Raw genomic sequence first — 62,752 nt, forward strand, 5'->3', positions numbered from 1 at the left:
TCCAGACAGTCGTTTTATGTTCCGAGTTGTCACAATCTCGACAGATGCCGGATTTTACCTAATACTAGCACTAAATGCCAAGCATTTAGGCTCGGACGATCCTGTCTTCTTAAAAATAAAGGGGCGCTGGTGTTGGTGGCCGATGGTAGGTCAGTGGGAGAATTCGCCGAGAACTCCCCGCAACATCGAGCACGTATTCAGAATGGTGTACTTCTGCATGGTTTGAACCAGAGTGTTTGAGAGTCCCAGGACATCAAGGGATGCTGACAGCAGACATTATGAGAACCACAACCGGCAGCTCCAAGACGCCAAATTTCTTTGGTTTCACGAGCCAGTGGGTCGTAGTTCACTTTCTTCTCCACATATCTCCGTTCATTGTTACTATTATGGGGGAAACAACATCAATAATATACGCAGAGCGACCAGTCTTGTCAATCAGCAGTACGTCAGGTTTGTTATGTGATATGCGGCGATTAGTTAGAACAACATCAATAATATATGCGGAGCGACCAGTCTTGTCAATCAGCAGTACGTCAGGTTTGTTATGCGATATGTGGCGTCCATGCCGGTCCCAATACATGCTGTAAGCAGAACTATCAAGTACTGCTTGCTGCTTGGAACTATCACCTTATGCACAGCATTATGCCATAACAGTGCAGCCAGAAATGAGACAGTCCAACGTTTCTAACGCAGAACCACACATTCTGCACTGGTCGTTCTCCACTCGTTCTTTCAAGATGAACTTTTTAGAAGCTTGGATGGCGACCATGCCGTCCTGAATGGCACACATGAATCCCTCCGTCTCAGCAAGAGCCCCTTCAACAAACGCAAATCGACAAATGGCTGCCAAAGATAATTCACGTGTTTACCGTGTATTGTCTTAGACTTTCATTCATCGATCCGCGCTGGGTCCGAGTTCACCCCACTCAGAGGACTGAAAGGTCGATCCTTCAAGTTAAATGGAGTCAGCCCCAGTCTAAATTACAGAGAGCCGCATGCAAGGGACTCGCCTGGTCTTTGCTGTAAAAATAATTGTGCAGTGAGTCGATTTGGCAATGCCACGAGGCAAGTTCCTTCGCTACACAGAGTTTGGATGATGCATTCGGAATTTGGACATAGTTGTCCGTATCCGCCGCTGGACGTTTTCCAGATCAGCCTTCGTCTACGGCAATATTTCGAATGCAAAAACCAGTGCAGGGATAGCGTATACATTCAATGCGCTTATGTTGTCCATTCCTGAGAGATGCGATTTCAGCACCAGTTTTACACATCGCAGGAATTCGGATAGCAGAGCATCCTTCAGATCACCAACTCGAGTATGAGTTCCTTGCAGAATTCCTAGGTACTTATAGAAGTCTGTCTCGATCATAGCTTCGATGTGAAGGTCACCAATGGCTCGTGATGACCATTACGAATGGCTTGGATTCGACACTTGTCTAATCCAAACCCCATCGGAATATCACGGGTGAACATTTCTACTTTTCCCTTCATCCAATTCGGCAGCCCTTCTGCTCCTCGGAGAGAATGATGTTGGTCGGAGGTATGAAGTTGTAGAGGATTGGTAAGTAAGTAATCGGTCTTGTCTCTGCGGGGTCCTGCACCTTGTCCTTCTTAGGGGTAAGGTAGGTAATCCCCGCAGTGAGAAAGGGTGAAAATTCCTCCGGCCGACTCATGACCTGATTTATGCTGGGTGCCAACCGTCTGTGTACGCTGGTAAATTTCTTATATCAGAAATTCTGCGTCCGATCCTAACTAGGCCCCTTCAGTTCTTCGAGCTGTTTATGGCTCGTCGAACTTCCTCTTCCCCCCAAAATCCACTCCAGTATTCTTTCGCTTCTGTTACCGAAAACTGTACCATCTGGACGCTCTGTTTGGATTCATTGAGAGATCTAAAAAGCTCCGCTGGTTCCTCGCGTATGTTGCATTCTGGACACGTCTTTCGCCATACCGTCGTAACCCACTGTATATGACAGAAAGTTTCAGCTTTAGTGTGTTCAGAATTTCAACAACGGGTGTCTCACTGGGATGGTATAGTTTCTGTAAACGCTCTGCACTTTGTTTCTTACCCGTCTGCTGGCATTGCCAGTGCTGATCCAAATCAGCTTAGTAATATCATGCCTTATTGAATCCCGCCGACTTTCCAGACGAATTTTCCATAGTGGATCTCTTTGGTCACTCAAACCAATAATGCGAAAGCGAATCTTCTGACCGTGCAATCGGACAGCCCCAACTGCACCACAATACACAAGTGATTGTAGCTGCAGAGGCGACATATCAGCGCTCAGTAGAGATGCGGTCTCATCATTGATTTGAGATAGAGTTATCGGAGTTGCTGGAGATGCTTCGGCGAGTGCTGAAACTGTTGTTTGCAGTGTGATGTGGTGTTGTTGATGCCGCCGCCTCTGCTCCCATTGACTCTTGGTCACTAGTTTCCGCGGTGACTTCAAGTCGAACACGTTCCCTGATGATGGCTTGGATTGTTTCACTGCGAGTAATAAAGCGGTACAGGTCTGCGACTCGCTGCACAGTAATGTGCACGAATTGCGGAAACGCTCGACGAATCTCTGGTGCAACAAGGGGTGGTAAGATGTTGTATCCGCCCCCGCCGTTATTTCGTAGTAGGAGGGGATGATGAGGAGGTTCATTTACTCAGTCCACTCCATCTACTGCCTACGCGAACCTGTTGAAGTGGTCGCCACAGATTGTGGCGAAACAACTGCAGCAGGCGGAGCAATGGTCCTGGTCATCGTGGCGCCTGAACGTCGAACCGCCCCACGGCTAGCTGTTTCGACGCCATGCTGTCCATTACGGAAGCCCGACCCAGACAACAAGTCAGACGACTCCCGCCGGTTATCCGTACCGGACCTTAAATTCCTTCTTCTTCTCAAAGATGGATTTGCATTTTTAGCTAACTGCCAGGTGTGGGGATAACTTCTTCAGTGAGTAATCTGCAAGACTGCAAAGTTCCTGCAATTTCCTTCACTTTCCTCACCTACCTTCTGAGACACTGCGGTGACGTACAGCCATTCAGACTGAAGCTATCCATCCCTCCTCCTTTCACAATCCGGCCTGGGACCGGCTACAACGGAGTTATTTTTATTTTTGGTGTCGTTATTTTTTAATATTTTTTACTGCTTAATCAGTCAAATCATAATGCTTAGTGCTACATAATTGATAAATCTACAGCAGCAGGACTTGTCTTTCTAATTGTCCTGCTGCTGTACGTTGAACCCCGGGCAAAGGTACCCACAAGCTGACCAATTGGATCAATTTATGTATTGTATTATAGTGTCTTAAAATGAAGTAATTTAGGGAGTTAGGAGTCTTGAAATGAAACAGGGCAATGGGGTTGTCTGGAGGATTAATGATGGGGGGTTTACGATGTAAGAGTGCCTAATAACTATTTCAGAGGAAACCTCTGCCAATGGTGTCTAATCAATACCACTCGCGTTCTAAATCCATTGTAAGATACTTTCAGCAGTAAATTACTATTCCCAACATAATTGCTTGCATTTGATAGGTAGATAGATCTGATTGTAAATTCTGTCGACTCGGTATATCTAATCTTATTTTTAAATTACTGACCTAGATTATGTATGATATATAGCGAATTAAGATGATTAAATTTTTGTGAATTTGTACGATTTTCCATATATTGTATACAATCAATTCGTGTCTTCATCTTTTATATTAGTGAATCTTTTAAACTTAAAGTTAAAATTTTCTATCAGCAATTTTTGCAATAGCCCGCGTACCACCAGTTCGAGCCCAATCCCGTCCCTATATGGCTGCTATCACTATATGGTATTCACCCGGGCTGTACACATTGTCCGGCCTCTTGACCGTTTCGTAATTGTTCAGCGGACCAAATCGTCTCGATTTCGGATGAAAGAAATTCTTGAGGTATAATGACTGAATCTGGGAGCGTACAGGTATGCTCAGATGAAGAGTGATCGTCTCAGAAGGTAATGAATAGCTTGCCGTAAAACCTTTCCTGATATGACGTCAGATCTAAGTATAAAGTTTCACAAAAAGGCTGACTGGAAACTCAATATGAAAATTGCTAGATATCAGAGGGTAAGCGCAGTGTACAAAGAATGGGTTAACGACCAACCATATCTCATTTCAGCCAGGTAAAAGGTGCTGTGGATCTGTAGACGACACTAGTTGCAAGAGGCGACGAAATGTCTTTCGCATCTGACTGAATCAATCAAGCAGAAACGATCATTACCAGTGATTTGTTGTTTTAACAGCTGGTCCTCCAACGCTCACAATCAATCTCGTTGAAAGACAATATTAGATAATAAATGATGTTGTTATTTTAACTCTAAGGTACTAGATTAGACGGCAAGGTGGGCCTAGGTATTGATGCTTGATATTAAAATTTGATTGAGCAGTAAAAGCAGTTTTTCATAGAACATTGATAAAGCTAAAACTATTCTAGCTGATCAAAACCCCTCACTCTAAAGCAATATCTGATTCGAAGGGCAAATATAACCTGAAGAGAAGTTCAATTACAAATTTGATCCGAAGGTTTGTGTATCTAAAAGTCCATTTAGATGGTCTTTAAAGACAGCATTTTGAAAACTATGATGGATCTATTTCTCAAATAAGCAGCAATTTCGTGCGTTATAAGCTGAGACTTCAAAAAGCTTAGTCATCAGTTACCTGAAATTGATCTGTTGAAAAATCTAATAAAATTCCACCCTAAGGGAACCTCCCGGAACATGCATATTCCTTAGTTTCCCTGGATAATTTAAAAGCTCTTCGATTTTCCTGACCATCTAAAGTACCCCAGTACAATTATAGTATTATAAAATTGTCAACGGCAAAAAATATTTCAGCACAATATGCATTATCTTTTTGCAACAGAATTCGGTAAGATTGAGATGGTTTAGATACGAAATAAAACAAGTCGGGAAACCGGAAGCTGGACGCTTCAGGTACGAAAGGTTTTGTGTATTTCTTAGTACGTAGCACGTCATATATCCTTATATTATGTGAGAGTATCCACTTTCGGGTGATATTGACTATGAAGTCTTCAATTTTCAAAGAAGCAACAAATTTGAGGTATTATAACTTTGTTAGAAATAGTGCGATTTCCACCAAACTTGGTAAGATCATGCTCTATATTATAGCCTATATCACTACAAAATTTCATGGTACTAAGATGGGGGTTCCTAACTAATTACAAAAAAATATAGTAATATACTATTATTAACTTTATTTAAACAGATATCGGCATGGAAGGTATTTCGGAGCCCAGGCACCATATAGTGGCAGCCTCCTGATTTTTTTCAGATTTTTCGGTTTGGTAGTTTCTGAGAATGGCCCCCTTAAAGAAGTGATCACTTTGAACCCCCCGCGCTCCCCACCCTTCCAACGAATGTCAAAACTAAGATCGGCTTTGAAAAGTACTAATCGAGACCTTTAATTTGATACCCCACATGACTATATTTGATGAAAAAAAATTTTACACCCCCCTTTTGCATGCATGGGGACCCTCCCTTAAATTCGACGTAAAAGGATGTAATTCACTGTATGCGTGAGCGTTTACAGTTCCCACCTTTCTACCAAATTTGATGTCAATCGCTATAACCGTCTCCGAGAAAAATGCGTGTGACGGACAGACAGACAGAGAGACAGACGGACAGACAGACAGACAGTAAACCGATTTTAATAAGGTTTTGTGTTTACACAAAACCTTAAAAATGGTGAATTATCTTGTTCTAAACGAATTTAAAATCACCCTCTTCTTCTTTTTCTTCAGCCTTTGTTCCAATTACAAGCGGAGTCGACCCGTCATGATTAGCTTCGCCATTTTCTTTAATCAAAAGTGATCTGGATGCAAGGCTTTCAAATCTCCATCTAGTGAATCGCTTACCACTGACTTTGATGTAGAGACCAATCTAAGCAAGTGAATTCTCGTTAGCGGAAATTATGTGACCATACCATCAAAGACGTCTCTTTCGCAATTTTTCACGATCGGTGCAACCTCATATAGATCGCGGATATCCTCATTTCGGATGTTACATCTCTATGGGTTTAACGTGAGCAACTGTTCAGTGGACTGATTAGATTTTGTAACCACAATCAGAGCCCTGCTGAGATAAGCACAACGGTACAAGTCTGTACTGAATGCGCCGCTCAGTTATTCTTACTGGTGGATACAAGACCTACCTAAACCTCTAACGAACTTTGGAGTACGGCACCCACGTTGAACCCCAACACCGCGTTTGAGGCGCGAAGGTCTCTTCTTCGCTTGAACGTAACCACAATCCCCATGAAGCTCCCACAAGGGGCCAACCGCAAAAACTGAGCTGAATTCACATGCTCCAAGATTTCTCCTGAAACTTGAAGATGAAGGGGCTAGCCCAGTTCCCATGGTACCAGTATACCCTTGGTAAGGTTTCTTGATCGAAGCCACTTCAGATGAGTCCCCTTGAAGACTCGGGTCTGATCGCCCTAATTAGGCTACGAAGCATTCGCCTACTGCAATACGGCCAGCAAACCAAAGCGAATACAGCACTTCCCCTACCATGAGGGGTTTCTCCACATTCACCTGATTTTGGTTTGGCAGCCAGGGTTGCTGTGCTGTCATCCTCGCCGCCAATGATGTCCAAGCAGGACGGAAACCACAAAGGCCGCACTTCTTTCGCGGCATTCAGGCCCGGAGTTTTACGATTCCACACGGGCGGTTGTGTCGTCATTTTCTTTGTTTTACACTCCAGGTTTAACTCGCATGTCGATCTTTCCTTTCCTTAGTTTCGCGCGATGTCTCATGTTTGTTGGTTTCTCTAGTTCCGTGGCGGATTAATGTATCGGTTGAGGACCCGTAAAGTATTGTTTAATGACACGTGACACTGCAGTGGATGGCTAGGAATCGCTTGGACGTCTAGGTGCAGATTTCGATGACCTCGTAAAGTTCCCCTTCGAATAACTCAGGGAACATATCGGGTCTGGATTTCATGGCAAGCTTAAGGGCCCTATTTGCTACGCCATTCAAACCCGAAGCTTTATTGTTTCACATTTAGAGATCGCTGGAAGCTGTAAGTACCCTCTTCTTGCTGGGGGAATAAGCTTTGGATGATTTTAAACAAGAGTGAAGGGCACGCAATCTACGAAGGTGAACAGCCTCTGAATCGCTTCATCACGATTCTATAGGCGCTTCCCCATGGGTTTAGGTCCGCTTCCGAACGGAGCTCCTTAAAGTATTGCTCCGTTGTGTGGCGAGTTTGAGAATTTTGCGGGCATCTTTATAGGCGCGTTCTTTTTGCGCTTGGTCGACTTTGCGTACCCTTCTCTGGCCGATCTTCTGGCTCAATGACAGGCTGATCGAAGATTGGTCAGTTCAGTATTTTTACTGGGGAAAGAAGACCTTCTGGGCATGGACACGTCACATAGTCTGGCGATAAATTGGGCCAGATAGACAGCTCATTCCACAGAGGCTCTTGCTTTATTAGGTTGGTCTCGATGACGAGAATTGTACTGTGCAAAACCGTCTAATAGACGGGGGCCCCTTGCATTTGTCTCTCTGTTAGCCCATTCAAGGGCCCAAGTATTGAAGTCACCGGCAATCCCCCTTGGACTACAAACCCTTGCGTCGACAAGAAGACTGTCAAGCATCTGCAGAGTTTGCAGGTGGAGCGATAAATGACTTTGTGGGGAGAATACCCTACCCAGCGACTTTACCCCGTTTGAATGCATTGATGGACGAGACGATTTCTCTTCCGCTTGGAGAAACAGTCCGTATACGCATGTTATGATGACTAACTATTTCATCCTCAAGAGGCGGGACTTTATTGGATGCGATACGGCTAAGAACCGTGGTGTAGTATTTCTTCCATCTGTTCAGCTGCTGTGGTTAAGGGTCGATCCATAACGTCCCTCGTAGGACCATCAAAAAATTTGCGAGTATATACCAGCTTTTTTTGTGATGCAGTATACGCCTCTGAAATCATTGCCATATGCAGCATCTTGCGTTTCCCTGACCAGTGCAATAACAAATTCGGCTTTGTCACGGCGCATAGTATAATGGTTCTCCTTAAATTTCGTACGCTATAGAAGTTTGAGTAGGTCACGATCGCCATCACTCCTAGCGGTCATAATAACCTTCAATCCCTTCCGTGCATCAATCTGCTACCACGATTCCATAGTCAGCCAGATCTTAGGAGATCGCTGACGACTTGTGAGGCATCCGAGAATAGGGCTTTTTTGATGACAGTTCAACGTTTGCCGATATTCTCCGGCGATTTACTAGGATATATGCCTTCCCATCAGCGAGATAGATTCCCCACTGTTGAGTGACTGCAACATATAAGCGGTCAATGTTGAACCTATACCTCTTCAACCCTGCGACAAATGACGGGCTCAACACGCATTCGAAAGGAAAGCGAGCTTCAAATGCTGATCCTTTTCGAGGCCGATATCAGCGTTCTCTTGTTGCGCACAGAAGATAACTCCTGAATCTACAGCTGATTACAAAGTGGTAAATCTAGTTGCTCGTATGGCGTTGGTCAGTTGAGTTTCAACTGACCTTATGGCAAGCTCTGCATTTGAACAATGTGCCACCAATGACGAGGCGGCGGAAGCTATGGAAATCCATAAATCTCCCACCATTACAGTCACGATCACCCATCGTGTTACCCCTCACATGTACGAGCAATGTGTTGTCAGAGCCAATCTTGGCATTAAAATCACTCATCACCACACGAGTATGTCACCTTTAGGAATTCTTTTCTCAACTGCGTGTAATTGTCCGTAGAAAACATCCTTCTCCACCACATCGGAAGTATCCGTTAGTGGATAGCATTGTGTACAATTGTGATGCTCCTTAACTTGAGCCGGAGTATTGCAGTTGGAAGAGTGTCAGAAACCGGCTCCCATTTAAGAGGACGCGCCTTGCGGTAGCCGTTAGAAGCAACCCGGCATCGGTTCGTGTCTGCTACTAATTGTCTTTTCAGAGTATAAAAGCACATTGCACATCTAGAGTCCCACCATCTTACTTTGCTTAGGCCTAGAATGTCAAGGTTACATCGCTGGAATTCCATCTAATGTTGGAGAAAGCGACAATACTGATGGTCCTCGCTACCATTGTCGAAGAGCGTGCCACATTCCAGAAATCAATCATAGTCCGTTTTCGATAGCCAAAGGTCTTTGCCGTGTGGTCAGTCTCTATCTGAGGCGTTGTTGACTTTCGGTCATAGTAAAATTTTGCAATTTAGATTTGGATAGGTCCGCTTTAGCCGTCTTTTATAACAAGCAGGGAAGACTTTGAACGTATTTTTAAGCCCTAGCTGTTAGGACGTAAGAATGCACTATTCAACTGGATATTTCCAGAAGCTTGTCTCTGGTGACCGTGAAAATGTCTGAAGTATCCAGAGGTATTTAGCAGTGTGCTTCCCTTGTTGGGGGAAGAATGACTGTCCGTTTGTCCGGACGTTCGTCTGTCGGATACTCGCAATTTACCCACTCGTTGGCCACCTTGGGAGAGTGGCCTATGCAATTGTAGTCACTCCTTAATATGTAATCTATTCACTACCGCCTCCGTCTTTCCACTATATCGCCCACGGAGATAGACCTGCGCGTTGACCAAGTTCTTCGTTTATAATAGTATTGGGCGAGCATACTTCGATGACACGACGCAGACAGCTGCAACACAGAAGAAACACTGGTACTGGACAGTTTCAACTTGATTTTGGTGTTGAGATAAATACATTTACGGATTTTAGACAAGGCAATGAAGGCGGTTTTATCCGTTGAGTGTCATCCAGTTTATCAACGCCTTCGATGCTCTTCCTATTAATGCAGGTAGGGAGAGTGCGATGACCCGTCAGACTGAGAACCTTGGTTTTTATGGGTGTTTATCTTCAGTCCAACTTTATTTACCATTTTTTCCAAACCTAGAGCCATTTGGGCAAGGTGAATGACCCGATGGGAGAGCAAACAGATGTCACCAGCGTAGTTCGAGGTGTTTGAACCTGTCCACGTTCTGCGGACAAGGCAGCGTGAAAACCACTGATAGCAAGGAGCTTCAAGTTCCTCTAAGATTTTGCCTCGGCATTACACGTGATATATTGTGCCATCATATGTTGCCCTGACAATAACTATTAGTTTCTCTGTAATGGCTCCGTAGAGTATGCCAGACACACTTTCTATTCACGCCATCGAAAACTTTCACAGAATGAATGAAGAGCCGCTGAAGAGAAGATCTAAATTCCGTGTTGATGTGATTAATGTAGGAGGATGCGGAGCGGAAACCAGCCTGCTCTCAATCAAGCTTATGTACTTAACCTTCCGGTTTCAGAGGAAGCCACACGATGGCCTACGTTGACAATATAGCGTTAATTGTGTTCGTAAAGCATCTCAGAGATGCTGAATTATACTCATATGAAGCAATCGGTGCAGTTAAGGCGAGGCTAGAGAACGCTGACCTGGTACTTGGAAAAAATTGAAGCGGACCTCATTACCAAGTGCTGTAAAAGAAATTATGCCTGTCTTCAGATCGGGAATCGTATCGTCACTTTCAAGTCGATCGTCAAATGCGCGGAAGTCATGATAAATGTGAAGCTCAGTTATAAGCATCACGTGCTGTATGCTTTTGAGAAACTGTCTATGGCGAGTATGTCTCAGGCGGGGATGATTCCTAGATATCTTATAGCTAGCGTGGTGAGCTCGTTCTTGTTCTATGCGGCCCCAGTATGGAAAAAGGCATTACAAGTCACAGTGTAGTTTACGGAAGGACAGTCTTAAGGATATGCTCTGCCTTTAGAATAGTCTCAGATGATACTACGTTTGTCTTCTCGGGAGTAATGCCAATTCACATTTTGGCAGATAAGGTGACGAACATATACAAGGTGAAGTCAATCTCTGCAAACAAAGATAGCCGAAAGGAAGAGAGAGAGAGAAAAATCTCTGTGTAGAAAGCAAGAGCGTTGGGAACGCTTGTGAATGGCTCGGTATTTCTTATGGGGCATGGTGGATATCTTCAGTATTTGTAGCGGTTTAAATTGGACACCTACCCAAACTGCGGTGGAATCGCAGAGCACACAACGTATTCTTTCTCTATTCAAGATTCGTGGAAGAAAGTATCAACCTAGGGGAGTAGTAGGAGAGGGAAAGAACCGAAGAAAGTGCTTTCACGGACACCGTGCATAAAAGAAAGGAGACGAAGTTAGAATCAGCTCCTTGTGGCGGTTCTCTGGGGACGGAGTTAAGGCTGCGGTGGTTTTATTATAGTTGAAAAGGACCCCACACTCTGGTGTGTCTGATAGATTAAAGCAACAATACGAGTCACGTGTTCCCATGGTTATATTGCACAGTAGTTTCGTGGTGAACTAGCCCATGCAATAGAAATCGGTAGTGCCAATTAACGGTTTGCCCGCTATTATCAAAAGCAAAGGTCTTACAAAAACTCTTGAAACTGATAATTTCCATAGATTTTCTATACTTCCTGCAGATTATCCATAGCGATTTACTAAGAACCTTGGATTACTGATATAATACTCAATGGCGCCCAATGTGGGCTTGTTATCGGATGTTCGTATATCTTTCAATTTTATGGGAAAAAATCCATGGTCTGGTAGTCTGTCTATTTGTTATACGCAAAATACTTGAAATTAATTGAATTTACTTGGAATTGGTGAGATATAGTCACTGAATCTCAAGGGTTATAGGCTTGTGCTTTACTCTAAGAAAGCTGCTGATATCTGGGATGTGGAAGGAATGAAACATTTTTGGGGATATTGAGGACCATCCTCGAGAAATGTTAAAAGAAGTAATTAGTTCGTGTATCATTAAAACCGCGCACTTGAAGTTTGTTACATAGGAGAGGGCCAAAACCTTTTGCACCTGTATAGCCCAGCTTTCCATTTCCGAAGTGATCATATAACACGAATAAGGGAGTTTTGAAGTGTTAATTTTGCTATCATATCTCACACTTCACTTACCAAATGGTCAGCAGACTGTAATCTAGCAAAGGTGCATATTAATATGCGTTAACATTAGAGCCAGCGACAGCACTGCACATGCAGATACGTAAGAAGTGCACTTCATTCTGCATGAGGTACTTACAGTTCGCGGAGGGCAATGACTGAGGTGAGCTGAGTAGTTTATTATTATGAATCATATGCATTCAGCACTCAACCAAACAATGACCCGATTGTGCCCACAAACAAATCGTACATGCACACCTTTACGGCGAAAAACAAACAATCGCTGTCGACTGGATGTTTAGACGTTTTCACTTGCAGGTTGCGTCGCAGTGCAATTCGCGGCAATGCACAAATGTAATGCAAGCAGATTCTGCAAGACTTCTTTGAACATGCAAGTCATAGACGTGCATTGCTGCTATCATGTGTGCAAAATGCATGCACGGGTATGACGAAAGGCTTCAGAATAAATGCAACCACTGCGAGCCACGGCAGAAGAAGAAAGGTGCAAAAGGAAGACCGTAAAGTCTCTGACCTTGTGAAGGACACTGCAATTCAAACATGCATCTCACGAACACGCTAGGCACATTACTTATGCTCGTAAACTACGCACCTAACCAACGTTGGTCATAAAACCGCCAAAGGTGAGGAGAGAGCAAAGACTATTCTCAGATAAATAATAATCAGAAGACCGCTCATAAAATAAAGACGGTTTACCGCAAGGTAGTCGTCGGTTCGTTATTTTCATATCGCTCCTATAGATACTTATGCGTCAACCATATCCCGATGAGGTGGCTTGTTCATGTTCATTTTCTTCTTCATGCGCTTTAATTATTTAATTACAATTCGGATCGGACTTTCTAAACGCATTAATTTACACATCTTAAATATGTAACGACTTATAACTGAGCGATGGGCAAAAGACCATTCAAGTTGGTCAACTTCGACGATGACTTCTGACTTATCGAAGACTTTGTTGTCAGGTAGACACGCAAGGAATGGAGTTTGAACCTCGTGCTCACCGGTTTACGCTTTTGACCAGGTTACATACTGGTGGACCGCGCTACGGATGACTCTGCGGAATGGCTTAAGAACACAGTCCCTAAATATCCAGACTGAAAAAGGAGCAGAATTGTCGGCGTGGGTTGGGGATGATATACCAGGGATACATATGGTGGCATGACCTCCATGGGTAGGTAGGTAGGTATCAGTGGCCGTTCCGGCAAGCCCAATTAGCGCTGTGGTGCGCCGTTTGATGCCACGAACTCCTAAGATCGTGACTGCTGTTATGAGAGCAGGGAGGCAGAGTCCAGCTGGAACAGATCTTCAGGGCCAGCCCGTAGCATTCACGAAGGAAAGCAGCTCTTCCACCCTGCAGCTAGAAATCTCTCAGAGGTCCCCAAAGAATGGTTTACCCAGTGTCCATAGCCTGACTCTAACTAAAGCTTGGCAAGCGCAGAGAAAGTGCATGAAGGTTTCCCCTCTTCTCCGCAGCTTGGGCAATGGGAATTGTAGAGCATGCCGAGCTTGTCAACATGGTCCCTTATGACTCAGCGCTCTGTCCAGACCGCCGTAATCTTGAATGCATTTCCACGCGTCTGGCACAAGAGCTATCGTGATGGGGCTATGTTATAGGCGGGTCAAGTCCTCCTTGACTTGGGACAGTTGGTAAGCCTTTGCCATCTGAGGTTCGCGGCTGCAAAGTCGGGCGAGTAGACTCCGCCCTGGACAGCCGGCAGCGAGACACCGACAGCCGAAGGGCTGCCAAGAGCAAAGCCCCGCCAAGCCAATCCATCAGTTCGCTCATTCCCCTCTATGTTCCTATGCCCGGAAACCCAGTGAGGGTGACCTTGAGCGTGCCGCCAAGACTGTTAAGCGCTTCTATGGCCTGCCCCACCAGCCTGGAGGATGTCGTCGCTGAGTGCAAAGCCTTGATAGCCGCTTGGCTGTGGGTCAGAATGGCTATCTTACGGGATCGGATCGGGTGGAGCATCTCCACCCATCGGCAGACTTTCAGTATAGCCAGAACTTCCGCTGGTGACACTTTTTTTTTAAGGAAGTGAAAATCTTCAAAAGACTCTCGCCTGGGCACGCCAGAGTGTGGAATTTTTCCCCACTAAAACCACCCCCGACTCCTTCCCCCCTACCGCGCCTTCCTCACTCCAAACATCATGGAATTGATCGCATCCCAGTCTTCCTGCCAAGCTACCATTCTCCCGACAAAATTTTCCGGTGATAGCACTGCACCTAGAGTTTCCTCTAGGTTCCTCCTTTCTTCCACGAACCTAGGACATTGGAAGAATACGTGCGTTGGGTCTTCTGGGACCCCGTCGCAGTTTGGACAATTAGGTGAGGTGTCCAATTTAAACTTGTACAGGTAATGATGGTATCCTCGATGGCCGGTTAGAAACTGAGTGAGATTATAATTGATTTCCCCATGCTTTCTCTCCAGCCACTCCCTGATGGAAGGGATCAACCTGTAAGTACAATGACCCTTTTCTGACTGGTCCCATCGCTGTTGCCATCTGCTTATGGATCTCTCTCTTTCGGTTTTTTTCACTTGCGATAAGGGAGAGAGGGACCTGGTGTTATAAATGTTGATCATTTCGGTTGCCAAGATGTCAATCGGCGTCATTCCCTAGATGACGAACACTGCATCGTCTGAGACGGTCCTGAAGGCAGAACACACCCTTGAGGCTGTTCTTCTGTAAACCGTACTCAGTTTACATGCATCGCCTAAAACCTGCAGCGCGTTTCTCCAAACTGGGACTGCATACAGCATGACAGAACTCATGGGCCACACCAGGGAGACCATACGGCTCGAAAACACTGTGTGTATTGGAGAAAACCCCCGTGCCGACTTCACAGACTGTCTTTGATCCATCGGAAAAGAACACTGTGTCATAACACACCGCGGGTCTTCCACTCTGCGCTGCTTGTAAAGTCCACAGCAAAGTTTCTCGTGAAGTTCAGTTTGCGTGTGATATAGTCCGTGGGGAATTCCCGAGGTACTTCGTCCAAAATGTTTCTGTACTCGTAGGATTTCGCTACCCAGCGTCCGGACTCACGGAGTCTGACGGCACTGCATGTTACAACGTATTGATTCTGGAGGTCTAGGGAGAGGAAACGCAGATGTATATGCAGAGCATCCGCCGGGCAGGGTTGCAGAGCTCCGGTAGCACCTGCACACGCGGTCCTTTGAATCATATTAAGCTTCGTTCTATTGTAATTTTTGGTCATTTTGGACGCACTGCAGCGGTGGACATTCAGAAAACCATCCTCGGTCGGAGACCCCATCTCTTTGCAAATGCACTCTTGCAGATATAAAATAGGCTACACAGGCCTTCTTAACCCTGAGTTCTATGTTCAATCTCCAATTTAATTTTGGTTCCAGAATCACACCCAGATACTTTACATTGGAAGAAAGAACCAATCTTTGTCCATTCAGCTTTGGTACGTGGAATTCAGTTATCCTTGTCTTGGTCTTGAATAGTATCAGCTTCGTTTTGGTTGGGTTTATACCGAGTCCGCATCTTGCACCCCACTGTCACACCTTTCGCAACGCTCCATCCATGATTTCGCTCATAATGGATGGAAACATCCCTGACACTAATATCACCAAGTCGTCGGTATACGCGACTATTTTCACCCGCTGCTGTCCAATATTGGTAAAATTTCCTCCATCACTATTAACCATATGCCTCTGTTTACCGCTCTGGTCAAGTGGTTGCCTTACAGATCCAACTGGATTATCCCGGTGCTTAGCATAGATATAATCCAATGCATAAGATGCTCCTCCAATCCAATACTGGTCAAGGCTTCCTTGATGACGTTGGTACTAACGTTGTTGAAAGCTCCCTCTATATCTAAGAAAGCAGCTAGGGTATACTGCTTGTACTGCAGCGAGCGTACTAATTACCTCGTGGAGGGCGGTTTATGTGGATTTTCCTTTGAGGTAGGCATTCTGGGACTTGGAGAAAGGCATTCTCTCCATAATCGTCCTTAAGTGAATGTCCAGGACGCGTTCTAGGCTCTTCAGCACAAAAGAGGTGAGGCTGATTGGTCGAAATTCCTTCGCGGACTCATGACTGCGCCTGCCCGCTTTCGGTATGAGAACCACTCGTGGGCGCCTCCAAGACTGTGGTACGTATCCTAAGAAAAGCAGCTCCGGTAAATCTCAACAAGCACAACAAGCACAACCCTTTCCTGCTGCTTCTGTAGCATGACTGGCATTATGCCATCTGGGCTGGAGCTTTATATGCGGAGAAGCTGTTTATAGCCCAATCGATCTTATCCTCGGTAATTACCGATTTGATAGTTTCGCACAGCGGGAGTGACCGCAAACCATCCAAGCAAAGCTGTGACTCACAGTCCTCCTCGCTAGCGGGAAAGTGCGTCTGAACCAGCAGCTCGAAGGTTTCATCGGAAGATTCCGTGCAGGATCCTTCCGAGTTTTTAAGAAAGGATGGACTCTTATGTTCCTTGCACAGAATTTTGCTGAGCTTCGCGGATTCGCTGGTGCTTTCAATGTTCTGACAATAGTCCAACCAAGACAGCTTCTTGGCGGTATTGATGGCCGTCTTGTACTTCTTCAGGCAATCCTTGTATGGCTGCCAATATTGATGCCTGCGGCAGATGTTGAAGATTTCTCTGGTCAGCTTCCCGAGGCTGATGAAATCTTCATTCCACCACGGTGGCATTGTTTTCTTGCTGTACTTAATAGAGCACGACACTTTAAAGCCGGTATCGAATGCTTTTTCCAGAGTCCCGACCTTTGACTCCAGTTCGTCTGTCGTGCCAATCTTGCCTCTGAATGGTTTGGAGACCTCTGCGGCGAGGTCTAGACTGAAAACTATCCAACTGTGATCTGAAAAGGATCTCTGGTCCGACACTCTCCAGTTCTCCAAACTAAGAATTTTATTGCCGGTTATTAGGATGGTATCAAGGATCTCTTTCCAGCCGTCACATTTCTCCGAGCTGGGAAAATGAAAAGTTGGTGTACTGCGCCTTTTGCACACCAATAAGTTTGAAGTAATAATAAAATCAAAAAAGGACTCACCTTTCTCGTTGATTTCCAAGTTGCGCGAAAGCGTATGCCTAGCATTGGCGTCGCAGCCAATCAACAGGTTGCCTCCGACCCAAGGCTTCTGTATTAGTGGGTTGTCGATGTCTTCTTTTAGGAGGATGACAAGCAGATTTGCCAAGGCGCACTTCGAGCGCTGCAGATTTATCTGCGTTACCCTCAGCATAATCTGATTTGTGTCCTCTGCCGAAGCATGAAATGAGGGATCTGGTAGTATATGCAGAATCAAGTGGCCTTGAACTTTTAATAATAATGATTTTATCACTTTAGATGGCCTGATGACCGTGTGGAGCCAAGAAGTAGTGAAGTAATTGACCTAATAATCTTCACTTCAAAGTTGTTAGAGTTGATTGGCGACTCTCAAATCAAAGTTAGTTAGAATAGTCTGACTATTGCAGGCGAACAATCTGTAATAGGAAAACGGAATGAACTTCTTGGCGACAAAGTGGAACTCCCTAGGGAACTAAGGACATCTTTGGTGATAGAAGATCGATTGGAAACTTTTAGAGTGCTTTGAAGACGCTTGTCCTCTTTCCCGAGGGCAACGCGGTAAAACGGTTCCATGAGGGAACCGAGAAGTGCAAGGACTTAGGAAACCAACCAGACGACTTCTAAATTGTGCCTGCAAAAGTAATCAGGAAGAAGATTGGTTAAATTTTCGGAACTGACAGCGTGAATATAAGAGGCTCTCAAAACGTTCGAAACGTGGCTGTTTCAGAGCATACTGTGAAGAACTGAAAGGTGAAATGGGGATTTCCAGACTGGCCAGATTCCTTAGTAAGGATGAGCCAGCCAGGTTGGACTCTCTAAGAAAACCCGATGGTACTTTCACGAACTCCAGAGTTGAGTCTATACAGACTCTCTTAGAAGTACACCACCCGGGAAAAGAGGTCTCAGAAGTGGGAGGAAGAGGATTCGCGGTTTCTACAAACGTTTCAACACGAAAGTGTTGTCAGGGGAATTGGGATACTGCGAGAACGGTTGTTACTAATGAAAAGGCGAGAGCTGCTATACTATCCTTTGAACACTTCAAAGCACCTGGCATGGATGGCATCTACCCAGCGATTTTGAAAGGGGGAATAGAGCACGTGGATGCTTTGCCTTTAGTTTGGCAGGTTAAAATGCTCTTCATATTTAAGCCTGGGAAAGATGACTATTCAAATCCAAAGAACTTCAGGCAAATCATCTTAACATCATTTTCGCTGAAATGTCTGGAGAGACTGGGTAAGCGGCACATTCGGGAGAAGGCGCTAAGATCGCACCCATTAAATGATAACCAACATGCTTACCAACGTGGCAAGTCTTGTGAATATGCTCTTCACTCTTTGGTTTGAAAGATAGAGGACACAACACTGAACGGGGGGTGATGGGGGTGTTCGTGACTATTGAAGGGACGTCTGACTGTGCGCCATTCCAAGAGCTCTGTGATGCTGCCAGAGAGCTTGGTGTTAATGAAACTCTAGTTAAGTGGATCTATGCTATGCTGACGCAGAGATTGCTTTGTGCTGAAGTGGGTGTTTACACTACCTAACAACGTAAGCGACGAAAGGCTTAAGGAGGTGCGATATCGCCGCTCCTGTGGAGTATGTTGATCGACTTACTACTGTACGAACTGCAAAAGCTGCCTATACACTTCAAGCTTATGCGAATTACATGGCTATGCTGATGTTGGTCGAGACCTCGGAACGGTGTGTAGAAATACATAATGGATCGTGGACGTTGACGTACACGCTTCAACTGTCCGAAGAAGTGAAATATCTGGGATTTATTCTGGACAAGAAGTTCTTTGGAACAAAGATATAAAGCTGAAAAGAACTCTCGCAGCTTATTGGCTGTTATCGATATGGGGACTTAGGCCTCAGGTAGTGATGTGGATATATGTTGCTATAATTAGGCCGATGATCGCTTATGCATCCGTAGTGTGGTGGGTTAAGGTGAAACAAACGAGTTTCCGCTGTAAACCAGCTACACTGCAAAGAACTATGTGTCTGGTTATCACCGGTTCACGAGCGCAACATCCGGGGCAGCTGTCAATGCATTACTCACTTTGCAGGCCGTGGATTTATTTATTCAAATCCAAGATTAATTCGATTAATTCGATTAAATCTATGAGGAAACAATGGACAAGGAGGCACAGAGCGTTGGAAGATTTATTGGGAGAATTGATTCTAGTTTTCGCAATGGCTTTTGATTCTCGGATACATCTGTCTGGTAGACGATATGAAGTTGTCTTCAAAACAAAAGGAAACTGGGACGAACTAGAAGAATGCGCATCAGGATATATTGACGTGTTCTACACCGATGGCAGGGTTTTGGAGCAGGAGTCTACCTCTTGAATAAAAACGGGAAGTGGGATTTTCCCTTGGGACAATATACAACGGTCTTTCCGGCTGATGTGTATGCGATATTAAGGGCGGCAATCTGGATGATTGAAAAGTGGTTGAAGGGCAGGCGCATCACAGTCTGTAGCCATAGTCAAGCTGCATTGAGGGCGTTGAGCTGTCTTTTGACCACTTCCAAAATCGTTCAGGAATGTAGAAATCGGTTGAACTTACTCTGTTCTGGATTCACTGCGGTGGATTTACTCTGGGTACCCAGTCATTGAGAGAGGGTTTAAGAGGGTTTAATTTCCCCCATGTCCGGACCGGAACCAGCAATTGGGGCGTCAGTAGCATTGGATAATGCTGATATCAAAAGTTGGGAACAAACTTCGCATAATGACAGGTTCCTTAATGCTGGAAAGCAGTAACCGTTTGAACTCTATCTCTAGATTCAATACGGTGGAACTACTCTGAGTATCTGTTCACCGTAGCGTAGAGAGAAATGAAATCTCGGATGCTTTAACAATTGGAGTATCACCAGCATTGGCTAAGGCTGTCTTCAAAAATTGGGAACAAGCTTTCAACAATGACAGGTGGCAGAGCCTAAATGCTGCTAGACATACTAAACTTTTCCTGTCAGAACCAAACATACGGAGCGCAAAGTATATTCTGTCGAAAAGCAGGAAGACTTACATAAGTATTGTGGGTATTTTGACTGGCCATAATTCACTAGCTGAGCATATGTTTAGTAAAGAACTCTCCAAGATGATACGTGTCTCTGTGTGGGTGTCCCGGCTTAAACTGATGACTAGTCCTCGAAATATCGGTATATGGAAAATAAAGTAATATTTCTCGTTATTTTAGGAAAGTACATCTTTTATTTTTTGTTAACTCCAATAGATAAAAAATTTTATTTCAATCTAGATGAATTATTCTATATAATCTTAACAGTTAATATCCCTGAGTTTAAAAAAATAGTTAAAATAGCTAAAATGAGATTTTTACTATTCAATAATCATGTTGCATTCGGTCAATGTATCTTACTAAAAATTAGATCAAAAGCAAAAGGCTTTCGAGAGTTTTGACAGTTTTCAATTTGATACCTGAAGCGTATGATTCGAGTAGTATCTATAGCAGAAAATAACATTTTAGCCGAAGGTTTGGAAGAGATTTTATAGTTTAGACTCAGATAAATGTATGTAGTTGAAAAGCTATTCATATGTCTCCAATTCACTGGACAATCAGGCAGTCTTTTTTTCTTATTACTATCTTTTCTTTGATTTAGCACCAACTTTATTATCACCAAATTTGAAGCCATGGACATGATAGGCCTGCAGCAGCAGGACAACCACAAAGAAGATTCTAATTCATGCCTTAAGCAAGAAAAGTTGGAAAAAATTTATCTGGTTAGAGTATATATAAAATTAAATATAAAAACATATAAATAAATTTTGAAGCTAAATTAGTTTCAACTTATGGGTAACTAGGTTGCAGTATCTGTGGCCGATAGGCTTCGTAAAGCAAAGCTTCTCTCCATGATAATTTTTTTCGTTGCGGACGTCCCAGTGAAGCCCCAAATGAAAATTGCTTCTTGAGGAGTGACCTTAATTCAAGCCGGATGCGTTTAAATTCACGGCGATCTACTAGATTCTCATTTTCGGCAGAGTCGAATCGATGGTCATATAGCTCTTCGCCAAAGATCTGGCTCCAATCTGAAAACAAAACAAATATATTTTCTTATAAACCGAATTCAAAGGAAAGAAGGGAGTATTTACCACTTGAAAAGTTTCTAGGGTAAAATCTCATCCAAATTGTGTATCGAAAGTCCGTCTTTCTTACTGTGTATCCCATTATGCGAATTTTTGGCAGTCGGGGTTTATCACTATTCTTTCGAGGAATAGGTCCTGGACGAGGGTATTGGCTAAACGCTTGATCAGGCCAACGAGCAGACAATCCCTTTAAAAGTGGCAGTAAGCTATTTCCTTCAGTGCAAAGTTTTTTCTTCGAGAAGCGTTTACATTTGGCTATAGGTGGTAGATTCACTAGGTCAACCAAAGTGGGGAATAGATCTACAAGCTCCACAATATTGTCAATGCGTCTGGGAGTAATACCCGGGGCGTAAACGACTAAAGGAACACGTAGTGCAACTTCGAAATTACTGTACTTGGCCCACTCTCCATGCTCTCCTAGAGACCACCCATGGTCACTGGCGAAAACCACGATTGTGTTGTTTAGGTCTACCGCCGACAGGAGGTTGCCGAAGAGGTTGTCGATATATGATACCGATGCATAGTAAGCCTGTTTTATAGACATCCCGAACGCACTTGGTATTGGTCCATATGGGAAAGGTATGTCAAGTTGTTTTACATCGTGCCTTTTTCGAATGTCAGTATATGGATTCCAAGCAACATCTGGAACCCCATACTGTCTCCAGTTAGTTGAGTTTCCGAATTTCGTCTGAGGATATAGTTTGAAATACTTGTCTGGGATCCTAAACGGTATGTGGGGTTTGTGAAATCCAACAGCCAAGAAAAATGGCTGAGATCTATTCTTAAACGCTGCTAAGAAATTTTTCGCTTCAACTTTGGATTCAATATCGGGTAAAGTACCCTCTGGTTGGGAAAATTTCTTAACCGGACAAATAAGGTTTGTTCTGAGTGTTCCACTGCCATCCGGACAAACTGGTTGATTCATATACCGCTCCGTTGAAGGATGAAACGTTGGTTCGCTCCAACTGAATGGGTAGTCATCTGTGAAATTTGACGATACTCCTGGATGGAAAATTTTACCAACGGAATAAGTGTAATATCCATTTTCTTTGAAGTATTGCGGTAAGGTTGTGAAATTGCCAGCAAATGTTCGCCAATAGCTGTAGAAATCGTAAAGATGTAAGGTGTCCGGTCGTCTGCTAGTCAACATGGAATTTCGACTCGGAGCGCAAAGAGCTTGCTGAAAAGAAAAGCCAAAAATATATTGTGATGAAAATAGTTCTGAATATCAATCAAAATTCGATTAGTTCAATATTTCTCTTTTTACTTTTATTAGTTGTCTCCAAAGCACTCCTGCAGCCGGGAGCAATTAACGTTTGAAGTTCGTAGAACGTGTTCATCGCTGAGATGAATTCGTTTACTTTTCAGCCCTCATTAAACACTGTCACCTGGATAGTGCTAGGCAATAGATTGGGAGAAGCGTTGACTGGTCAGATATTTTTGGACTAACAGCGTTTTCCAAGCCGATGCAAAGAAAGTGCGAAAGCAAATAGGGGGCTACTTTTCCTATAGGCTTGAGACTGCAACGTTATAGGTGTCGGCTTTCGAGATCAGTGAAGGGGTTTTTTTGGGTCGGGATGTCAAGTGCATTTACGCATAAAGTTCCAGACTCCTTCCTCAACCAGATGACATCGCGGGCCTTCGTTTTCAGCCATTGTCTCAATTATGATGTCCGGAGACATGTAACAACCTTTCGCCGATGGCGCTCCCACTTCCGTAGAAGAAAAAGATGTGGCAGTTGGGCGATCGTGATCTACGTCTCGATTCTGTTCCTCAGGATTGCAGTCATGCACTGAGAGAGCGGGCTTCCTCCTCACGAGTAACGGCTTCCATATTTTCATTAGCTTGTCTAAGGTATATAAACCTTCACTCTGCAGCTTGGAAAATTATGTTATATCTCCTTACTGAGGACTGAGTGAAACACAATCATCAGCAAACGACGCCTAATAGATAAGAGACTTCTGACATTGGCAATTACCAAGCAAACTGCAAACTGTCCAGTTGCATCCTTGTCTGTAGTGTTCTGAATCTGCTCCAAGAAGCTAACCTTCCTGCTTATCATGCTGAATAATTTTGACAGGGCCGCTGGCTGCGACAAGGCAACGATTTCACCAACCTGAATAGGAGGGACTGTGGATGCCCTTTCCTTGGTCAAGACGACTATTTCGGTTTTCTCCAAAGTTAGAGAGAATCCATGTTCAATCATGCATCTGCTGACCCAGCGCATCGCCATTTCCAGTGTATGTTGAGCTTGTTTGCATGCGGCGACCTGTGCCATAACATCATTCGACCAGATACCATTAATCAGGCATTTCAAGAGTCCGGACCAAGGTAAGATTTTAGAGCCGTCCCCGATGTGATACCCATTGTCTTTGGCTTTCCCATGTCTCGTATATTACGGCGAGGAATTTTAAATAGTCTCTTACTATCTGCAAGAAAGTAGCCAAGTCTAGCATGTCACACCACCTTGCGTCCCGTACATTTACCGTCACATGGAACATCATTCACCAACTATAGCGACTATGATCCTGCACGAGTTTCACTGCTTATACCACTTCTTCATTCGCATCAATAATAGAGCTCCCCGCTTTAAAACCATATTTTTTATTTTGGTCGGAAATCTCCTGCAACATATATTGCGTCAGTTGATTTTGGCTTGATTAGCTCCCAAAACAGTTTTCTCGCCTTGTTCGACATATTAAGAGGGCGGTACGCTGATGTTGCCTCGGAGTCGTCTTCGGTTTTATCAATCAGTTCAAGCTTCGTGACTTGTTCAACGCAAGCCGAATTAATAATAATCTTTGGCACTACAATCCATATTGGATCAGGGCCTTGAAGTGTGCACTTCATTCAAGACCGGAACGATACACTACAGTACACTGTGGAAGGCAATTTATGGGGCATTCCTTAGTATTTCCCCTCTAATTGACAGCAGCAGCTTGGATGGGGTGAATAGGAAACAGTGCCTGCATGATCTCTTCTATCTTCACTGCTTCCATGGAACACGGTAACACGAGTTTGAAGAGAGAGCTTCGACAAACTCGCCCACGTCGATTTTCTCATGCTCCATCAGGTAGGTATTTTCCAGTCGCCAGAGAAGGGAGGAGCTACTTGTCATTTCAAAGTAAGTACACTGGTGATCATTAGCAGCGAAACCTTTCAGTACCGTGCATTGCTGCTGTGCTGGCACCGAAGACTCCGTAGTGAGGGTCACATCAGGGATAGTGCCCTCGTAACCAGGGCATCGAAATCTCGACAGTAACTCTCGTCCTGGTTGCCTTCTCCAAAGTTTAGGTGCCATTAGACTCTAGCTGAGTCATGCCCTATTCGAGTACTTTGGCGTTAAAGTCGCCTCCAAGTAGAACATTTTGTATGAGGTACACGATGGCCATGGTTTTGCACTTACAAGTTGACCATATTGCTCACGGAGATGGCAGCAGGTCGCAATCAATTGTGTCCATATGCATGTTTACCTGCAGTATGCGGATGGTGCTCTGGGGTGGCGGGGAGGAAGACGGGGCGACAACCCTGTCGGCTGAACCAAAACCGAGTGGCCGAGGAAAACCTCCACGTGGTTGCAGGGAAACCCTTTATCGCGTTGGTTGCCGGCCGTGATGCAATAGGCGAATGCTCCAAGGCTTAATAAGGGCGGTCAGACCCGAGTCTGCACGGGGGCTCATCTGAAGTGGCTTCGGCCACGAAACCTTGCCAGGGGTATACTGGTACCATGGGAACCGGGGTAGCCCCTGGACTCATATACTTCGGGAGAATTCCTGTCGTATATGAGTACAGCTCGGTTGTTTGTGGTTGGCCCCCTAGTGGGAGCTTCATGGGGGTTGTTGGTGATGCTTAAGCGAGAAGAGACCTTCGGGCCTCAGCGTGGTGTTGCGTTTCAACACGGGTGCCGTACTCCTTAGTTCGGTAGAGATTTAGGTAGGTCTTGCATCCACCAGTATGAATGTTAAGCCATGTACTTGCATACACTGGTACCGTTGCTGCTTGTCACAGCGGGGCTCTGATTATGGTCCCAAAATCAATCCGTGTCTTAAGAAGACCGTAGGATTAAGTCTCCACGACAGATACCTACGTTAAAACACCAAGGACTTAACTGCAGTATGTGGATCATGTTGCTTGACTTATTTGACATTTAGCAACGCCCTCTCTCCTGGGATTGCCCGGAAACGGAAACATGAGTAACGTCTGTTTTCAGCAGATCGCCGTCCTTGCAAAGAATACAGCATTTTGCCGATGTGCAAGCTTTCGATTTTTGGCCTGGTGGTCACATTTGTAACACAAAGTGCTTCTGTCCTACACTTTGCAAACCCCGGCTGTGCGACCGTAGATCAATTTCTTTTTATCGCTTCCTCCATCTCTTCTTTGCTTGCGATGCAGTCCATATGCTTTACTTTAAGGGTGCACATGGATTTTAGGCTGGAAATCTTTGTTATCGTACCTAAAATGCGTTGGGTGGTCTTATAAAATATATTCTTCATATACTGCCGGTTCGAGTCCGTTGGGTAGATTTTACGTTTCCTATAGCGACGGACAAATGCTGCCACCACCAAACATAGAAGAAACAGTCCCTGCAATCCACCGGCTTAAAAACCGTATGTCGCCAGGAGTCGATGGAATTACAGCCGAATTGGTTATGGAGGCGACCAAATGCTCCAAGCTATTCATCAATTGATGCTCAAGGTGTGGAACAGCGAATCCATGCCTGAGACTGGTAACGAATCGTTATCTGTCCCATACATAAAAAGGGGGATAACACGCAGTGCAGCAATTGAAGAGGTATCACGTTGCTGAGTACAATCTATAAGATATTCTCTGTAATCTTGTTAGGTCAGATAGCCTCATATGCCTGGAACATCACTGGTCCATACCAAAGAGGCTTCACTCCAAAAAACTGTTGGAATATGGACATCAGTTGCACTATCTTTTCATCGGATTTAAAGTCAGGGTAAAACTGTACACGGCCATGAGAGAATTCAATATCCCGACAAAATTAATAAGATTAACTAAGCTGACCCTGACTAATGTGCGAGGCCAGATAAAAGCAGCAGGATCACTCTCAAGACCATTCAACATCAACAACGGTCTACGACAAAGGGATGACCTATCATATGTCCTCTTTAACCTGGAATTGGAGAGAGTGATTCGCAATGCCGACGTATATGTGGGAGACACCATCCTCTTCAAGTCAACCCAACTATTGGCCTGCGCTGATGATACTGACGTTATGGGAAGAACAACCCGAGATATTCAGTCTACCTTCATCTAGATCGGACAGGCGGCGAGAGATCTCGGGCTGCACATTAATGAAGACGAAGTACATGATGGCAATGTCAGCACCAAAAACCAAAGAACGAACAACATAAAATCGCACTGGTCAAACGAAAACCATAAAGATAGGAGACTATAACTTTGAGACCATTGAAAATTTCTTCTAAATACGGTCGAAAATCACAACCGATAACAGCTCCGATGATGAAATCCGCTCACGGTTGTTGGCAACCAACAGAGCCTATTTCAGCTTACAAAAACTATTGCTCTTGAAACGTCTCACCATAGGATCAAAGCACTTACTGTACAAGATAATGATCATGCCAGCCCTCGGAGACATGGGTTCTTAGCAAGAAGAATTGCGAACTCTTGGCCGCGTTCGAGAGAAGAATCCTCCGAATAATTTTTGGCTCCCTACATGAGGATGGATGATTTCGGAGCCTATATAACGACGAAATCTCTAAGCGTACCAATGACCGTAAGGTAGTGGATAAAATCTGGCTCAATAGGTTCTCAAATTATTGAAGGAGCACGGAGTCGTTTAGATATTAAATACACTACCTATAATCGGGCCCTTCTACGCAAACAGTAATTCTTCGGAATTGTACATCAATTCAAAAAAATTGAACAGAAAACAACAAAAATACTTGAAGTCGAAACGGCCATAACGTCTCCTCTACGCGGAAAGCAAAACTCTTTCCCAACTAGTGCCTACCCTCGTTGTCACAAAATCTCAAACAAAACCGACGCCGGAAAGAAACTCAACACTGTTAATGGCCTTTTATTTTTTGGTTGCGATTCACATTTTCCACTCGGCATAGACAAAAATTTCGTTTTTCCCCTTCATCACGCTCGGTTGCTAGCTTTGAATGTTTTCAGGCTACAAAATCCCCCAAAAATCTGAAAAAACTGCACTAAACACTTAACCATGGAAAAGTTCTCCGAACAGCAATCTTCTCAAAAGGAAAATCACGGAAAACCAAAGGCAATCCTCCCGTTGATGTGAATCCTTTGCGAAAAACTAACGCTCTCCTTTCCACCGTGACACCCCCAGAAATTCGAGAGGTTCAATTCCACAAAGGATGATGACCCAACTGCCTCCTTGCGATCCGAAACAAAATCTGCTTTTACAGCAAATTAACGGGTTCGATCCGTCCGGACAATGTTCAACGAATCCCTCCAATTCTTTCCCTCTTCGTAAAGTTACCTCACATCAAAATCTAGCAACTTCGATCCACCGCGGTCAAAAATCCTTCTTCTTAGTTTGTTGCACAGAGAACAGAACTGGCACTCACTTCCAACATGACCGAAATTTTAACCAAAAATGACCCCCTCTGCCCATCAGCCGTCACTTGATCAGCCGGTCCAGCTAAATTTGGTCTTGAACTTCTCGAGTTCATGTTACCAGCAACATGTGCAGCAGCGTTGAAGGATTTGGAAGAACATTCCCCTCAATTCGCGCAATACTGTGCAATATGCGTTGAAATTTAAGATAATTGAACACTATAGAATATATTATCTGCTCAAATTAATCCCGAAAAAGGCAAATAAAATCCCGCTCCTGTCACGAAGCCGCGGCCACTACAGACGAGCACAAGAAACGACAAGCTCTTGAGGTATGCTGCTAAGAAAGGGTAGAAAACCATGGTCTCCAAAGTGGGATAGGAAAATAAGACTTGGGAACACTTGCTTCAAGGGAACAGTCTGCTGTATTTATACGAACCAGCAGCGATTGTGCGCCATTGTGCATCATTTAAAATTGTTCAACTGCTTAGGCGAACATCAGAGATGGTGGGCCCATCATTTATTATCTTAGGTCCCAGACATTTATTTGGTTCCAAATAGATAAACCTCTTGGCTGTCATTCTGATAATAAATGCAGTTAGTCAACAGAATAGATATAAATTATTATACCGATATCAAAGGGGGTGATAAAATTATATAGACAAACCTGACTATATGCCTTTGTAAAGTAACAACTCCTTTCGATTAACCGGTCCAGATTCGGGGTGAAGGCTAATTGGTCTCCATATTTTCCAATCGTTGGTCGCAAATCATCCGCAAGAATTAAAATAATGTTTGGACGCTGATTCACACAGAGTACTATGCGTACGGTGAACAGAATCACAATTAACTTGATAATATGAGTAGTCATGGGGTTGTTTGCTGGAACTTTCTTCAAACGTACTATTGACTTCATTCGCGAATGAAAACTACCCGCTGCATAGGCTCGAGCGAAAATAGTACTTAGTCACAGACATCGAGTTAGTTGTCAATATTTATATCTACTGATGAATAATTTCACCGTGGATGAGATAAAAGCTTTGTAGAAATGACTCTCGAGTATAGCGTCGTTCTAGGCCCACACAATCTTCACTTGCGCCTTCTTATCAACTAGTTCAACGTGTATTTGAGACACAGCCACCAACTAGTTGAAATTCAGTTCACTATTAAGTTTTGATTTAAACGAATATTGAGGGATCTGGTAGTTCTCCTTTGAAACGTCCACCACCTATATGATAGTAGCGCAGCTTCAGCACTGACCAGCGGCTTTATGAGAAAACATAAAGACCCCCGCTAAAAGATTAAGAAACAGCTGAGCTAAGGTTTTGTGTGTTTTTTGGGTTATCGGAAGGGTAATCCCTTGTATGGTCGTAGTTAAAAATTCAATGAAGGATTATATTTTTTGTGTAAATGTGTGGCTTTGTTTTGAAAAGGGTAATATCGAGAATAGCCTGGATAGTGTACTTGTGTTAATGTCCGCTACCATTCACAGGGGTTGAGAATTCCAAAATTAACGTACTACTACTTTATTTATTGCTTTATCTGCGCATCTTTATCTCTTAAGTAACTCTAAACATTTATTTTGGAATCATTGAGACAAAAATGCTCAAATCTCAGAAATAAAATACCCATTTGGGGTTCCCCATTTTAGCAGTAACCACTTGCAGCAATGTTTCACTTCTCTGGTCAGGCCTGCTTCATCCAAGTTTCGTTTAAGTTTAGATTTTATTTTTCTTCCCTTAGATGGATTTTATTTATTCTTTTAACTATATACGGCGGACTAAAAGCAAACCCTCGTTTAAATACTCACCGACTCTACCATTCTTTTGGTTTTGTTGAATAGCTCTGTTTTAATGGCTCCTAAAAGTTAGCTGCGATAGCAACTCGTGAGCGGTTGCACTCCCGTACATATTTGCATCCTACAAATCAATATGCACTGGAGTGCAACCGCTCACGAGTTGCTATTGCAGTTCGCTGCGAAGACCAAAGTTGATTTAGTACTCATCAGTGAGCAGTGCCGAAACAAGAACCCAGTTTCATGGCACCCTGACATATCAGGTACCGCTGCCATATGGGTTCGGGACGGCATCCTCCTTAGGGTTCTTACCGAAGGCCGAGGGGATGGCTTTGTTTGGGTTCCGGCGCCCAGACTGCGAGGGAAGCATTCCAGGCGTAACCTTCGCGGCGGAATCACTAGTGTCGCTGGTAGACGGGTGGCGAGTTCTGGAAGTGACCGGGAGGAGGCAAGCACCATAATGACGAAGTAGAAGGAGACTCCGCAGAGCAATAAACAAGAGCGAAGCTCGCTACTGGCAGGATCTGGGGTGATTAGATGAATGGGGACCCATAGGGACTCGGTTACAAACTGGTAAACCGAAAAATCGGGGCGCTGCGGAAACCCTGTTCACTTAAGGCCGAGCAGATAGACCGCATTTTACAGGAACTATCCCCTGCGCACCCCATATGGGGTGATGACGTCGCCGCGGAGAGCGCGGAGGACTGTCCACTTTTCTATATAAAAGAGTTGAAACAGGCAGCCCTCTCTAAGAAAAGCAGAAAGGTGCCAAGACCTGATAGTATTCCAGCAGAGGTGTACAGCTGATATTTCAACACCGGCCAGATCTACTGCTTGGCGCATTAAATGCTTGCCTGAGAGACGGCATTTTCCTTCCTAGGTGGTGAGGCTTGCGCTGGCCAGCAAAGGGAAGGGCGACCCTGAGTTGCCGCCCTCATACTGCCCACTATGTATGCTTGACACTGTTGAAAAAACGCTCGAAAAGCTCATCAGAAATAGACTCGGTGAAGCAATACGTGCTGCCGTAGATGGATTTGCATGGCTGTTCGGTTTTAGAGCAGGAAGATCCACAGTTAATACTGTCATGCAAGTCGTAGATGCCGTGCATCGTAGACACATAGCCGCCAAACTCGTCGGGTGGTGTTCCTCATTACGCTTGACGTCAGAAACGCCTTTAATTGCCTAAGATCTAATGACATTCTAGGCACACTAGACAATACTTTTCACGTGCTGCTTACCGGTATTCACGGACTATCAGAGGAACCACTTCCTGCTTTATGAACTGCTAGACGGTCAGAGCAGGATGGAAGTCACGACGGGGCTAGAACAGGGATCCATCCTAGAGCCGGAACTCTGGAACACTACTTATGATAGTCTACTTAAACTCGAGCCACTGGATGGATGGAGTCCATCCATCCATGGTTTCAACCTTGCACTGAAAAAAAAACGAAGAAGTCATCCTGACAATAAGAGAATTCCGAGCGTGCGTCCCATATCGTTCAGCAAGCCGGGCTGACTCTTGGCTCAATGATGAGATTTTTTGAGCAAATGAAAGCAGTAGCGAACAAGGTTGCTACTGAAGTTTCGACGTGAAGTAGGTTAATAGCAAATATTGGGGGTTCTACGTCTAGGAAGCAACCTCTCCTGATGACTTCAACGCAATCTGTCCTGCCCTACGGCGCTGAGGTATGAGTTGACGCTCTTGGCAAGGAGGTATAACAAAAATGTCTCGCGGGTGGCGTCTGCGTACCGCACTGTCTCTGAACCGGACGCGATGGTGATCGGGGGAGTGATCCCCGTTGCTTGGTTGCTCGTGAAGAACGGCAACGCAGCCTGGACGAGTGGCAACTCTCTTGGCAAAATGAAACTAGAGGCAGATGAACTGCGCGGCTCATCGGCAACTTAGGTGCTTAGCTGAATCGAAAGCATGGTGAGACTGACTATTTCCTTACCCAATTTTTAAGTGGACATGGAAGTTTTCAGTGTTACCTGCACAAGATTGGAAAGGCACGATCTCCGGGTTGTGTGTTTTGCAATGGAGTTGTGGACGATGGCCATCACACTTTTTTTCTTGTGGCAGGTGGGATGGGATTTGTCAGCAACTCTCCAGATAACATTGTCGAAGATGTGCTGAGGAGTGTTGACAGGTGGAGCCGTGTCGCGCATTACGCTTGGATCCTTCTCGTTGCTAAGAAGATGGAGCTCGACCAGTGGAGGAGCCGGATGGCAGGGGGCACCATGAACTGACAGTTCCCTTTCCCCTCACATTGGTGAAAGGAATTCCCTGATTTGAATGCTCCGCAAGGCGGGAAAGTTCGGGAACTAGCCCGAAGTAATGTGACAAACGGTTCCAGGCTAGCTCTCTGACGATGGGGAGGCATTTAGTTGGTAGTCCAACGACGTACCATTCCGGGAGTCCAACATTCTGTGCGTAAATTCATTCATCTACCCTCCCCCAAAAAAAAATAGTTAGTTTGGACTGTGATTTGATCATTTTCAAACCTTCGTGGTTGTCGCAAAGCCCTTTATTATTAGTCGGCTTTACAAGGACAGAAAACTGTCCTTAAAGCAAAATTGTTGCCAACTTAGTGTGCACAATAAATTTACTTAATGCCGGATATATAAAGCTTTTCTTTAAATGCTAATTGTTCCAGCTAAATTATAACGGTTTTACCTTACAATACGATATGCAGAATGCTCTGGCGTGTATGTTTGCTATCTGGTGCCAATTCGACTTCAACCCTGTCCAGATAATCCTTCCTAGACTGAACTATCAGCGACCTAACTGAAGTTCGCAGCATGCTGAAATGGTCAATGTCTGCTCGGCTTCCGGAGGGAAAAACTTTTCTTCGCAGCTTACTTTGGACGCATTTTTTTTACGGATTTCAGTGGTGAACCATAATGGGGAGGGCCTTAGGGATTTGGGGGAGGAAGGAACGTAACTATGAAGGAGATCGGACAGAATGGAAAAAAAGAGGAGGGCTGACGGGCTGAGTTTACTGAGGAAGCTAAGTTCAAACCCTCAAAGTTTTTCTTACGAAAGTTGAGCTAAGAGGGCTTGTGCATATTGGAGTTGAGACGTGGCACTTGTTCCTGGAAATCAAGAGGAGGATGATGGACATCAGGAGCAACATATGGAAGAGCAAGAGACAATTCAGAAAAGAGCCGTTTAGGAATGTTGGAGAGGACTAAATCGAGAGTGGGATTTGTTGTGCGGTTAAACTGAAGAGCAGCACAGGAGTTCATGACAGTGAATAAATGGAGGGACGGATGAGAAGGACAATTTGGAAGTTGTGATGGGCCGGGAATGTTAGGCCAGGGGAGCAAAGGAAGGTTAAAGCCACTATAGACAATGAAAGAAAGAGAGGGAAAGTTACAGTAAGGACTTCTGAAAGACTGTCGAAGAATTCATAGTAAAGATAAAGGGACTGGGATAAGGGAAGTGTACGCAGCATATAATCAAAGAATCGACGTTGAGAGGGAAAACACGTAAGGTACCATCAAAGGAGGTAGAAGATGAAGAAAATATGAATTTGGCTTGTAGGGGGGGATTAAACACGATCGAGGCACCTCCACCAGCTGACTTACTTGAAGCTACGCGATCTCTGTCGCAGCGAAAGATACAGAGCCCCTCGAGGAGATCAGAGCCTAAAATCCTATCATTCAACCACGTTTCAGTGATATAGTTGAGATGGGGTTAGAAACCCAGAAGGATTGAAACACAACAGCTTGGTACGGAGGCCTCTCACATTTTGATAATAAAGACTTAAACTACTTGACAAGTAGTTTATGCTGGTCAGCGAGGCAAGCGGGCGACACGGAAGTTTGTTCGTAATTTATTCCGCTGGTCAGGCCTAAAGGAGGGTTGGGCGACGGCATCGAAGTTATGTGGATACGTCACTATGAAGGATGTAATTACGCGGACGGAGGAACCATCTTTCGAACTTTGACCTCTTATTACCGTATTAATAATAGTGCGATTTGCAGTAAACTTTGTAGAATTATGGTTTATATTAAAGCATTTTAAACATGAGTCGGTATGGAAGGTAATTTGAGGCGTAGGGACCGTATAGTAGCAGTTTCATGATCTTTTATCAGATTTTCTCGGCGCGTAATTTCTTATCATTAAATCATCACTTTCCAGTCCCACACTCTCCCTGTACTACAAACGCCAGCTTTGGAAAGAACTAATCAAGACCTTCCATTTAATACTTGATTATGATTATATTTAGTGAAAAAAAGTATACACAACTCTTTTGGATATATGGGCATATACAAAACCCTAATAAACATTCACCATTTAGCCAATAGATAAATATCTAAATCGTATGATTATCTGGTGACAGGTACTTAATCGATTTTAATTGAGGTTTTTTTTGTTTTACACAAATCAACCACTTGTTATCAATGAAAATTGGAATCGTATGATCATCTGGTGATCCAAATAACATCCGGTAGTCTTTGTTATAAGATAAGGGTGACTGTGGGAAAGCGGATCTCGGTTTACGGTTGGTTTGTTAATAATAATAATAATAATCGTTGGCGCAACAATCCATGTTGGATCAGGGCCTTGAAGTGTGTTAGAGCACTTCATTCAAGACCATAACGGTACACTAGGAGGCAATGTGGTCAGCATTGCGCTCGCCCGAGATTATTACCCTGATTTGGCTCAGGTACTCATTCACAGCTGAGTCGACTGGTGTCCGACGTCAAATCACGATACAAATTCCACTGCCACCAGTGAGATTTGAACCGCGACCTTCCGTACGACAGCCTTGCGCTCTAACCACTCAGCTATCTGGTTGGTTTGTTATCATCGTTAAATTGAACGATTACATATTTAAGTGAATGTGAAAGATATCAGTACTGTGAAACACAGATTTCTTGGAAAAGGTATACAAACTTTCCCAAAATAAGAACTTTTTAATAGTCGTTTACTTCAAGAGTGAAGAGTGATACTCTAAGGGATTAACCTACAATTAAATGATGACGATTTGGAGCTGGTGTTTTATAGTATGCTCAGGCATTTTCACCTTATATTTTCATAACAAACATCACCATAACAACACAACGACCAAAGAGTAGTATTGGTCCCAGCGCCGAAACGTGGATTTGTACCCACGATGGAGCATGAAACCTGGCCTGCTGAGCCAACACCAAAAGCGGGACAAATTGTACCAACTGGCTCTCCAGGTTGGGGGTTTGGTAGGGCTGACAACCCTTCATGGAAAACAACCTGTTACGAAGCCACAAAAGGAGCCTTGGACTGGATTGACTACAAAACGACGAACCAGGCAACGAAAACGGAATAACAATTTGCGCATTTTCTCATGGAACGACGTGTAGTCCCTTACACTGGATAGACCAAATGCTGCTCAGCAGCTAGCGGATAGCAACTTTTTGTAAGCTGAAATAGGCTCTGTTGGCAGCCAACAACCGTGCGCGGATTTCATCATCGTAGCTGTTATCGATTGTGATTTTCGACCCTAGATAGTAGAAATTGTCAACGGTCTCAAAGTTGTATCCTCCTCTCCTTATTCTTCCTGTTTGACCAGTGTGATTTGATGTTGTTGGTTGATTCGTCTTCGGTGCTGACGTTGCCACCATATATTTTTTCTTGCCTTCATTGATGTGCAGCCCAAGATCTCGCCTGGATCGCTGCCTGCTCGATCTGGATGAAAGCAGTTGGTACGTCTCGGGTGATTCTTCCCATGATGTCGATATCGTCAGCATAGGCCAGTAGTTGGGTGGACTTAAAGAGGATCGTACCTCTTGTATTTACCTCAGCATCACGGATCACTTTCTCGAGGGCCAGGTTAAAGAGGAGACATGATAGGGCATCCCCTTGTCGAAGACCGTTGTTGATATCGAATGGTCTTGAGAGTGATCCTGCTGCTGTTATCTGGCTCCGCACATTGGTCAGGGTCAGCCTAGTCAGTCTTATTAGTTTCGTCGGGATACCGAATTCACTCATGGCCGTGTACAGTTTTACCCTGGCGATGCTATCATAGGCGGCTTTAAAGTCGATGAGTAGATGGTGCAACTGATGTCCATATTCCAACAGTTTTTCCATCGCTTGCCGCGCTGAGAAAATCAGAGCTGTTGCTGATTTTCCTGGAGTGAAGCCTTTTTGATATCAGCCAATAATGTTCTGAGCGTATAGGGCTATCCGGCCTAGCAAGATAGCGGAGAATATCTTATAGATGGTACTCAGCAACGTGATAACTCTATAATTGCTGCACTCTGTGATATTTCCCTTTTTATGTATGAAACAGATAATGCCTCGTTGCCAGCCGTTAGGCATTGATTCGCTGTCCCAAACTTTGAGCACAAGTTGATGAACCACTTGGTGTACCTGGTCGCCTCCATATTTAACTAATTCGGCTGTAATTCCATCGGCTCCTGGCGACTTATGATTTTTAAGCCAGTGGATTGCACGGACTGTTTCTTCTTCTTCTTTCATTTGTCCGTCGCCTTCAGTTGACGTGCCCGTTTCAATGATAACGTTCTTCAGGTGGTTGTGAAAATCATTTGTTGATGCTTCAGGACATCCATTAGCGGCGGTTATTGCGTCATCCGTTTCTCCCTTATAGGTATTACGGAGGGCTGTGTTGTGAGTGGCTTCAGTATTCACTCTCAGTTGATTGCCAGGGGGATTGTAGGTGGTGTTGTAATTCGAGCTCGGAGCACTCAGCCAATGAGATAGTGATCCGAGTCTATATTGGCCCTCCTATATGTTCTGACATTCATCAAGGTTGAAAGGTGGCGGTGTTCAATGGTCAATTTAGTTGAAAGTGGTCCCATCTGGAGAGGTCCGCGTATGTTTGTGGACTACTTTCCACGCAAACAAGGTACTTCCAACAATCATTTCGTGCGATACTGCTAACTGAATAATCTGCAATCTGTTATCATTGGTATCCCTATGTAAGCTATGGGAGCCGACGTATCGCTTGAATACGGGCTTCGTCCCTATTTGATTGTTGAAATCTCCAAATATGATTTTGATATCATACTTGGGACAAGCTTCGAGGGTCCACTCAACTGCCTCGTAGAAGGTATCCTTCTCCGACTCTGCAGTCTCCTCTGTAGGGTTGTGAACGTTAATGAGGCTTACATTTCTAAATATGCCTCGCAAACGCAGAGTGCATAGCCTTTCGCTTAAATTTTCAAAGCCGATAACAGCAGGTTTCATTTTTTGGCTAACTAAGCAGCCTACTCCGAGCACACGGTTTACTGGATGGCCTCTGTACTTTAAGGTGTAACTGCTCTTCTTTAAGAAACAAGTCCCTGTCCAACACATCTCCTGCAACGCTGTTACATCAGCCCTATATTGGGACAGGGTATCGGCTAGCTGCTTGGCAGCTCCATCTCTGTACAGGGAGCTCACGTTCCATGAGAAAATGCCCAAATCGTTATTCTGTTGTCGTTGCCGGGTTCGTCGTTGTAAAGTCCATCCTCTCAGAGGTTCTTTCCGTCGCTTCGTAACGTTGGTCTTTCATGTAGGGGTTGTCGGCCCTACCCAACCCCTAACCTGGAGGACCAGTTGGTACAGTTTATCCCGTTTTTAGATGCGGGAGAGTCGCCTTCATTCTTCTCCGTTTGCGGCTTTTCGTTAAGAAAGAGCTCGCAGCAGTCACCACGTGAAGGTGGAGAGAGGGTCTGGTAGTAAAGCTTTTGGTGTTGGTTCAGCAGGCGTTTCCCAGGTTTTATGCTCCATCGTGGGTATCAGTCCACGTTTCGCTCTGGGACCTATACTACCCTTTGACTACTTGACGAGTCTATATTGGACCCTTTTTTAGGCTGGCATGCATCAAGGTTTAGTGGTGACGGACGTATGGTCAATTCTGCTGAAAATGGTCTTATCTAGACAGAACTACGTTTGTATGTGGATCTTTTTTTTTTGTGTAGATTAAATATGTACTTCCAAAGATCATTTCGTCTAACATCGCTAGTTGGATAATCCGTGCCTGACTATGGACTCCGTCTCTACTTAATTGTTAAAATCTCGAAGTGTGATTTTAATATCAAATCTGGGCCGCGCTTTGAGGCTTCGTCCTATTACCTCGTATAAGGTGTCTTTTTCCAACAATGCAGTCTCCTTTTTAGGAGCATGAACGTGTAGAAAACACAGAGTACTGAGTAATTGACTTATTAGCGGATAATAGGTTTCAGTTTTTGCTTGAATAGGAGGTCTACTTTGACTTGTGACGCGACAGCACAACAGATGCCACCACTAGAGCTCTCCGCAGCGGGTGGCCACTGAACTCGCTGGACCACATGGCCATGGCCCGAACCGAGTGGTTAAGAACGTACCGCTGATCTGACAATGGACAAGTCGATAGAAGAAGAAGCGGGATTAGGCCCAGTCTTTCGATAACCGCGAGCGAGCACGGAGCTCAGACATCCTAAGAAGTTAATGGTGTTGCAGTAATTTTTGAATAGAAATTGAATTTTTGTGACGCGAAGGTTTTGGTTCTTGCCGTGCCCCGGCACCACCGATTAATACCACAAAATTTGAAACCCGCAGCAGCAAACTCCTCACCAATAAATAACTACAGGTATAGGCAAATGGACGTGAGTCTTGGCCTGCGTAGAAGGTTTTCCTGGCGGTTCATCGTAGCGGATGACGGCTTCTCCATTTGAGGCGCAGACTTCTTGTGTCACTATGAGTTGCTAGTGGACCTGCAGAACAGGTCACTTATAGACCCCCACAACCAGCCTCATTTTGTCAGGGAGAATCTCGACCCACCCAAGTAACAGCCTTTCCGTACTCTTGGAGGACATTACCGTCGCTCGTGTTCGGGCACTCCTCCAAAAGTTTACCCAGATTACTACGGAATGTAGTCTCTCGAAACCAGTGAAGCACGATGTTCTGCACTACATCAGCACCCCTGGTTCCCCTATCTTCTCTAAGGTGCGTCCCCTGCCACTTCAGAAGTTGGTTATAGCGTGGAAGGAATTCGAGTAACTAATACAATAGGGTATCTGCCGACCTGTAGGCAGCTGTTGGTCATCACCACTCCATAGGTTCCCTAAGCCAAACGGTGAATGGCGCCCCTGCGGGGACTACCGAAGGTTAAACGCCCAGACCATCGATACCTCATATCACTCATCCACGACTTTTCGCACCATCACGCAAACTGCCGCATCTTTTCGACCTTGGACTTAGCCAAGACCTATCACCAAATCGCTGCAGATATACCAAAGACGGCAATATGCACACACTTTGGCTTCTTCGAGTTCACGCGGATGACTTTTGGGCTGTGCAACGTGGCGCAAACCTTTCAAAGGTTTATTCATTCGGTCCTGGGAAATCTTGATTTCTGTTTCGTTTACCTGGATGATGTTCTGGTCACTTCTCCCTCAGAGTTTGAACATTTGGCCCATCTCCAGTGCATCGAACGTCTCCTTGAGACCAGACTAGTCTTAAACGTGTTCAAATGAAAGTTTCTCCAGAATCAGGTGAGATTCTCCGGCCATTCCATTACCCCTGACGGAATCCAACCTAACCCAGACAAGGCGCAAGCAATTTTAAGCTTCTCGCGTCCTAAGACAGTGAAAAAGCTGTGGACGTTCTGGGGCATGCTAAATTTTTATCGTCGTTTCCTGCCCAAGACCGCCCGCCACCAGTCTGTTTTGAACCGAACTGGTCTGGCCACAAAACCAAGGACACACGGGTAATTCTATGGTTTGAGGAGGTTCACCAGGTGTTTGAAAAATCCCGACAGCAGTTGCTTGATGCTACACTTTTGTCATTCCCTCAACAAGATGTACCCCTAGCCGTATTCGTTGATGCCTCTGACGTCGCAGTAGGTGCTACTCTTCACCAAAAGGTGAATCAAGTTTGGCAATCGTTGAGTTTCTTCTCTAAACCGCTGATCTCCACTCAACGGAACTACAGTACTTACGATCGAGAACTGCTTACCGCGTACTTGAGCATCAAATACTTCCGTTTCTCCCTAGAAGGCAGGCCGTTCACAGACGACATGCCTCTAAAATATGCTTTAAAACAAAAGCCCGACAAAGCGTCCCCTTGTCAGCTTCGACACCTAAGCTTCATAAGCCAGTACACTTCTGATATACAGCACGTGTCCCGGCGAGGACAACATAGTTGCTGACGCTTTGACACGTGTTCCCTAAGCAAACATCCCCACCTCAGTCGACTTCCCGGTTATCGCCAAGGCACAAGAAGATGATGCAGTACTTCAGAGCCTCAAGTCCGACCTCAAAATACAAATTTCGAGAGTTGTCTATCTTCGGCTCAAACCTCACTATTTTCGCAAGGAAGTGTTCCATGCGGTTCACGATTTGGCGTATCCAGGCATCAGGACCACGAATCGGTTAATTACTGGAAAATAGTTCTGGCCCGCTATGAACAACAACATCAACTCCTGTAAGGTCACTGGGCGTGTAAGAAAAGAAATGGGATCATTCCCTCGAACGACCAAGCGATCCATTTCGTCCGCTTTGCGCTTTGCGAAATTCGCACGGCTTCAAATATTGCCTCACAATCATCGACAGGTTCACGAGGTGCCCTGAGGCAATACCTCTGGCTAACATTACAGCGTAATCTTCTGCCGAAGCCCTCTGTCGAGAGTGGACCCCTCGCTTTGGTGTCCCTGCAGTGATTATCACTGACCAGGGAATGCAATTTGAGTGCACCCTTTTTTCGGAGTTGGGCAAACTCCTGGGATTCAAATGCCTACGGACTACTGCATTCCACCGCAATCCAATGGGATACTAGAGCGTTGGCGCCGGACGCTGAAATCCACCATTATGGCCCGCGACGATCCGTCCTGGACTCAAGCCTTGCCTCTCGTCCTACTTGGCCTCCGAACAGCCAGCCGAGAAGAGTTTGCTGCTAGCCCCGCGAAGCTGGTATACGGGGAGAGCCTGAGGCCCCCGAGCGGAGTGATGTGGCGCGACAGCTTGAATTTTAATTTCCTGTGCAGAAGTGCAGCTACCGCACAACAGATACCACCACTCCGCAGCGGGTGGCCACTGAACTCGCTGGACCGCGTGGCCATGCCCGGAAACCAAGTGGTGAAGAATGTACCGCTTATCTGACAATGGGACGAGTCTATTCGAGAAGAAGCGGGACTCGGCTTTGTTTTTTGATTTCGTCACAGTGAAATATCTTTTGAGTGAAAACTTATAGCAAATGTCATAACACATAAGTTTATCGCAGTGAAAATTGACCATGGTATCGGCAGTAGAGGCAGCGACATGAATAACATTACGCCGCACTGCAGGCAACAGTTTCAGTACTCTTCGAGGCACTTTTCTTCACCGTTAGGCTCAAAATCTCCGTTGAATTTCAGAACGAATATCAAAGAGCGTATAACAAAATGGAAATACATCCTTTGCATAGACTAGGCATTCCCAGGCTCTATGTATCTTCAGGAACTCCGAAAAATCTATCTCAAATCAACGCGTCCCAACTATGCAGAAGCATGATTATGTGATTACAATCGTAACCAGGAGAGCTCGATTATAATCTCAATCGTGTAATCACGAAACTCGTAATCGTAATCATGAAATCATTCGTTACAAAATTTTGAATGCAAGAGTGATTAGTTATATTTACAAACCTGACTATATGCTCTTGTAAAGTAGGAACTCCTTTCAATAAACCGATCCAGATTCGGAGTTATAGCAAGTTGGTCTCCATATTTTTCAATGGTTGGTCGTAAATCATCCGCAAGAATTAACACAACGTTTGGACGTCGATTCTCACAAAGTACTTCATTTGCATTAACCAGAATCAAAATTAATATTGCAATTAAAGTAGCCATTGTTATTCTTTGTATTTCTTGTTTCACTCGCGTTCAAACGGAAATAAAAAGGCAAAAGACTGTTGTTGTTTCGATGTGTATCTATTATGGAGTTCCAGAAATGAAATTTCTCCCTTTATTCTCAACAAGTTTGTTTTTCACTTTAACTGTTCAGTGTAGAGTGGCTCTGGGGCTACACAACCTTTACTTTCACTTCCATTTTAACTTGTACAAAATGCACCTGAGACACACACCAAATAACTGAAATTTGATTCATTTTTAAATTCCGAGCTAAACGAATTTAGGCAAGAATAGTGAGTATCTACTTTATTCTGTAGATACAACTACTATATTATTGCCTAGCCAGAGAACTGCGGCCACACAGCCTCAATCTAATGATGCCTTCTACTATAATTCACCATTAATAGGCTTTCTAGCCCAGAGTCTAGACTTTAAGATAACTTTCGCTTTTCGCTACCACAACGTTCCACGCTCGTGAAAAGAAACTGAATTGTGTACAATTTATCAACATCAACAGTTTGTTATCAAAATTGCTTTATCGAGAATAGCCAGGGTAGTGAACTTGGTGCAACAACTTTATTATATGGCAAAAAGAATATCGCAGTGTCGACCTCGCACAAAACTGGAGAGCTATCCCAAAAATCTAAAAAGATGACGGAAATATCGACGAAAATTCACGGACAGATGGCCACAACCCAGGATCTTAAAAACTGGCGGGCACGGAAAACCGTCAGAGGCTGGCTGAAATCGAGGAAAATTGAAAATGTCCGAGCGCCCCGGGTTGTAAAAATTGGCAAAAGTTTCACTGTCAGGTTGCTGTGGGGGATACCTCGTTCGAACGGGGAGGCGGCTCAGATTCAGGAAATGCATGAATTTTCACGCTACGATACCAAGAACACGAGATATCGTGGAAAATCGTCAGTGAGAAGGGCTGGCTAGAATCGAGGAAAATTGAAAATTTGCATGAAATCTAAAATTGTTGGATTGATGTGGGGGATACCTCGTTCGAACGGGGAGGCGGCCCAGATTGAGGAATTGCTAAAATTTGCAGGCTACGATTTCTTGGCGAGGTATCGCGGTAAACGCACCGAGAATATCCAATGGGTGGCACTCAGTAGCGTTATACGTCTAGAATTTCAGCACTGGCGAATATCGCCAAGAGAGGTTGTACTTCGTTTCTAGTCGTCAGACGTTGATATGGTGCCCCTAACCTGGAGCATAAGTTGACGGACGGCTTGGTGTGGTCTGTTGCTTCCATATTTAATGAATTCAGGTGTAATTACATTGGCTGCAGTTGTTTTATAATTGCTAAGCCGATGAATTCCAGCGACCGTTTCCTCCAGGCTTGGTAGAGACAGCATTTCTCGGATAGATTGATTGTTTAACAATTCACCAAAGTACTCAATCTGTTCGCTTCAGTGTTTGGACGCAAATCAGATTTCCTTTTTTTATCTCCAGAGGATGTGCAACGATATTCAAATGGGTTCATCCTGGTGACTCGTTGGTCTCCTTGGGCGTGACCGTTAATAAGGTTTATATTTCGAAATTTTTCTCGGAAGGGCAAAGGGCAGGCACCATTGCTAATTGGGAACCCTACTGCGAGCCCTTAGTTTATTAGATAGCCCCTATAATATTGGGTTGGGGAAAAAGTAATGTCGTATTTGTGATCGAATTTTAACGCTTTATTTAACATACTTAGAATTATCCGATTTAAGTCAAGTAAGCGCCGTTTTGTTCGCAAACCTGTTGCCATTTAGAAGGCAACTCCATTATCCCCCTCTTATAAACCCCCCCCCCCCCCTCCTTATTTGCAAAAAACTCAGACAGCCAGTTTTTGCAAGCCTCTTTTGAAGCGAACTTAGTAGCACCAAGCGCGTTTTGCATGGATCGGAAGAGATGGTAATCACTTGGTGCCAGGTCCAGACTATACGGGCGGTGCGATTGGACATCTCATTCGAGCTCCCGTAGCTTCTGGCGGGTCATCAAAAATGTGTGAGGCTGAGCGTTGTCCTGGTGGAAAAGAACACCATTCCTATTGACCAATCCTGGCTGCTTCTGGCCAATCGGTCGAGTTACTCACAGTAGAGGACCAAATTGAGGGTCTGGCCATAGTTGAGCAGCTCATAGTGGATGACGCCCTTCCAATCCCACCAACCACTCAGCAAAACCTTCCTGGTCGTCAATCCAGGCTTGGCCGCGCTTCGACCACGATCTTTTTCGCTTGAGATTTTCGTACGTGATCCACTTTTCATCACCAGTCACCATCCGCTTCAAAAATGGGTCGAAATCGTTCCGTTTCAGCAGTGCATCGCGGGCGTTGATTCAGTCCAAGAGATCTTTTCGTGTCAACTCGTGTGGCACCCAAACATCCAGCTTTGTTTTGGAATCCAATCTTCCGCAAATGGTTTCAAACGGTTTTATGGTCCTTACTCAGTTCCTGGTCAATGAAGCGAATGCTCACATGCCGGTCTACTTGGATGATTTCGACGATTTTATCGGTTTCTACCACGATTGGCCTACTATTACGGGGTGTATCTTCGACATCCACTACACCAGAACGAAATCGATCGAACCAACGCTGTGCTGTGCGTATCGTTACAATATTTTTGGCCGTATTCGTTGCATTTTTACCTCTCAGGTAGTAAAAATGTAAAATATGACGAATTTCTTGCTTGGTGGACTCCATCTTTGACGCGCTATAACTTGAGACTGAAACGTACGATCATAAAACTGTCAAAGAGAGCCCAGATTGTCGTCTTCAAATCGCCGTATAGTATGAGCCGATGCGATAAGTACAACACAAGATATGTTTAAGTGTCGCCATCTATTGACAGAATACGACATCACTTTTTCCCCAACCTAGTGTAATAGGATACCATTACCTGTCCAATAAACCCTCTTGCAACGATATGACATCAGCTCAATATTAGGACAGGGTATCGGCTAGCTGTTGATCAGTTCTCTGTACAGGGAACGCAAGATTCATGAAAAAATGCGCGAATCGCTTGTCTATTTTAGTTGCCTGGTCGATCGTTGTAAATTGAATCCAGTCCGAGGCTGGTTTTGTGATTTCGTATCAATTGTTTTACATGTAGTTATAACCAACCCTCAACTTGGAGGACCAGTTGGTACAGTTTGCCTCGTTTTCAGGTGCCGAAGACTTCTCTATATGCTTCTCTGTCTGGACTTTTTCATTAAGAAAGAACTCCCGGCCCCGGTCCCGGACCCTAACGCTCTCCTCATCCGTCATCCTTCCCGTCCAATTATTTGCGAAAACTGCTAACCCACGATAACAATTGCATTCCAAATCCTAATCAGTATACATTAGTGTATGCTTTTATTTTTTATTTTAGATTAAGTATACTTGTTACCACTCTGTTTCCTCACCACGAAAATAGGGGAAGGCAAATTTTTGTCCAGCTGAATGACGGCATAATACCGCCTGTAACTGTGGAGCAGCTGCGGGAAATATGTGGTAGGTTCGGTGACAACAAAGCCCCAGGTTTCGATGGCATCCCCAACCGAGCTTTGAAACTGGCAATGAAGACTAGGCCCGACCTTTTCGCCAACCCCTTCGAGGCGTGCCTAAAAGAAGGAATATTCCCTGCCCAGTGGAAAAAGCACAAGTTGGTGTTGCTTCCGAAGCCTGGCAAGCCACCTGGAAACCCAGCGTCGTATCGTCCTATCTGCCTGTTGGATACAATGGGGAAGATGATGGAGAGAGTCGTCGAAGCTAGCAATGGTTTGTCGGAAAGCCAGTTTGGTTTCCCACGCGCCCACTCTACGGGGGACGCAATTCGCTTGGTGGTAAACCTGGCAAAAGGTGCACTGATTTCTGGCGGCTGCTGTGCCGTGGTGGCGTTGGATGTCAAAAACGCATTCAACTCGTCCAACTGGAATAGAATTAAAGGGGCGTTGGCTGACATAGGTATCCCCGGATACTTAGCGAATTTGGTGGGAAACTACCTCTCGGAGAGGACTCTCTGGTACGGGACGGATGAGGGCCCAAAGAGTACATTGTCACAGCCGGGGTACCACAGGGATCGGTACTTGGTCCCCTGTTGTGGAATATCATGTATAATGGGGTGTTTGCTCTTCCCGTCCCAGAGGGGACTAGGATTGTCGGCTTTGCTGATGACCTAGCTGTGGTTGTTGCAGCAAAACACCCAGAAGATGTGGAGGTTTACGCAACGGAAACAGTGAGAGCAGTAAAGTCCTGGCTAGAAAAGGCCGGGCTGACCTTGGCGGACGCGAAAACGGAAGCGGTCTTAATAACGAAACGCTGGAAAAATAACACTGTAAAAGTGGAGGTTGGTGGACATACGGTCGTATCAAAGCCGGCTATCAAATACCTGGGGGTAATAATTGACATCAAATTGAGTTTTAGGGAACACCTAAAGTATGCATGTCAAAAGGCAGCCGGTGCCACCACGACACTTGCAAAAATGTTGCCAAATATCGGTGGACCGAAACATTGCCGGAGGTTGGTGCTAGCCGGAGTGATGCGGTCCATCCTGCTCTACTCGTCGCCTGTGTGGGCAGAGGCGCTTGCAAACTCTCAGAGACGGAAGCAGGTGAACTCGGTTTACCGGCGGATGGCTTTGAGGGTTTGCTGTGCTTTTAGAATCACATCAGATGAGGCAGTATTGGTGGGGGCAGGCATGATCCCGGTTGACATTCTGGCCAAAGAAATGAGTGTCCTGTACAATGCAAGACGTATGGAGGGGAATGCATAGCGTAGAAATGCGGTAAGGTCAGAGTCGCTTGATCTCTGCCAACGCAGATGGGACGAGTCTACGAAAGGTCGGTGGCCACACAGGCTCATTCCCAAAATTAGGGTGTGGCTTGAGCGAAAACATGTGGAGACCAACTACCAAATTACCCAGTTCCTCACGGGACACGGTGGTTGCTACAGGCAGTATCTGCACCGCTTTGGGTTGGGTGATTCTCCGAACTGTCCCTGATACGATGGCATACCGAAGGATCCAGAGCATGTGATGTTTCACTGCCCACGATTTGCGATGGAGAGAAGGAGCTTAAACCAAGTGCTGGGCAGGAGCGGGACCCCGGAGAGCTTGGTTACTGAGATGCTGGATTCCGAGGAGATGTGGCTTGCGGTTGGCTCCGCAATCATCCAAATGCAGGAGGAGTTGCTGAAGGAACAAAGAAGGAGGAAATCTGCAAATAGGAGAAGGATGAGTGCCTAAGAGCAAACCTACCCCGCGAAGTAATTCCTCAATGGTGGTGGTCCCGCGGGGCTGGGGCTGGGGCTGGGGCTGGAGAGACCGGGGGTGGTTTTTAGTGGGTATGAATCCCACACGCGCCCGCTGTAGTTCCGCCGCTCGGACGGCGGAGCTGCGGCGGACGTGTCTTTCTAAGATTTTCCACCTCCGTGTACGCACAAAAAAAAAATGATTAAGTATACTACTAACGTTGCTGTTAGGCAAAGTATCTTTTTTAAAACGATTTCCAATATTTATAAATCAAATGTTGCCTGAACGATCTTCTGGTCTGAGTTACTTTGCATTTCTATGTTTGGTGAAATTACAGGTGAAAAACTTCGAAGGAATTTATAAGATACAATACATAACCCCACCTGTGAACCAAATCACATCTGGAAGCCTAATTTAAACTGACAATACAACCACTCGACAGCTTGTCAGTTAGGCTAGGAAATATGATCTCCGGCTTCTCGGAACGATCATGAAAACCTAAACAGTCATTAAAATCGCATCACAATAATCACGGAAGTGGCAAGATCTTTCAAATCCCATATAATTTACTACATTCTGACCAGTCAGCCCATAAAGCAAGTCGACTCTGCTTTAATTCACTCGATCAAGTTTCTTAAATTATACAAACACCTGAGCGCTGAGGAGAAAATTCAAATTTTCTAAAAGATACGAAGAAGAATGTCCCTAGCCATCCGAGTGAGTACCATCTCGGAACAAACGACCTGACGCGCATCAGCATCTTGTAAGTTGTCTTGTCCAACAAGATCCGGAGGTTCTCGCTCAGCATGTGGACATTGTCCGGCTATTAAAGAAATAGGTGCGATCTCCAACGCCCACTAAATGACCGTTAAAAATCTTGAGTTTGATTTCGTGGTCGTTTCTCTTTTATTTTCCTGGGACTGTTGAATTTGAATAGTAATATTTTACACCTACGCCTAATTCCCTCATTTGACTATAAATCGCTTTTAATGACGACCTTTCAATTGGAGATCTCAAACGGGTTCGTTTCAGGGTATTCAGATTTGCTTTTTGATATAACGTGAATTCAGATGATGTTTTACGTAAACCACCAATGAAATGCTCGTCCCGAGAATTTGTTGTGGAAAATGCGGAAAATGTTTGGTTGGGTTTACAAGAAAAAGGTTTTATTTCTCTTTAATTCATCCGCGACCAATTCAATAAGTCCGTTATAGAGTCAAAGGGCATTTTATGGGTGTTAAGCGGAATAGTTTTGGACATGTCTTATGATGACTTGAATTTAACGGAGATTTATGCGTCCTAGAATTCATAAGAAGAAGAGAAAAGCAAGAATATTGAACTCCACTGGTTAGATAAATGGTGATAATTGGTAATCCAACCGCGGGAAAAGAAACTCTGGCTCCTAAACCATCAGCGCTTGGAAAAGTTGGCTCAGGTGAAATTGCATGGACCTTAGTCAGACACTGTTCAATAGTTAGTTTGAGTTGGGTGGGGGGAGTCGCAGCTCCAAGCACTAATGCCTCTCGTTAGGCTCATTGTACTACCCCCTAAACTCCCCTATAGAACAACCTTTCACCACTAGACACAAGAAATGCCAACCTATGCATCTTCGTCTGAAATCCGAGGAGGATGGGCAGCTGCCCATCAAGGTCAGAGCCGTTCCCTTCTCCTCCCCACAATTGCTATATATAGCCAAGACCACTACTATCATTTTTCCCATGGGATAGTTTAAAGAACTGTGTCTCATTAAAAGCCAATGCCACGTGCTGCACCTAGGTTAAATCTCAGAGGATTTTGAGGTCCAAAGCGAAGTCCGCCACAGTTACATCTTGTCGCTGATATTATTTCTTGTTTTTATTGGTGACGTTCTTCATGCTGCCTTTGGCTTGCCGGCCGTGATTCAGTAGGCGAATGCTCCAAAGGCCTAATTAGGTCGATCAGACCCGAGTCTGCACCGGGACTCATCTGAAGTGGCAAATTGGTCACGAAACCTTACCAGGGGTATACTGGTACCATGGGAACCAGGATAGCTCCTGGACTCTCATACTTCGGGTGAACTCCCGTTTGCGGTTGTTTGCGGTTGGCCTCCTTGTGGGAGTTTCATGGGGGGTTGTGGTTATGCTCAAGTGAGAAGAGACCTTCGGGCCTCGGCGTGGTGTTGCGTTTCAACACGGGTGCCCGTACTCCTTAGTTCGTTAGAGATTTAGGTAGGTCTTGCATCTATGAATGCTAAGCCATGCACTTGGTATAAACTGGTACCGTTGTTGCTTGTCTTAGCGGGGCTTTGATTGTGGTCACAATATCAATCCGTGTCCTAAGAAGACCGTGGGATTAAGTCTTCCAGACAGGTGCTCACGTAAAACCCTGAAGGACTTAACTGCCCTTCCACGGTTCTCATCAGGTCATGGACCTTGGTCAAATGGTGCTGGAATTGAAAAGAAAGGCAGGTAGAGTTGGGCCGGAGATAAGCACCAACAAGACCAAGATTTAAAGTCTAACAGGTCATCGCACCCTCCCTATCAGCATTAATGGGTAGAGCTTCCAAGGCGTCGATCGATCAATTTGTATATCTAGGAAATGTAGTGTCTGCCAACGGTGACATTTAACTGGGTATCGCCCGACGAATTAACAGCACTAGATACGCTTTCGCTGCCTTATCTAAAATCTGGAAATACAGTTATTTCAACACCAAGAGATTGTTTTGGACTAATGTTGTGTCTGTGTTGCTATATGGGAATTATCATCATCATCAACGGCGCAACAACCGGTATCCGGTCTAGGCCTGTCTTAATAAGGAACTCCAGACATCCCGGTTTTGCGCCGAGGTCCACCAATTCGACATCCCTAAAAGCTGTCTGGCGTCCTGACCTACGCCATCGCTCCATCTTAGGCAGGGTCTGCCTCGTCTTCTTCTTCTTTTTGTACCATAGATATTGCCCTTATAGACTTTCCGGGTGGGATCATCCTCATCCATACGGATTAAGTGACCCGCCCACCGTAACCTATTGAGCCGGATTTTATCCACAACCGAACGGTCATGGTATCGCTCATAGATTTCGTCATTGTGTAGGCTACGGAATCGTCCATCCTCATACAGGGGGCCAAAAATGTTTCGGAGGATTCTTCTCTCGAACGCGGCCAAGAGTTCGCAATTTTTCTTGCTAAGAACCCACGTTTCCGAGGAATACATGAGGACTGGCAAGATCATTGTCTTGTACAGTAAGAGCTTTGACCCTATGGTGAGACGTTTCGAGCGGAACAGTCTTTGTAAGCTGAAATAGGCTCTGTTGGCTGACAATAACCGTGCGCGGATTTCATCATCGTAGCTGTTATCGGTTGTGATTTTCGACCCTAGATAGGAGAAATTGTCATATGGGAATTAACACATTGAAAATCACCACCAAAATCACTCGAAATCTCCAATCCTTCGCCAACAGCCATCTGTGTCGTATCATAGGATTACGTTGGTCTGATACTATTTCAAACGGAGAACCTGGTCGGCGCACAAGGATGTCAAAGATGGGCAATGTGATCGGAAGGCGTAAGTGACAATGGATAGATTATACATTAAAGAGGAACGACAATTATATTGGTGGCTCTGCCATACAGTAGAGCCTTCTGTTTCAAAACGACTGCGGGAATCTCGGGAAGTCCTAGGGGAACCTAGAGCGTATTTCAGTGAAGCGCGAAGGAGAGGAGTACATTTCAGAATCCCACTATCTTACTTCGCTTAGGCCCAGAATGTCTAGCTTATATCGTTGGAATTCTAGGTGGAGTCCGAGAAAGCGAATATTCTGGGGACTCTCCATATTATTCTTGAGTGGCGTCCACTTTCCAGAAGCCAGAGGCAGAGTCAGAGCCTCATTGCCGCTTTGACCATCATCCCAAACGAGCCAAGCGGCATAACTACAATAGACGGTTAAAAGCCCACCGACATGCATGCCTGTAGATGATGTTCCTAACGTTCCGGTCGTGGAGGAGGCCACAGTGGCGAGCTAGACCGATGACATTGCAGTGGACTGTGGTTGCAAAATATCTCGAAGATGCTGAGTTGTACTCATGCGAAGCAATCAACGCTGTTAAGTGTTGGTTGGCCAGAGCTGGGCTGGCACTCGCGGAGGAAAAAACGAAAGCGGTTCTCGTTACCAAGCGCGGAAGAGAAGTTTGGGAATCATATCATCACCTCGAAGTCGGAAATCAAATACTTGGGGATTATGATTGATGGAAAATTGAGTTTTAAGCAGAACATAGAGTTGCAAAAAAGCATCCACCACGAGTATGGCTATAGCAAGGATGATGTCGAATATAGGAGCACCGCGGTACACTTGCAGGTTGCTCATAGCCAGGGTGGTGAGTTTCATCTTTCTGTATGCAATCCCAGTTTGGGGAACAGCGCTGCATGTCTTATGTAACGGGCATAAACTGAGTGCGGTCTGCAGAAGAACAGCCTTAAGAGTTTATCCTGCCTACTGGACCGCCTCAGATGATGCAGCGTTCGTCATCCTGGGAATGATTCCGGCAGATGTGATGACGAACATATATAACATCAAGTCAACTTCCCTTTTATCGGAGGCGAAAAAAGTCGAAAGGGGAGGAGCTAGAACTAGATGATAACAACGTTGGGACTACTCAAAGAAGAGTTGTGGTCACACACGTTGATTCCTGCCATCCTGTGACCGGAGAAAAATCATGGAAAGAATAATTATAATCTCACCCAGTTTCCCACCGGCCATGAAGAATACCGTCAAAACTTGTATACGTTTAAATTTGACGCCTCACGTGATTGTCTAAACTGCAGTGATGTCCTGGAGGATTCAATGCAAGTATTCCTCCCATGCCCGAGGTCCGTGAAAGAAAGCGAGAACCTAAAGGCAACTCTAGGTGAAGTGCTATCACTGGCAAATTTTGTCTGGAGAATGGTAGCATCTTTGGAGGGTTGGGATGCGATTAGAAACAAGAGAACTAAATTTGCTTCGAGATGTAATACACAAAGGTGGGCGGGGGAGTCGGGGTTGGTTTCAGTGAGTACAAAAGTTTCATTAGCACTTTCGAAATTCCACTTTTGTTGATTATGTGTGTGAGTGTTTGAGGTGGGGGAGAGGCAAAGCCTTTGAGCACTCAGACCTTAGTGGTCCATTGTACTCAATTCCCCCGTCAAACGGAATATCCCGGATTCCTTTAGTATCGCGGAATTTCCGTTAGTGAATGTGATACTACTCTTTGCAGTTGTAGCACAACAGCACCAAAAATCTGATGTCTGATGCGTCCATAGCGGGGCACTCCCATAGAAAATGTTCCGAGCATCCCGTTTCTCATTACAGGATGGACACGTATCATCTTGGATAATTCCTATTCTGAACATAGCTAGTGAATTATGACCGGTCAAAGTGTCCACAATATTCTGCAAGTCTTCCTGTTTTTCGACAAGATAAACTTTGTAGTATGTTTGTTTGGTTCTGACTGGAAAAGTTTGGTCTATCTAGAAGCGCTAAGACTTCGCCACCTGTCATTATGGGAAGCTTGTTCCCTACTTTTGATAGCAGAACCAGCCAATGCTACCGACACCGCAATTACTGGTTCCGGTCCGGGGATGGGGAAAGTTGGCGCCTCATTTGCTAACGGATCCGAGATTTCATTTCTCTCTACACCACAATGTCTGGGTGCCCAGAATAATTCCACCGCAATCGGTTTCTACATTCCTGACCGATTTTTGAAGTGATCAAAGTGCTAGTCAACGCCCTCAATGCAGCTTGGCTATCGCTACAGATGGTGATGCGCCTGCCCTTCAACCACTCGTCAATCATCCAGATTGCTGCCCTTTGGATCGCCAACACTTCAGCCTGAAAGACCGTTCTGTATTGTCCCAAACGAAAAACCCATTTCTCGTTTTTATTGGAGAAGTAGACTCTCCTGCTCCAGAACCATTTTCTTTTTTTGAGCCATCGGTGTCGAAGACTTCAGTATATCATAAAACGCATTCTTTTGGTTGGTCCCAGTTTCCTGTTCGTTTCAAGATAACCTCATATCCTCGACCAAACAGATGTATGGGAATCTGAGAATCGGATGGCATTGCGAAAATTAGATTCAGTTCTCCCAATGACTCTACCAATGCTCTGTGCCCCTCTGTCCATTGTTTCGAATTAGTCTATGAGCTGCTCTCATTGCAATGCTCTGAATAATCAAATCCAAGGGCTGCAAATTGAGTAATGCATTCAGAGCTGCATCGGATGTCGTGCTCATGGCACCGGTTATACCCAGACACACAGTTCTTTGCAGTGTGGCAAGTTTGCAGCGAAAACTCTTTTGTTTCACCTGACCCACCACACTGTGGATGCATAAGCGAACATCGGCCTAATGATAGTAACACATATTCACATTACTACCTGAGGCCTAAGTCTACATGTCGAGGCAAAGGTCCGCCTACATAGTCCATAAGCTGTGAGAGCTCGTTTCCTTTTTATCTCGACATGATTGTTCCAAAGAAGCTTCTTGTCTAGAATAACTCCCAGATATTTCACTTCTCCGGAGAATTGTAGGGTTGCACCGCTCATCTCTGGAAAGCCAAGACCAATCAGTTTCTCCCTTTTTGTAAATAATACCATTGTGGTTTTATTTGGATTTACTGAAAGTCCATGCCTCAGACACCAACTGTCAATAAACCAAAGGCGCGTTGTGTATTTCTACACACCGTTCCGATATCTCAACCAACAGCCAGCACAGTTACGTCATCCGCATAAGCTTGAAGGTGTATTGGCAGATTTTGCAGTTCGCATGGTAGTGTAATAGTACCTTCAATGTCCACGAACACCCCCATCGCGTACTCATCCTTCAAAATTCCATCCTCTATCTTTGAAACCAAAGAATGAAGAGCAGACTCGCAGGACTTTCCACGTTGATAAGCATACTGGTTTTCATTTAGTGGGTGCGACCTAAGACACTAAGGTCGCGAATATGATGCTCAATCAGTCTCACCGGACATTTCAGCGAAAATGATGTTAAGCTGATTTGCCTGAAGTTCTTTGGATTTGAATAGTGATCTTTCCCAGGGTTTGGTATGAAGACTACCTTTACCTTCTGCCAAGAGGAAGACGTATACCCCAGAGCAAGACATCCTCGAAAAATATTTCCTAGAAGTTGTACTAAGTGCTCTATACTCTCCTTTAGCATCTCTGGGTAGATGCCATCCATGCCAGGTGTTTTGAAGTGTTCAAATGATAGTATAGAAGCTCTCGCCTTTTAATTGATAACAACCGCTCTCGCAGTGTCCCATTTCCCCTTGAAACACCTTCCTGTTGAAGGGTTTGCTGAAACCGCCAATTCACTTCTTCCCACTTCTAAGCCCTGTTCTACCGGGTGGTGTACTTCCAAGAGAGTCTGTATAGACTCAACTCTGGAGTTCGTGCAAGTACCATCCGGTTTTCTAAGAGAGTTCAACTTGGCTGACTCATCCTTATTAAAGACTCTGCACAGCCTGGAAGTCTCACTTTCACCTTTCAGTTCCTCACAGTATGCTCTCTCTCTCTATTCACGCTGTGAGTTTCGGAAGTTTAGCCAGTCTTCATCTTTATTGCTTTTGCAAGCACGATTTAGAAGTCGTCTGATTGATTTGTTGAGTCTCCTCAGTCCTCGGTTCCACCATGAAACCGTTTTACCACTTTGGCCTCGGGAAATAGGACAAGTCTTTTCAATGCACTCTAAAAGTGTGCAATTCAGAGTTTTCAATTGATCTTCTACCGCCAAAGGAGTCCTTAATCGCCTAGGGAGCTCAACTTTATCGCCAGGAAGTTCATTGAACTTCGTTCAATTCATTTTTCTAGGATTTCGTGTTTGTATTACAGGCTGTTCGCCTTCAGTAGTCAGATTAAATTTTAAGTAACTGTGATCTGAGGATGAGACTTCATCTAGCACTCGCCAGTTTCTAATTAACTGTAACAAGCGCAAATTGTTAGATCACTTGCTTCACTTCTTCTTGGTCCCACAAACGTAGGGGCACACCCTACGTTCGCGGTCACCAGACCAGCTGAAGTGATAAAATCAAACAGTTTATCTCCTCTAGGATTGCGTTTGCTATTGCCCCAACGAATATGCTGAGCGTTCGCATCACAATCTATTAAATGTTCAAGGCCACTTGATTCTGCATAGACTACCAAATCCCTTAGTTCTTGCATCGGCGGAGGGCACAACAAATCATAGGATATGTCAACAGAGGCAACTATGACATTTCTCATCTTACCATTAACCTGGTACTGTAACTTGACCGCAGCAAGGTTCTGGGAGCAGAATTGTCTCAGCATGGTTACCTCTTACAATTTTGACATCAGAACGCAGGTCCTCGGCCTCGAGGATCTTTCATCGAAGAAGATCCTAGTCCCCTTGACTGATCCAATACCATAGATTTTGTTAAAGTGAATCCATGGCCCCCCTTGAAACAGAAATATATAAGGACAGTTCTGCAACTTTGCCAGCTTTGCCGCCAGTAGATAGGAAGAAGCTTTGGCATGCTGCAGGTTGATTTGACTAACTCTTATGTTTGCAACCATAAGTGCAGTCTAGTATGAAAACCGCCGCTAAATGAAAAGTTTGCTGGGTTCAGTGCAGATCTCACGGGGGTTTCCAGTTCGTCCTCACCTTCCGCGAAAGTTCCGTTTTCTTGCGTCCGATTTCTCTGAATATCGGCACACTTGGTGGAGTAGCAACGCCCATGTTCTCACTCCTAAGAGACTTCGCCCTCTTTCGCAGTGACTTCCGTTGTCGTCGGCTTGAAGCCCTCCCAGGTTCGCGGAGTCCGGGCTGCATGGATCTGTTTTCACATACCGGCGTTAGACCAGTTGCGTCCACATTACCAGCTTCTCTTTCTCCCCTTTTCCGGGTACAGGTGGAGGAGAAGGTTCTGGCAGACAAGCCTGTAGTTCCTTCTCCTTTGCGGCTAAAGCTTCCTTCTGCCAAGACTTCCTCTCCCGTGTTTTAGAAGAGTTAGGCAACAGTGTCACCGACAGGCCAGCCATAGTCAGAAATTTAGTTCCTCTCATTAAGGGAGTTTCTGTACTATCTACTATCTATCTGTACTAGGTTTTCCACTGAAGTGGAGAGCCTGTCTTCCACTGATTTCTTCGTGGGGAGTATGAATTAGGTAAAGTCTCCAAAAGCCCGGGCCACGACCTGATTTCTGAAAGTGGTGGGTGGATTCGAAGTCTGTAACTTCTTACCAGTTGGAGAATTACAATCCTTTGTTTTCATCTTCACGTGTTTTTAGACACCCTTGGTGTAGTAGTAAAATACCATAAACTCCCCCACCACGACAAGGTGATGTCCGAGGGGGAGCAAATTATTACTCCACAAGCGGCTATGCCTTTAACGATAGGCGGAAAATACTTTCTGATTCTTGATAGGCGTATCACTGTGAAGTTACTATTTTGGTAGGATATTTGTGACTTTTTTTCTCGGCTTTTTCTAAGACTCTTGGGTCAGCTCCATCTGTATTTTTAATGAGGTCTGGGCCTGGGACCCTTTTTGGTACAAAAAGTTTGTGTAATTAATCGATACCTATTATCCTAACGATCCTGTTTCATACTGAAAATAGAAACTCGAGACCCCTAACTTCCGACAGGGATAAGTTCAGTCATTAACCGGTCAAAGTGGATGAATCAGTCATTATACATGCATTGACCCTATAAATCCATGCATATACTCCGTGGTCATTTTCCGATATTCTCCCACGTTAAGTGCCAAAATCTGTGTATCGAGAATCATATGACAAACATGGTTCAAGTACTTGGCGAGGCTAGTAACGTCCGTGGCCACACCAAAGCAACAACCCCAGGTCAAAACGCCGCGAAAACGGATGTTGGCTGCGGTCGTACTCAGCAAAACCGGAAAGCCTACTTGTCCGGTCCCGGCACTTGAGCCAAAGAGGAATCAAATTCTGAATGAAAAACGGCCGCGTATCCCACACACATCTAAAGTCGTAGGACAGGGTTCAGATAAAAGATGACTGGAATGGGAAAAGTATCGGTACGAAAGATTTTTACAGAAATTTGAAAAAGATACATATTTGTAACGATCGTAGGACTGGGATCTATATGAATTAATCCGTTTATATTTTAGAAGTATCTATATATGCATAGTATTGGTAAGATATACGGAAAAGATTCAGATAAAGTTAAAACAGCCACACCATGCTCATGAGCGAAAAACCCTCTTCAGTAAAAAGGATAATTCAAAGCATTAACTGAATATCGGAACCGTTTTCGGTCATTCCTACGTCAAGTGCATTCTATTTTGTTGCACATTGGTTCACTACAGAGTGAAATAGAGTGCAAGGCGGATAACGGATGTCGGTGCAATCAAGACGAACGCGGATGAACCTCATTTACATTTTTCAGGGGAAATGGCTGATGTCGTGTTGAAGGTCCGTAAAGGATGTCGCCTGCATCGAATATTGATGGCGAGCAGCGGGCCTTGTGGGAGGATTCTGAAAGAAATTTATTATTGAATTGTGCTCAAGATTAGATAAATGATATCGAAACCTATAAACTGGATTAGAGCTTACATAGGACAAATAGGAAGCAACATAGTTGCAAAAAAACTGAGGATAAGTGAATTCATACAGCATGAAGAGTTCAGTTCTTGATAAGCTTTTCAATAGAAAATTGATGCGAACTCTCGTTTCATATGGCTATGGTATCTTAGCAAGTGAGTTTTCGTCAGCGCCAATTAATTGTCCATAACATTGAAGACGGCTCTCTCGCAATTTCTCAACAATCATTGAAACCCCATATCGATCGCGGATATCCTCATTTCGGATGGGATCATGGCGTGTTACGACACTAGACCAAGGCACTATTTTGTCTTCATTACCTCAAAACGCCGTTCATTGTCTTTGATAGGCGCTCAATACTCGGAACTATAGAGGGGTGGCAACGCTCCTGTCATTTGTCCTGTCAAATGTCAGATTTGAGACGTTCGTCGATGCGTCGATCACAAAGAACGCTAGTTCTGAAACCCCACTTCATCCAAGCTGCGCTGACTTGTGAAGCAATCTCATAACGCAGTTCCACGTTGGCTGATAACATTAATCTGAGATAATCAAATCGCTCAATTCTTGGCAAGCCATTGCCTGTTTCATTGGGGTCGGTTGTCAAAAATTTTCTGTTATTCAGTCTCAGTCGGAGAAGGCGATCATTCCACTTTTTGACAAGTTGCGACAACGTGTTTTGCGTTAATAGTTTCGCAGTTCTTGACAAACCGGGCATGGTTCACGGCTATTTAATTGATGTCCCGAATACGGTTGTCAAGAATGATAGCAACCGGATCGAACGATTCAGGATCTTTCTGTCGGGTTGATGGTTGTCAAAGGGTAGTATAGGTCCCACGGCGAAACATGGATTGGTACCCACGATGGAGCATAAAACCTGGGAAACGCCTGCTGAACTAACACCAACAACTCTACTACCAAACCCTATCTCCACCTCCACGTGGTGACCGCTGGGAGCTCTTTCTTAACGAAAATTTGCTGACCGAGAAGGATGAAGGCTAGTCTCCCGCGCCTAAAAACGGGACAAATTGTACTAACTGGTTCGCCAGGTTGGAGTTTGGGTATAGCTGACAACCCTACACGGAAAACCGAAGTTAGGAAGCCACAACAGGAGCCCCGGACTGGACGGATAACACAGCGACGAACCCGGCAACAACAAAGGGATAATGATTTGCGCATTTTCTCATGGAACGTGCGTTCCCTGTACAGAGAGGGAGCTGCCAAGCAGTTAGCCGATGCCCTGTCCCAATATAGCACTGTTGTAACAGCGTTACAGGAGATGCGTTGGACAGGGACCGGTTTCTCGGAGAAGAGCCACTACACCATATATTATAGCGGCCATCTAGTAACTCATGTGCTCGGAGTAGGTTCCCTAGTCAGCCAAAAGTTATCGGCTTTGAAAACATAAAGACTATGCACTCTGCGCTTGTAAAGTAAATTTAGAAATATAAGCCCCATTAACGTTCAAGCCCCTAAAGAGTAGATTGTAGAGTCGTAGAAGGAGACCTTCTACGAGTCAGTAGAGCAGATCCTTGAAGCCTGTTCCAGGTATGATATCAAAATCATACTTGTTGACTTTAACAGCCAAGTAGCAATAAAGCCCGTATTCAGACGATACGTTGCCTCCCGTAGCTTACATAAAAATACCAATGATAACGAACTGCGGACTATTAAATTAGCGGTGTCGCACGAACTGGTGGTTGGAAGTACCTGGCTTGCAAGAAAAGCGGTCCACAAACATACATACATATTTCGGGAACCACTTGTTCCCTTGAAGAAACTTGTTAGCACTGATGAAGGGAACAAGTGGTTCCCGAAACATCGGTATTTGCAAGAATAAATATTCACACCAACGAAAAAGAAACAACAAGTTTTTATTATTTCAGATAGTTAATCATTGGAAACACCGCATAATTTCACTCAGAATACATAGAATCCCCTCTGACGATCAGGTGGAAGTTAATACTGATTCACAACACAGCCCTCCTGTAAAGAGGAAATTGATGCCGCGATAACCGCAGCTAACAAATGTCCTGGAGATGAAGCATTGACAAATGATCACAAACATATTTGGTCCCAGCCGCAAGAATAGCCGGAACAGCTGGTTCGACGATGAATGTAAGCTAACAAAGGAACGGAAGAATGATGCATATCGAATAATGGTGCATTTCCGTATTATGCGGAGATTTATCACAAACTCGAGTGGAGAACTGACTTCATAGACGGAAAACCGAAGCCTGGAAGGACCAACAGATCTGTGAACTTGAAAAATACAAGGGCAGCCGCACCAGGCGCGTATGGAAGTATAGAAGAGACACAGGCTTAGTACTTGTATGGATGTGATAGGAAGACGGAAGTGGCAGTGTATAGGTAATACAGTGTGAGTCCAGCAACTGTAGAGGTATCACGTTGTTGAGTATCATCTATAAGATATTTGCCGCTATCTTGCTAGGTCGGGTAACCCCATATACCGAGAAAATCATTGCTCCATACCAAAGGGGCTTCACCCTAGACAAATCAGCAACAAATTAAATTTTCTCCCTAGCGATGGAAAGCTGTTGGAATATTGCTAGCAGTTACACCATCTTTTCATCTACATGTACTTCAAGGGGGCCAATGGTACTGCAGTCAGGGTGAAACTGTACACGGCCATGAAAGAATTCGGTATCCCAACGAAATTGGTACGACTGATTAGGCTGACCCTGATAAATTTGCGAGGCCAGATAAAAGCAGCAGGATCAATTTCAAAACCATTCGTCTAAGGCAAGGAGATTCCTGGCCTTGGAAAAGTGATCCGTGATGCTAATGTAAAATTGGGTTGCAGGAGCGCTTCCATTGGCATACAACAGGTCAGCATGTCGAAAGTTAAAGCTCCTGACTTCTCTACCAACAACTCATGGTTCTTGTATGGAGTATATCAATCTCTTGCAGCTATTGATTGGATGACCAGTAAGTGCTTTCACTGCTTTACAACGACTACAGGTCCCCTTCAATGTTTTTAGGAGTCAACACTTATAACGTGACGGCACCAAGCCCATAGTAGAGCCGGCAGCCCATTCGTTCCCGAACCTTTTAATACCAGGTTCAGCAACGCCGATAGAAAGGAAAGTTCCCGACCTGTCAACTCTCTCTCCTGGTTTTCTGCCTAGTATGATCCAGGTGGAGGTATTGAAGTTATTTTGGGCATGAAGTTGTTTCAAAGCCTGAAAACCATTATGTTGTTGTTTTGAACGATGGCAGTTTGGACACCCTTTTCAAGGTTAGCCGCGCATCCGCTCACACATCGTTGAAGGAGGGCAGTACTTCCTAAGCGTCTCGATCGTGTTTTCGTCGACAAAACTTAGCCGTGACATTTTACGATATACACCAAAGCGAGCCCTAATACTTTGCGAGGATGCACTCCTTACAATTAGGAGGGGCTTCCTCCTAAGCTTTTCGTACTGCTCAGTATCGTCGTTCAAGGCCCATCCATCGGTTTCCTTGTCTTGGCTGAAGATTAGGCCATTGTCGGCAGAGCCCTCTTTGCTGCTTTTAGATCGAAGAGTTGGGACTGTCGGAGTACCGCCACCGCTTAGTTTTTCATTCAGCCACAGGTGCCCTAGATGCTCCTTTTCCTCGACCTTGGTCCAGGACGTGGGTTGTGGCTTCCCCGAAGGCGGTTTACCCGGAGGCATTGTTTTGTCCGAAGACAGATGCTTATCCGTGGACGAGACTATAGCCTCTGCAAGTGGCACCGATTGAAGCCAGGGTCAGGAACGCTTATAGAAGGAGCATGCTTTGGCTCGCCCGTTAGAGATTGGGTTTCAATTGGATTGTTTCCCACTTGAATAAGTACAGAATTTCTGTCTAAACTCAGGTTCTCCATCTATCAGTTCAGTGTTGCCCCTTCACTCAAGGTTGGATTGTGACGGTCGAAATTTAGTTCTGGTTTATATTTTCTTTTAGGTTCTGTGTTTTGCGATTTTTCATAATTGGCTGCCATAATATTAATAATCGTTGGCGCAACAATCCAATTGGATCAGAGCCTTGAAGTGTATTAGAGCACTTTATTCAAGACCCCAACGGTATACTACAGGATTACAATATGGGAGGCAATGTGGTCAGTATTGCGCTCGCCCAAGATTATTACCCAGATTTGACTTAGGTACTCACTCACAGCTGAGTCGACTGGTATCCGACTTCAAATCACGATACAAGCTCCAGTGATATTTGAACCGCGACCTCCCGTATGACAGTCGTTGGCTGCCATAGCCTTAGTTTTACCGAGGTAAGTTTAACAACTGAATAGACTTTATTATTAATTGCTTATTAATAATAAAGTCTATTCAGTTGTTAAACTTTTAATATATTTTTACTGTAATAAGTATTATAATGACCTTCCCTTCGTTTTGATTCAGTTTTTTATAATCCGTTTTCGAAGTTTTATTCGTAAATGTCGAGGACTACGTCCGCTTTCGCCGGCGGTTGGGACAAGAAGAAAGGGGAAACACGCGCGCCTCGTCCCACGCAGCCAGCTGTGTCGGCGGCAGGTCAGTGCGTCTGGTGGAGGTGAATTCACTGCCGTCAATAGAATCGGCGATTCTTGACTCCGAATATGTGCCGCCACACCACTCCGACCCCAGCTGAAACCGCGCGGGCTTAGCGCAGGAACCCTGGACATTATCCCGAATATGCTTTTACGTAGCGAACTGGACGCTTCGCGGACGCTTTTTTGGAACGTCCCCCGGTTCGGCGAAGGCCTTCAGCCTCGACAAGAGGACCCATTTGGGCCCACCCCAAACGCCGAACTTGTAAGGTGTTTCCATTGCTTTAGGATATCAAAGGGGCCCTCGTATGGTGAGTGCAGTGATCTACCAAGGGCGTACACCCTAATGAGAACCTGCGAGCATGTCTCGATGTCCCTGGGGATTCGACCTCCGGCGTCGTATGTCGGGAAGGAGGAGTTGGCTGCAATTTCAAAACCAGCAGAAGCAGTATGCCGGAGTCACTTAGCCTTGCTTTGTCATGCAGTACAGGGTCGGCGGGGAGTCGCAGACTCTTCCTCTACTCTACATCATCTACGCGGGCTGACCGAAGGCCGAAAGGCAAGAAGTGCTACTACGACGGATCTTCACTGGCCATTCAGGCGGGATTTGGTGTCCGGTGCCAATGTCCCATTGAACTGTGGGTGGTATGCAGTGGTCCGTTTGCGGTTGAAACCCTGGAGCTTGCTTAACTCCGAGAAAATAATAGACTCAAACTGCATTCCCTGATCCGTGATGATTACGGCTGGAACACCAAAGCGCGGGAGCCCATATTTCCGTCCGAAGAAACTCCTTCAATTTATATTTGGAGCTTGCCCTCAGGCTCTGAGGCTCAGCGTTGTCTTCCTACGCCTTGGCGTTTACCATATAATCGATCTAGATTCGAGACAAAGCGTCCGCAATGACGTTGTCTTTCGTATACACGTTTTATATGTCGGACGGTTTCAAACACCCGGACCACGTAACCACGTGGGAGTCTTTCATGTTGGGCCTAGACAGGCATGCGTTGAGAATCGCTTGGTGATGAGGGGCAGGAAAGATAGAAGTTTAACAAGCCCAAAAATCTTCGCAGATCCTTCTCCGTGGTTGGCCGAGGCAAGTTTTCAATCGCTTTAATTTTGTTTGGATCTGATTGATTTCCGTCAAAGGTGATCATGTGGACGAGAAATTTCACCTGCTTCTGTATGAATTGCCAACGTTTAGAACAAGCCCGACCTCAAGG

The 62,752-nt window shown here is 44.9% G+C and overlaps 1 protein-coding gene across 2 annotated transcripts; it reads right to left on the minus strand.

Annotated features, from left to right (window-relative positions):
* Nucleotides 1–20,203: 20,203 nt before the first annotated feature.
* LOC119650036 (iduronate 2-sulfatase) lies at nucleotides 20,204–41,532 on the minus strand. 2 transcript variants are annotated; one of them, XM_038052517.1, is made up of 3 exons: nucleotides 41,057–41,532; nucleotides 21,110–22,283; nucleotides 20,204–21,046 (listed from the first exon to the last, which is right to left on the minus strand). In XM_038052517.1, the coding sequence occupies exons 1-3, from the start codon at nucleotides 41,258–41,260 to the stop codon at nucleotides 20,808–20,810; spliced, it is 1,617 nt and encodes a 538-aa protein (XP_037908445.1). In that variant the 5' UTR covers nucleotides 41,261–41,532; the 3' UTR covers nucleotides 20,204–20,807. The 2 variants fall into 2 exon arrangements, with proteins under 2 accessions (XP_037908445.1, XP_037908444.1); XM_038052516.1 differs by lacking the exon at nucleotides 41,057–41,532 and adding an exon at nucleotides 28,338–28,911 and having other exon boundaries at nucleotides 20,207–21,046.
* Between the last annotated feature and the right edge of the window lie 21,220 nt (nucleotides 41,533–62,752).

Source organism: Hermetia illucens, chromosome 2 (genome assembly GCF_905115235.1).
Source record: "Hermetia illucens chromosome 2, iHerIll2.2.curated.20191125, whole genome shotgun sequence".
NCBI lineage: Eukaryota > Metazoa > Arthropoda > Insecta > Diptera > Stratiomyidae > Hermetia > Hermetia illucens.

Bases quoted from the DNA above. Each gene is read 5' to 3' on its own strand.
- LOC119650036 (XM_038052516.1), bottom strand. From the start codon at position 28,586: ATGAAGTCAATAGTACGTTTGAAGAAAGTTCCAGCAAACAACCCCATG. The intron at 22,284-28,337 runs GTTTGTCTATAT...TTTTCTTTTCAG, and splicing joins TTACAAAGGCATATAGTCAG to CAAGCTCTTTGCGCTCCGAG. The intron at 21,047-21,109 runs GTAAATACTCCC...TTTTGTTTTCAG, and splicing joins CCCTAGAAACTTTTCAAGTG to ATTGGAGCCAGATCTTTGGC.